Source organism: Teleopsis dalmanni, chromosome 2 (assembly GCF_002237135.1).
Source record: "Teleopsis dalmanni isolate 2A chromosome 2, ASM223713v2, whole genome shotgun sequence".
Taxonomy (NCBI): Eukaryota; Metazoa; Arthropoda; class Insecta; order Diptera; family Diopsidae; genus Teleopsis; species Teleopsis dalmanni.
Window position 1 is genome coordinate 165,603,229 of NC_051847.1, and position 72,089 is coordinate 165,675,317.

General features: G+C 30.0%; 1 protein-coding gene across 1 annotated transcript; it reads right to left on the reverse strand.

The window, feature by feature from the left end:
• Nucleotides 1–22,630: 22,630 nt before the first annotated feature.
• Nucleotides 22,631–49,625, reverse strand: LOC119682642 (homeotic protein deformed). Its single transcript, XM_038096129.1, has 5 exons — nt 48,833–49,625; nt 46,035–46,135; nt 45,691–45,868; nt 23,211–23,593; nt 22,631–23,094 (listed from the first exon to the last, which is right to left on the reverse strand). Exons 1-5 carry the CDS (start codon nt 49,554–49,556, stop codon nt 22,756–22,758), a joined length of 1,725 nt encoding a protein of 574 aa, XP_037952057.1. The 5' UTR covers nt 49,557–49,625; the 3' UTR covers nt 22,631–22,755.
• Nucleotides 49,626–72,089: the final 22,464 nt, after the last annotated feature.

The window sequence follows — 72,089 nt, forward strand, 5'->3', positions numbered from 1 at the left end:
TTCATATAAACCTAATTGACCGAAAACATTTGTTGACAGACCATGCGGTGCCGTTGTTTAAAAAAAATTGATTCTTTTTCCTCAATAGACTCTTTTCATGTTTGAGGAATCTTTCAAAATAGTTTCAATTAATCTAAATGAAATGTTGCAGTATTATCGAGGTTTCGAAGTATAAACCAAGGATTGTTAAACATTAATTTTTACCTTATTTTTGGATCACATTCATATTATCATTATCTATTCTTAAGTCATGTAAAATGTACACACAAGCAAGTAGAATCTTAACAATAACTTTTAGCGGCTTAAATACCGAAAAAGACCAGCTTTGAAATGTGGAATATGAAAGCCAACTTATTAAAATCTAAAAATCTGGTATTCAAAAAAAATAGAGGACTAACAGGAAAAATAAATGATTCAAGAAACTTAAAAAGGTGAAAATTATGGATAAGTATATGCACTTTGGAGTGCTATTAATTAATTTTATTAAACAAAAAAAATATTAGAATAATAGAATTTATATATATAGCAGATATAAGGATTTTCTATATCGTAAAATCCAGGTGCAGTGAATATAACTTTTTTAGATAGATAGATTAACCAAAAGACAAGACTTATTCCAACAAGGCATTTCTTCTGACAAATTTTGCTTGTATTATTAAAATCCAAAGTGACTTTCAATAGCTAAATTGCATCAGCTCCAAATTAGCTGCAAAATATTAACTCCAATATTTATTTTGTAATTAATAAAAAGAATAAAATCTACAACAATTTATTAGATAATGGTCAGTACGAATAAAAATTTCATGTAGTATGTATTTCCGATGTATTTCCAGAACGCCATACTGCACGAATCTATAGTCATATAACATAGAGGCTCTATTTTCCTTCTATTCCTTAGTGAGTGCTGCATATGTATCTGATACTTTCGATTCAAATAAGACTTCCTAAAAAATAATTAAAAATAAATAATAAAAGTAAATAAATAAGCGTAAATAAATATAAATAAATAAAAGTAACTAAATAAAAGTAAAAAACATAAAAATAAATATATATAAAAAAATAAATAATAAAAATGAAAATTTCAATGTAACCGAAAAAAAATCACCTTTCTGATATGAAACTGTGGTGAAAAATTATAATAGTGGTGAAATATATGAACTATTGTGAATTTTGAATACTTTATTTAAGACACAAACCAAAATTTATTTGATTTGTATCTTAACATAAAAATCTAGCTTACAACAGATGGCGAATAAATGTGTACTAAATAACACGGCTGTGGTAAGAAAAATTTACTGAAAATTATCTAAGAAAATACTCTTAGTACACTGCATAAAATTAACAAATGCAACTTTTACTATATGTATGAATAGAAATATACTTATGCATCATCTAGTTATTAATTGACAACTTTATTTTATATAATATATTAAAATAAAATTCAATAAAAATAATAATAATAAAATAAATAAAATAAAATCAAATAAAATGCAATAACATAAGTCAAAACAAATTCAAAAATAAATAAAATAATGTAAGATTAAATAAAGCACAATAAAATAAAATGAAATAAATTAAAATAAAATAAAATTATATAAAATTGAGTAGAAGAATGTAAAATAAAATAAAAGTATATAAAAAAAATACAAAGAATTATAATATAAAATAAAAACATTATTGTACACTGAAGATGGTCCGAAATATTTGTAATATAAATAATTTTGTGTAAAAATGAAAATATAATTAAATACATAACACAATTTAAGAAGTGTAATTTTTTATTTAAAAAAAATTAATAATTTTATATAAATGATCGATTATAAATAATCGACCTAAGCCCAGTAATAATAAAAAACTAATGAAATAAAAACAATAAAATAAAAAAAACAAGAAAACAAAAAAAAAAAAAAAAAAAATCAAGTAAAAAAAAAAAATAAAATAAAATAAAATAAAAAAAAATAAAAAAGAAATAAAATAAAATAAAAAACTATAATCTTAAATACAATAACATTTGTAAACAAGAAAAGATTTGTTCAAAAAATGGGCGCTCATTTTATGACTGAGGTGATGTTTGATATACAGTCAAACCTCCATAACAAGAACTTCTATAATTTGAGTTTTCTATAACTCAAACTAAATAGATTGCAACAGGGTTTAGAGAGCAAAGTACACACAATTACAAAAAAAATTCTTCAACTCGACGTCCTCATAAGTCGAACCTTTTTTTTGTAAAATGGTACTTCGAGTCATGGAACTTTGGCTGTATATATTTCTGCTTATATAAAGAAAACCGCTAGGACATGTAATACATTGTGACCGAAAAGTTTCCGGTCAAATAAATAAAACGCAAAATTCTTAATCTTCATCAATATTTATTTTATCTCCTTCAAAATATGCTCCATTAGAAGCGATACACAAATGCCAACGTTTTCTTCATCATCAAAACATTTTTTTATAGGCGCTTTCCGGTATGGCTTTGAGTTCCCTCTGCGAATTCTGTTTTACGTCTTCTATGGATTCAAAACGCGTTCCTCTGAGTGGTAATTTGAGGTTGGGAAACAGGAAAAAGTCACACGGTGCAAGATCAGGTGAATACGGTGGCTGTTCGATGGTATTTATTGAATGTTTGGCCTTAAAATCGTTGATAATGTTGAACAAATTGAGGTGAATCGGAACAAGCCGGGCGTTGACACGTCGCATACACAAATTGTCCACCAAAATCAAACGAGCCATCTCACGACCGATGCCTAGCTCTCGTGCTATCTCTCTAACACTCACATGAGGATTTTTGAACACGATTTCCTTTGCCTTTTCAATGTTTTCGTCGGTGGTAGAGGTCGAAGGTCGTCCAGAACGCGGCATGTCTTCGACGGTCGTACGACAGTCCTGAAAGGCTTTGTACCACTCATAAACTTGAGTTTTCGATAAAACTGATTCCCCATAAGCCTTTTGTAGCATTCGCAACGATTCTGCACACGAAATTTCGTTCGAAAAACAAAATTTGATGCAAACTCTTTGTTCAATATTTTTTTCCATTGTTTTTTTCGCAACGCACTACTGAGGTGAACTGGTTTCAACAGCTGCCGTAAACGAACTGTCTGACAGATCGCGCTCATTTTTGGCATAGTAATTAAGGACAGTGCTGCCAAACTACATAAACTTAAAATATCGAAAAATATACAGCGCGCGAATTTTAAATGAGAACCTCCGAAAACTTTTCGGTCACAATGTATTATTCTGCTGATATGCTTAATTTCATTAAAGAGTTTAAGTGTTTATTTCTTATGTATAGTCTAGCTATTGGTACCTTTAAGTCTTGATATATATGATTCTATAACTTCTATGCAAGTTATAGAATTTACTTGACAAAACTTTTGTGTTATGTCTCCTATATATTGTTAGCTTTAGGTAACTTCTAGTCTAATCTTTATATATATCTCTATATATATATAGGTATCTTCTAGATGTATATATCAATATATCATATAACATATACTACAGGTTTTCTCTATCTATCTTTGTTTTATCTTTGTCTTTGTCTTATATAAAATCAAGTCAAGTTTTGATAGCGCACATTTTCCTTTAAGAAGCTCTTGTTAAAATATTCACAGCTTACATTAATTACAATAATAAAGACTGTTATATTCTATAAATCTATTAAGATTATTATTAAAAAAGATTTTAGCAGATATATTTCAATATAAATGTGTATAAATAATAATCTTCACAAAATTTAAACATTTGTTAACATTTTCTAAGATGTTAACCTTTCTTACTTCTTAAGCCTATCTTATTTCTTAAGCCTCACTTACTTAGCTTAACATTATTATTATGATTTGAAGACAAACGAAACTGCTGTATTGCATCATGAGAAATAAATTTAGATAATAATTATTATTATATTTTTTTGTTTTTTTTTTTTTTTGATTAAAAAACCTTAAAGACTCTCATTAGCCATTCAAAATGCAGTCCATGCTGATTTTACTTGTACGACAATCGAGATTTGGTGCAGCGACGACCTACACGCTGCGTTGCTATCGAACTTCAGAAACTCGGAAAAAGTTCATTAATTAAAGAACTTAACCGATTCCCCGGAATCGAAGATGCGCTGCTCTACGCTGGCTCTCAGATTTGAAGAATGAAGCCATTTTGTTGCACACAATGGCGCATCCCGGCACAAATAATCCAGTGCACATGCCGGTGCCTGCTTGTGTGGGTGTACCCCGAGCGTTTGTTGCTTTATTAGATACCATACAAGATTCAAGATTCAAAGCCTCTTAGATGCGCTCATGTGTATTTAGGGAAATTGTGCACAGACTCACTGGCCTATGATGCGAACCATTTTTTCTCAACTTCTTCTTATTAAAAAATTACAGAATTTCAGAATTTCGGTTGCTTCGGCCGTAAAAAGCAGTTGCTGGTGTGAACATCTTGAAAACCTGTCAGTCAAATTTGATGAAGGTTTTAGTTGAGCTGCCCGTTTTACCTCACATGTGTACCAAATTTTTCCGAACGGTTGGATGTGGCAGTTGTTTTAGTTAAAGTGACTCGGTATCCTCCTACTTACGCGTTTGGTATTTTATAATTTTTAAATGCACGCACGAGATGTGAGTTCAACCTTTCGAAATTGCCTTAAATTTCGCTTTCTTCGGCCTCACACTCGCCGCCATGAAATGGATTTTAAAATTCTCTAAACGATTTTTTTGTTTTTTTTTTTGGTTTTTGACAATAAAAAAGAACTAAAATGGCTTGGCCAACACAGAAGTTGCATTCTTCTCAGTTGGCCACGTGATTCTTCACAAATGTATGGAATGCTAACGTGATTTTCACTTATCCATTGGGCCAGTTTTTCTTTTTTCTTCCTCTCTGTGACAATGGACACAATCCCCACTCTGCCAAACATCCAAAATGTACAATTCACATGTGTGTGCTTGGATGGCATGCGAGGGTTGCTCCTGTTAACCGCTGGTCAGTTTGATGTGCTTGATGGCACTGTGGTTGTTGTTGCTGTTGTTGTTAGAGTTGGAGTTGGAGTTTTGCTGCCAACAGCTCACACGTTTGGTGTATGCTTAAGTTCTCGTCAGCTATTTAAGCGTCCATAATGGATGGACTTCGGTCAGAACTCAAGTTTTGTTGAAATTAGTTAGAATCCTTTTAATTACTTCGGACATCAACACTTTGTCAAAGAGTGTGTCATTGTGCAGTAGGTGTGTTTATGTTGGCTCTCTGCACTTCCACACGAACGTATGCGCCCCCATTCCTTGTCTGCTGAAATTCCGCCTTTATCATTTCACTTAGAGTTTATTAAAAGGGAGTGTTTATTGGGACTATAATTTAGTTAATGGCTGTCTTTGCGGTGCTTTTGTTTTATCCTGTCGATTTGTTTAGAAAAAAAAACATTTGAAAGCAATTTTCTATTAAAATGTGGGTATTTGATATAAGTTTGGTAGCGGAATAATTAAATATTTTTTCATTTAAGTATCTATGAGACGTAAATATAAATTTTATTGAATTTTAATTAATAACATTTGCTGAATTTCTAGACTATATATAAATATATATAGTATACGAAATGAAGAGTTAAATATTATAGCCACTATAAATTGAGTAGGATTATGGATTAAATATTTTTTTTTTCAAAATTGAAAATGTCATTTAATACGAGAATACATACTAATGCATTCTTTGAACTAGATTTTGTCTATACCAGTGGGACTTATGATATTGAGTCGTTCTACTATAATAATGAAATTGTAAGTGCTATAGTATTATAATACATATATAATAACAACTCTAATAAAATAACAAAGAGCAAGAAAGAATACAATAAATAATGTATTAAGAACTGAGCAACTACCAAAAATATGTTCCATAGGTTTTTACTCTTCTTCCGATCTCAACAACATCCGCACTTATTAAAAAAATGGGTTAGTAGGATTTTAATTGTATGTGATTTTACTTTTAAAACCACGTTTATATTTTAGTTTATTATCGCTAACAACCAAATCGAGATCTAGAAAAAGAAAGATCAGACAAAGTATATTTTCTCAAGAAACAGAAAAAAGAGTGTTCGAATTAAAGCCTATAGTTCTAATCCCTGCCGATTAATTAAGATGTGAGGCCGACGTTTTGGATCGGATTCGTATCGTAGATCTATTTGTTCGTAGCGTTATTCAAAAGCTTTTACTGTAAAAATTCCAAACTTCTAATAGTTGTTCTTAAGGTAAAAATATTTACTTGTAGACTATAGTCCTTGTTAAAGGGCATCCTACATCACCTTAATCAATTCTTCAATGTTCATTACAAAATTTTGTGAGACTTTAGTTGATAGTAATTCATCGCAGTCATTTAGAGAGACTTTTCGAAGAATTATTATAATATTAAGTAAAATAATAATTTATAATTAATAAAAATATTAATTAATTAATTATTTTAGTTTGACAAACTAATGGCGTATATTTAACTAGCAGGAAAAGACTCAACTAACTTTACTCGACATTGGCTCAAATATGGTCTCGGACTTTGAACTAGGCAAAATTATTAAGTGTGGCAACATCTTTAATTTGTCCAGTTTAACTTTGGAGACTCTTTCCAGGGATAGCACAACAGTTCCTATTGGTGACAGAGTATCACTATCTTTTCTAATAATTATAAAAGAGTTATTATGGTTGGGCATCTACATAATCACATATTTGTGAGTTTAATCATTTTTCCTAACCTCTTGGCAGAGACGCCAAAAATCATCCGTAAGAAAGTCAGGTGCATATACATATCTTCCTATTAGGATATAACAGATTGCAATAGGGGTAGTATTTTGGTCCCAATAAGATTAATTAGTTTCTTAGGTTTAATTCGTAATAATTTGAAATAATCAGCGAATAGTCTTGAACATCATGCAAACAGTTACTAATTTCTTTCCATGCTGAACTTTTTAATAAAAGATGGAAAAACTAAACAATATATGGGCTACTGTATACCTGGTTTCATTAAAAATAAATCCAATACTCTGAGATGCCGCGAAGAGATATCTTTCTTTTGGTACATTTACTCAGAGATCGTTGCAGAATATACTCTCATTGAGGTGCATCGAAGAGATATCTGTCTTTTGGTAGATTTACTCAGAGATCATTGCAGATTAGGAAACCATGCAAGAAGATTGAATCTTCATTTCAGTTATATCTGTCGCAGTTGTGGAGAACAAGATGAAAATGCCACTCATCTGTTTTGTTTTTGCTTAGCATACTAGAAGATTAAATTGTCCTTTCAATTACATCTGTCGCAGTTGTGAAGAGGATGATGAAAGTGCTTTTCATCTTCTTTGTTCTTGCAAAGCACATACGTGACGCTACCTTAGGATCTCCATCAAATTCAAGACCTCCATTAAATAGCTTTGATTTTTAAGTACAAAGTGGTTTCAAAGTTAAGAGTTTTTATACGGTAACACAATGGGCCAATAAGCTTGAGTGGAACCCCTTGTATAGTCAGTACAACCTAATCTAATATTGCCGAAAATTTTGATTGAATCGGAAAAAAATGTACTAGGAACATTTTGAAGTAATAATCGATAGAGTATTTTGAAAAACATTATACGATATTTTGGATTGAATTAAATTTACAGGAGTGGCTTTTCGAAAAATGTGTTTGTGGTTGTGGAATCAGTTTGAGGAGAAAAACGAAGAATTGTATGAATAAATCAGATCTTTAGAAGAAAAAGAAGGAAGGAACTGCAGAGGATTAAAGTGGTGATATTTTGATGTAGGTTGTTGTTGCCTCGGTCGAATAATTTAATTTATGAATTGAAATATAGTGGAACTCCATAAAATAAAGAAATCAACTTCATAAATAAGAAATAAACGAACAAGAAAGTATTTTTTATGTTTTTCAATCAAAATATCTTTTCTGGTTTGAGACATAAACAAAAAAAAATCATTTACTTTTGTACGTCTTATTTCATTTTTTTAAGCTCGAAATGTTTAGAATAAAAAAATTAAACCAACTTGAACAGGATTTCGGGCAAAGCGAAAAAAAGATACTTTTAAGACATGTCAACAAAATAATCAGCAAAAACTGGGATAAAAAATGAATGAACAAAATAAACAAATAAAAAAAAATAAAATAAAAGAAAGAAAGGAAAACATAAAAAAATATAAAAAACACAACAACGAGCGAAAGATGTAACGAAAATGACATTGATGCGTATGTGAAGAGAATAAATTTTCCCAAAATTCGACTGTCAGATACATTTCCAACGAGAAACAAACATGGGGGAAAATTGCAAATGGACGAAATTATTTTATTCTTTCTTTTCGTGCATTTTTCTATTATTATTTTTTTCTTCTTTTTTGGTTTGTTGTTGTTGTAGCCATAAAGGGAAATGGTAGCTGTGGAAAGACTTTCACTTTAATGCGAGATGCGAGATGTGGGGTGATGTGCGAACGGCGCCGCTTGACACGAGGGTGAGTGGCATATAAGTACAGATCATATGCGAGGATTTGGAATGTCTGTCAGAAGTATGTGCCATGCAACATGAGGGATAAAATATGATGGCGACGTCAGTGCTGCTTACATGGAGTGCTCCTGTGCAAGTACTGAAATTTTAAGCTACTTAAATTGTTTGCTTCTGAATTTGTTTGGATTTTCATTATTTTTCCCTTGACTTCTGGATGCAACATTATTGCTATTGCTTACATTTGAACCAATTTAAAATTTAAGAGTTAAAAGTTAAGCAAATGAAAATTGCTGATGGCTGATGGCTGTTGTGCTGGTGTTCCTGCTGCAATTGATGCTGCTGCTGCGCACCTTCATTAGTTCATGAAAACAACGCAATGCACCATTGCTCAGCGGGCGCACCGAAAACAGTTAACAAAACGAGCACAACAATCCCAACAATCCCAACAACTATCCGTAAAATAAAAACCCAAATAGAAGACGAAATGAAATGTCTGCATTGTGCATTTTGATTAATGATCGAATGTCAATTATTCAAGATACTTCTAATGCGAAGCTGAAGTTCTCGTACTCCGGCAATCCGGCAATTCGACGGACGGCTCTGCACTCGTACATTTGCCAGATTAGGCATGCGAGTGCCTACTTACACGTTTGAAAAACACTCGCCTCACATCGAATTATATCAAAAGATTATTGCAACTGATTTTGCTAATTTGCAAGAAAAAATTCGTCATTTTGTTTAAAACACTGAAGACTTTTTGTTAAATTAAAATTTTGCAATTTATACTAAACATTCTAAACGAACTAAAATAGCAGAAGTCAAAATTTGAAGGTGTTTTAGTAACTCTATTGCCATTAAATCACTGGTAGTTACTACAGTCACATCTCTAATAATTCCAGAATGTCGGGCTTTCATTAATGAATAAGTTAAATGTGTTGAGTTTGCCAACACATGCACACTTCTCCCTGAGACTTACTACTCAGATATTGACATCCCACTTGCAACAGTTAAACAGAAATATCTGAGCATAGTCAAGCAATATTGGGGTGGCGAATTCTGCTTTCAGATCTTCAAGTTCTAAATTGGTACCTGTCAGGTACCTTAAGTAATTCCAGGTAAGAAAATGCAAGTAGATTGATATTCTTTATTATAATCCCATAGGACAGTGCCGTAACAGCGCCAATTCTAATTATACGTTTGGATAAAGCTTCCTCCTTGATAAGGAGCAAGCCCTATATAACACCTCCACTGTATTTCTGCGTTACAGCACAAGATTGAAAAATGCAACCCTACATCAATTAAAAGTCAATGAATAAAGTCATTCTATTCACATAACTTTAGGTTTTAACTACATGCACTACGATGCTTCAATTAAATTGGCTAGCCTTTATTAGTCAGAATAGCCGAAGTTGTGGACCTTATCCGCCATGAAACCAGACTTATACTTCGAGTCGAGTACTGCAAGTGACGCTCATTTACTACTATTCATACTTCAAAAAGAATCGAGTGGAGCCTAGTAGATAGTAGTCACCTATTAAAACAGACATGCCCTACCTCAGTTATATTCTAACGCCTATTTTAAAGGGGTTACTTCTAAGGACAGCGGGTTAGGCTTCCAACCAACACATGGAAGACACAATTCAAAGCGGAAGTGGCAATATCGGTAATTATGTTAGTGAAACAACTTAGTTAGAAATTGAGGAAAATCCGTTGTTGTCTCGTTGCGTCAAGAAATTAGCAATGTCTTCTAGAAGTCGGTTGCTTTGACGTATTACCTAAATATGAAGAAGTAGAGATATTGCATTTATACTATATAAAAATAAAGTTATCTCAAGAAAGGGATTTAAAAACATTTAACGAAAACATTATAATTTTTTATGCCGTAAGATTTAGAAGATGAAGGAAGGGCATATCTCTAGTAAATATAATACACTATGCAAAGGGTCTTCAACAGTTTTTAAAAGCTTTTTGAAAACAAAATCCTGAACCTAAAGAGAGAATGATTTCAATAGTTTCAAGATTTAGTTTTTTGACGGAGCTCCCTTCATTCGGAAGGTTAGAATATGTAAGATAAGATTAAAGTAGTGGGCTTGCGAACCAAAGTCTACTTAAGCAAAGTCCTAAACCCAAAGGCAACACAGTTCCAACAGTTTCCACATTGAATTTTTTGAAGGTAAGTTAGGTTACATTAAATTGGAGTACTGGGATGGCGGACAAAATTCTGCTTGAGCAGAAATAATGTATCACAGTGACAAATCGGATAAATATTATTCATACGCTAGGCGACAAGATCCACCAAAATAATGTATAAATACTGAAGTGGTCAGCGAAAGAAAAACATTGAAGAAAACAGATACAACTACCTCTTCAAAGTAAGAGCCAACAGTCAACCTAATAAGTCTGTAAACTTGACTATACCCCTCCATTTTGAAGGAGTTTTATTGCTCTGTTCGAAAAGGTGCCCCAGAACCACAACCACGACAAAAGTCAGTAAGTGGTGGAGCATAGCTCACTGGATGCTGCGTACTCTTTGGTATATAAAAGCAATTTTTAGTACGAATACAGTGCAAAGCTTGGTACGGTTTACTGGTTGGAGACATCACTGAACTACAGTTAGTTAAAAATCAATTCGAAAGAATTTCAAATAATTCTTCCGTTTGAAAAGTGAATCAATTTGAACAGAAGAGTCTTATAACTTATTTCCAAGGAAATACAACCAATGTCCAATGGTAGCAAAAGCCTACTGCTAATATGATCTTCAGACACGTATCCATTGCTTGACATTGCTTGATAAGGTTCAAGTAATCTGACACTGCCGGGTTATCTGTCTGGGTATCGGACAGATTATTTATAAGGCACGACTTTAAATAACTGTAAAAGTTATAGAAGTAACGAATGTTTTTACTTAGATACTCCCGTGGATTCAAATACATAAAATGATTTTTCATCAATAATGCAGTTAAAATATATAAAAAATAAAAAATTTTTGACTCCATTTTATATATACGAATTTACTCGATTTCAATTTGAAATTCGACGCCTCTTAAAAAACACCCTTTATATAATATATCGTCAGCAATTAGTTTCAAATTTAATATATCGTTTTTTGTTAAATAAATTCGATATTTCAGAAATATTTGTTACGTTTGTATCTTTTTCCGCAATCTATTAAAATTTCTGTGTAGATAGTTCTGTACTATTTGGGTGCTGACTATTTGAACATCATAAATTAATGAGCTATTATTAAAATTGAATATTGTTCATATTTTTCGAGTTAACAGTTTACAGAAATCGATCAATCTTCTAAATTGGTAGTTAATACACTGAAATCGCCACACCGAGGCTTAATAAAATTCGGCTAATGATTACAAATTGGGTACCGCACGCTAGTGGGTATGTGAGTGATTCCGTACAATGACAGCTTCACATATTTACGCATAACACATATCACCTTTTACACCGCAACCAATAAAGTAACTAGCCAACCAAATAATCAAACGACCGCAACATGGTCAACAGGCGCAAAACATGAACTGCCAATTTAATAAATGGCCACACATTAATTACAGCCTTTGACGCAGCTCGACGGAAAGGGCTTGCGCTTGTACTTATGCCCGACGACTCGGATTCCGGAGTCCTATGCGAAGGCAACGCAGCCGTCGAAGTGTGGTTAAATTGCACTTTGTGATGAGCCATGATTGATTTCTTGGGCCACACTTGAGGCTCATTGTTGCAATAATTGTACGAGTATCTCATAGATACGAAGATACAAATATGGAATGTAAAACTGCAGACTGTTTCTGAGTGTGTGTGTGTGTTGGTTTCATGATCTGAAAATGTTGTATTTACTTTAAATTGTTGCACAATTAACAATAACAGAAAGTGAAGAGCCCGGCCTATCGATTTTAAATTTGTTTCTAAGTTGTTACTAATGAGAATTAATGCCATTTAATTGTTTATTTTGACAGATGCGTTTGTGTGAGATACTCTAGGGCAGGCGGTGGGTATTGTTCTTTTTTTTTATAAATGCTGCCGTTGATGGTGATGCTCTTAATGCTTTTGATGACGTTGATGAGTGTACGTCAAGAATCTCGGAATTATTATTAAAAAAATCAGTTTTATATATACTTTAATTGACAGGTACAAATAATATGAAGAAGCAACAATTGACAGCTTGAGGGGAGAAGACAATAATAAATAGAATCGCAATATTTCAAATATTTCTTGGAAACAAGAAGTATGTTTAGCTTTTGAATTCCGGAGGCATTAGACATTCAGAAAATTAGTGATAAATATTTGTGTGTGTTTCAAGTAAGAAATTAAAATGCATAAATTAAATAATGAATTAAATGTTAAATGGTGTTCTTTCTAATACCGCTCAGTAATTTTTTGATGTGAGAATGCTGGGAAGACGATTCACTAGATTATATTAATTACAAATAGAACTCAGATACATTTTTTATATCATTGCATTACTTTAAATTACATTAATATTCTTTGATGAGGAACTTAAGCATTTTCTTAAGACTCAAATCCAATTTCTCACCAGAATTTATCTCATAAGTTAACTTATTTTTATTATTTTTATATTATCATTACATATTTTATATATAGTCGTTATATCATTAAACGACTATTACACTAACACATGACAAGAGAAGATGAGGAGCAAACCATCGCTATGTGGCAAAATAAATGGAGTAATACCGAAGAAGATGAACAGCTAAACTGACACCTAATATAAAATGAAAATCGGGAATCTCAGATCAATTCCTCACTCAGAAATGACATGGTTATTTTTGCAAATACCTATACAATATGGGAAAGGCGGATCTAGCTGGTCACGCTTATGGCGACAGAGACTGTGTGGACGCAGAGAACACCTTCTTTTACTGTAATATGTGTTTCACAATTACGGAAGAAATTATATTCCGAATATAATCAATTAATCAATTAATCGAACATTCTGGAAAAGATGAGAGCGAGTCTAGAAAACTGGCGAATGATAGAGTGAACTGGCGAATGTGTGAGTATAAGTTCTAAATAGGGCAGACACCAAAAAATGCAAAGAAAAAGTGCAAGTCTAGACAGAAATTAAAAATTAAAAGAGCATGGCTGACTAATATAAAAGAGACCCTCTCTGAAGTAATACGGTATAGGTTCCGGGTGGGAATAAGTCTTCACGAAGAGAGTTGTTCAGTTCGTATACTATATAATTATGTATTAAGGAGGCGAGCACAATATTCCGACAGTTGGTTTGACGATAAACCAAGTGTAGCAAGAAAAAACCGTTCATTGGTGACAAATCGCATGATCTGATTGATTGATATGATTCCCATTAACAAAATGTGAGATTAAACTATTAGAAATTATGTCGTGGAGAAAAGCCAACATAGCACGGACGGTACGATTAAAATTTAAAACTTAAATTTAGAATTTATGGAAATGCAAAAAGTACAAACCGAGTCCATCACGCCTCTAGACTGAATTCCATACAATACAGTGTATTTTTTAGGAATGCAATGGCTGTTATTTCTGGATTTTAACTGCCCCAAATAAGAGAATTTTGTTGAAATGAAATGAGTTCATTATAGAAATTTTGATACGAAAAGTCATTATCCAAACGCAATTGTTCGACCACCCAAACAGTGTATGGTCCTTGTATTCTAGGATCTATATTGTAAAATGGCAGAGCTTAAACTAAACATCTGATGGCTTGAATAATAGCTCTGTTTGACATATGTCAATGAATAATCCTTTATTTACAGCAGCTGTTTATGTATATAATAGTTGTCGCGATTGCATTTAGTTGTTTATACGAGTATATACATCTAAGTGAATGTCTCCCATATGCTTTAAACATAACACCTATATTTACAATTATTCATAATGAAGATGTATTACGTATGACCATTGGTTATATCAATTAACTGTCATTTTCCAGTTACTATCAGCAGGATAATACCAAACAGAGTTAACTTCCGTTATGTGTTAACAATGAAAGAGAATCTTTTTAAGACAGTTTTCTAGAACAGCTCTTAGGCAACATCAAAGGGAATTTTCATCCAAGAGGACGCATCTGATCAAGGAGCACCGTTAAACATATTCATATTCTGGTATAAAATTCATTCAAGCTATTCACTTTGAGTAGTGGTTTCAGCACTAAAATTGAATGCATGCGGTAAAATAAAAGATATTTTTATTTTATTTTTATTGAAATGACAAAGCAAATTATAAGAAAAGTCCAAATTTAAACACTTTTTAGGAACAGAAAGTCACGACTACAAAATAGAGAACAATTCAAACCACGTCTCAGAGAAAACTCTAAACAGCAGGTATCAGAAGTTAATCCTTTACTCACTGTGTACGATGCCTGCAATGTTTGGTAGGCGTGTACGCCCTCCTCCAACGGATATGCAAAACTGCATCCAAATTAAAAAATTAGCAACAGTAGACGGCTTAATTGTTTGTTGTCCTTAAGAGAATGAAAAACACATACAAAGGACACAGTAGGATACAAAATTTGCCGCGCATAATGTCCTTTCGACAGAACACAGCGCAAAAGGGTTGAACGTTTTTGTTGACTTTGCATGCATGATCTGGGATGAAACAGGATGAGACAGGATGAGAATGGATTAGAAATGGAAATAACACTTAAATTTGACTTTGTAAGGAAAGTACCGGTTTATGTAGTGGTTAACATTGTTTTTATGTTGCACATAAAAAATGTTTAATTGATCTTTGTTATATGGGAATGCTTCCAGAAATGATATTATGTATATATCAGGAATGATGCGTTTATAACTTCATGTAATAAGTATTTAAAGAAATTTCTTGGATATCACACAAATAAAATTTTTATATTTAAATTTTTAATTAATTAAGTAATTAGAGTGGACTCTTGGCAAAGAGAAGGATATAGCGTCAAAACCTTTGATTATTTCAAATGCATTTTATATACATCATTCGTTATTTGGAGAGAATATTTTTGGTATGTTTGTTATTTACAAGTATTTGATTTTGATTATTAAGATCATTATACATTAGATATTACATCCATATATTCGGTCTTCGCAACACCAGAAGTTAATTGACATCCAAACGCAATTATTTGAGCACCCAATCTGCGTTAGTTTAAAGTATAGCATGAGTCTTACTGTAAAATAGTAATTATTGTACTAAAGTGCATATGTCACTGAAAAATAGTTTCCATATCACGAAATGAATAAGTTTATAAGTAGAATAGAATAAGTCTTTATGGAGTTTTAGGTCTTCCTTAATATTATATTTTTAAAGAAATTTTTATTTTCCATAGCAGATTAACGCGGTCAAATCCACAACGTTGTAGTATTTTCGTCAGGAAACCAATGTTTCCAGATCGGCAACGTTATAGTAATAACCATATGAAACGAATAGTTTGAATAGTATCTTCGAAGATCTAAGTGGTAACACCGTTGCAATATTAACTCAATTATCACTAACTCTTACAATATAAAATTTTAATTTAATAGAATCAAGAAAACAGTTGAAACTAGAATTACTTTTACTTGGTTTGATCATAGGCACTGAGATAAAATTCATTTCAAGTGCACACTTCGGGTTATTGCTCTACTGTCGATTAAAGTACTTATTTGTAACGTAGTCTATCCAGTCAAATCCATTTGATCTGCTGACAACCTAATTTTACGGAGTATTTTAACATCTTTTTAAGTATACTTCATAAGTATTTCACAAAACTCTAGTAGTGTAATTTTCTGCATATTACAATCGATTATTGTCTTGTGTCCTTTCCAAAATTAAAATACGCAGGTACATGTATTTTTTCATTGCAATATATTCTTTTTTTCACAGAAGAAGAGAGTATATATGCATTGATAAAACTGAAGAATTATTAAAATATCGCTGAAAACTTGGGACTACATTTCATTAAAAAACATTATGGTATCTAGAATTAGTAGCAGGCTTTTTCATAAAAATTTTATAATAACATTTTGAGGTTTTTTCGAACAGTAATGATTTACAACAACAAAAACTCATTTTGTATTATTTTAATTAATTGAATTTTTGGCTGACCATACAACTGTTTCGACTATTGCCAAATACCCATCATCAGTGGTCTTGGAAATAATTCTTGTGTTTAATTATTCGTAAATAATTAATTTTGAGACTGCAAGTACCAGGAATTGAACTCGGGCCGAGTAACATTTTATAATCTTAACTACTAAACTTGATAGATTAGTATACGAATATTGTTATATCGTTTAGTAAGGACAATAATAATTTAAAATGGAATTTATTAATAAACTCCCTTCTAAAATATCTGTGACATTTTTGGAAGCAAGATTTATGTACTCTACGGTAGGTTATAATATAATAGTTATATTTGGTTTTTGCCATAAGTTGTCAGTATAATAACATCAAAGCAGTTAGTACTAAAACCAATAAAAAACAAAAATTTTCCAAAATAAAATACTCAAACTCGTAATCAGAGTCTCGATAATGAATTTTAGAAGATAGCCATAAACAATAACATAAACATTTCTTTAGATATCATAACCCAACAATCTCAATTTAGTTTTACAAATATTAGACAATAAGAGACGTAGTGTGCTGTGCTATCCTCATCCTCGAGATATAAATGAGATATTGAATCTATGTTAATATTCATACTCTAATTATTACAAGTAGTAGTAGTTCTTGTCGCTATGTTATCCCTTTTTAAACAGTCGATGAATTCGATTAGTAGTTACGGGACATAGTCTCAGAAGCACTTGAAACCAATAGTAGTAGTGCTTACCAGTGGTTTTTTCTTTATTATTCATAATTAAATATTTACTTTTGTTTTAAAAATATATAAGAATTTATATATATGTTGTGCAAAACCATTAAATTGTGTATTTTCTGTCTTTTTCAATATGAGAAATTTTGTCATGTTATTGTTAAACTCTTTCACAAATTTCAAACCAACATCTTCACCCGTTGAGAGAATTCTGTAGAGCTAATGCCGAAGTTCTAATGCCGAGTAGTTCTGATTATAGTTTATTATAGTATAATTTTATTTTTTTTGATTATTCACTTATTCTATTTTAAGAATTAGGGCGGCTAACAAGAATTTTAAGCCTAGTCAATGACAGTCAATCATTGCAGATGCCGATATTCTTTAGGTATGAATTCTTCCTGATAACCCAGCAAGCCACCATAAGTATGTCATAAACTTTTATTAAGAAAACTGTCGTCATATTCCTTGTGACGATAATATTTCATTTCATCGTCTAAGTATCATCCAGATCTAGTACCAATGGAGGTTTAATATCCAACAGTAGACTCAGAGAAATAATTTAATTGATTTAACCAGATTTCAACTAAATCTCAGGTTTAAGTGTTCTTACTTAAATCTTCTGACTTAATCATGTTGGTTTAACCATATCACATGTAAGTTTTTCTATATTCTTTGCCACATCAGCTGAAATTACACTCACAAAATGGTCAGGTCACTTTAAGTAGTATGTGGTTAGAGCATATTTTTCTGAGTGCATAAAATACATCAATTAACTTACCGGGTTAAACTTAACACCAAAGTTAAAAACTCAAAATCCCTAACTTAACCATTGATCCCGTTTGGTGTATAAAATGTCATTGTTGGTTTGCTTTCATAATAACTGTTTATCAATGATTTATGAAAATTAATTAAATATTCATAAAAAATTGAACACTAAGAAAATTAATAGATTATTTAATTAATTAATAAGCCTAGTAGAAATACATTTGCTTCAAAGTGATATCGTTTAAAGACTAAGTCACTTGCTAATTTGCATTGTATAAATTAATTTGCTAATATTTACTGCTGCATTTATTAATGCAAAGCTGCTAATTGTGACCCTCTTCTCATCACGAGCCCACCAAACAATCATTCATTAATTTATGAGTGCATAAAAGCCATCCTCGAACACTGCCTTGCCAACGTTTTAATCCTTTTATCGCTTCATGTGTGCCTTTCAAGTGTGGTAAGTAAATGTAAGACAAGTCTCATGCCTAGCATGAGGAACCCGTGTTTTTATTAGCAGTGTAAGCGCATGTAGAAGATCTTTTCGCAATGATAAATTAATCGCTAAGAGTATTTTCGTGTTCATGTAGGACAATCCAACGTCAAAACTTGGAGATTGATTGTACTGGCAACTCGTATTTGTAGGATATGTCAAATATTTCGTATATTTCGTGGCAGTATTGTCAACAGTGTGGGTTCGTTCATATGAGCATAAATACACCCGTACAGGTTAAAGCAGTCCAAATACTTAAGAATATATATTAGTATATATTTTAGTATATATTTCATAAGAAACAGTAACTAATATACATTATAATAATAGATAACTTATGAATATTAAAATGCATTTAAAATGTATTTAAAATTTACTTTCGATTATTATGTGAAATAACAACACTCGCTACCTTTTACTCAAAAAAACTTACAAGTTATCAAATCTAGATACCACCAAGTAATGTCCACATATTGTATGTTCATTTCAAACAAGTATTTTTGTAGCAACGAACCTTAACAAATAATTCCAGGAAGAGTAAATGACGTAAACTCAATACAATGATTCCATTGCCACTGTATGACAATATTCATAATGAATCCACTCGAGCGTAGTCGAGCAAGACAAAAAGTTGCAATTTGAATTTGCCAACGGCGCAGAGGATGCCAAGCCTCATGTTGAACATATTTCCAGAAGCCAACAGGTGCCAACGCAATGTGATCAATCATTGGGAATCGATTTTTAATTAAGAACTCTTGTTAGCATATGTCACTATCTGGTATTTAAATCAGCTATCGAGTTGACGATGATTGGTGGGTGACAATTGGCTAGGCTGATAGAAGCGATTGCGTTTAGACTTGCTTGTAAATCCTTGATTGTTGTACTCACATCGCATAATCGAAGTGGGGCTGGCGGTTCTCTGGTACAATAAAAACTTTTAACGTTCTGTGGTTGATCCTTTAGAACAACGGCAGCAAAAAACATTTTGTGGTTTTGGTAATTAAAGTTGTCCTAATTAGTTGACAAAGAAGAATGACTAAGCACGAAGGAACTCCGTTAATTGCTTTTTACTTAATATATACAATATATATGTATATACTTATATATATTTTTATTTTTAGTTACGAAAAAATGTGAATAGAAGTTTTGTGAATTGTCACGAGAACATATTCCTAGAGTATGTAGAATAAAATAGAGCGATTATATGAGCTATTTTCATAATATTCTTAATTAAATTTATATATGTAAAATACAATAAATATTTATATAATATTTATTTTTTTATAAATATTAAAAATCATGTTAGAAAATTTGAATTCAATACCAATATTGTCGATAGGTAGTCTGAAAGTAATTCAGTAAGCGGATTAGTGAGTAAAAGAGTTCGACTTGAAGTAGATAAATCATCTGTAGAAAAATTGAGAAAATAATAAACTTTTTAAAAATAAATTGTATTAACAGCGTTTTAAAATAGGAGAAACTACTATAATATCATGTTTCACCCGATGTCACAAGTAAGCTAACAATTTTTTGATTGATATATGGAAACATATTATTTTGAGAAACATTCCTATTATTAATTGTTATTTTAATTGATAAATACTAATTTAATTCTGTTTTTGATTTTAATGCCTTTCTAGTATTCGCACATCTTTTTTTAAAAATTATTTGTCGGGTCTTCTGGTCGACTATCACTTCAAACAAAGAGATTTCTCTTGAAGTTATCGAACTAGCAGTAATCACGGGACACAGTGTATTAAAACTAAAATTAGTGGATCAAAATTTGATAGTTTCTGAACCAGAAGAGATATTGAATATATTATTAACCTTAAATATAGTTTTTTAAAATGGAGTTTCTTTTGAACGTCCAATCTTACTGAATAAACTTACTGGAACCTATCCAAACTTGGGCTGAAACATGATCAACTTTTCAATTTCTTTTAATACTTAAAAAACTTATATAGGTATAAATATGAAATTTGCTGTGCTAAATACTTGTACCTTTTCATATTAAGATCTAAAAGAATTTATAAAGTTCCGCCCACGGCAACACCTTCAACCATACAAAATGTTCATAATAAATTATTTATTAGTTTTAAAAAAGAGTTTTACTTCTATTTATATATATTATATATATAAAAATAATTCTTCATGGAAAAAATTTTTTGTATTTGCAGTTTTATAAAACTTTATTGCACCAATTTTGTATGACTTTCCAACAATTGCTGTGACATCATTTTTAAGTTCCCTTTAACAATTCTTTCAAGCATCTGTCATCTATATCATCATCCACCTTCTTGTTGGTTTACCTTCTTTCCGGAATTGGCAAATATTTAGTAGGAGTAAAAGGAAAGTGTTAGTATTCCTTAAATATCCCTATAATTTTCTTTTAGATTTATTTTTCTCAATTGCTTGGAACTGTTAATAACAAGGACTGTAAATAATACATCAGCTGATTAGGCTGTATGCGCATCTTTAACTTTTCGATCACTCTCTTGTAGAATCATTCACCCTATGGTACAGTTTCGGCTATGACTCGTTGGTCAGAGCCAAATCTCTTTTTCTGGATCATTTTTTAAGGTCTTCGAACAAGTCATAATCGCTGGGGGTCAAATCTGGAGAACACGGTAAGTGTGGAAGCAATTTTAAGTGAATTCTTATAATTAAATTCTTAGCCATGGTAGCCAAGGACTTGTAACACCGCGCCCTGTCTTGAGAAAGTGTCTTGAAAAGTCTTGTTCTTATCGCTAGACTATATAGCGATCGCTATTAATGATCTGATCTTTTTTAAAATAGTCGATGAACAAAAATTATGAGTATCCCAAAATACAGAAGACATATCTTTGCCTGTTGACTGTTGCGTATTTGGTCACTTTGGGCGATGTTCACCGACTGGTGAGGTGTCCACTTTTTATGTAGCTTTAGCAGCTTCAATTAGCTATTGGAATCATCGATATGGTGTTGTTTTTGGACAATTGTCAGCAATTGTGGCACCCACTTCGAAAAGGATTTTCTCATAGGCAAATGTACGTGTAAAAGGATACCAACACATTCCTTTAAAATCATAAAGGTTTATTTAAGATATACTACAACTGCACCGTAAAGTAGGAAGTCTTTGAGATCGCAACTCAAAAAGCTGAAATCTCCGCCACAAAGATTTTGTGGACTTTTTTGACCAAGTAACTAGATATTTGTGGGTCGGTTTCACCACCACCTTTGGCCACTACAGTGTTCTGCATCATCGGTGTTTACTTGGTCACGTTTAAACTCCAAATTTAATAACTCCATCTTATGTCTTATGTTATATCGAATTTCCCGCATTAACAATCAAATTGCTACTATATGTTGAGCAACAGTGCTCTAAAGGGTTACTAGAACTGCTTACTACGATTGTTGTGGAAGATATGGTTTTATAGTTTTTTAAAACTATAAACATTTCTTAAAAATATATATTATAAATTATGTGTTTCAAGCTATATCAAATTAAAGTGACTACGAAAAAATAAGGGTATGAAAGCCGTTTGAAAAGCTGAGTGTTTCTGGATCACCCTCCTAAAAGTAATAAGCCCATAATTGCTACAATATAAAATAAAGTCGATTTTCGAATTATTATGTAAAATATTGCATATATTTATTTAGTTAAATATTTGTATGGATTTTATATTGTCTATAATCTTAACTTAATACTTAAAGAATTACTTATGTAGCTACAAGTACATATCTATTCTCTTTTATAATATATATTTATATAAATATTTATCTACAATAATTTTACAAACGAACAAATTGTACATATGTATTTTGTTTTTGTTTTTGTTTTTGTTTTTGTTTTGGTAAATTAAATACAAAATATCTACACACCTTAACACATAGAGTTTTCATAGTTACAATTTCGTAAAATTTTTCTTAACTAGTTCACTGTATTTTCCGAATAAGTTTTTGGCCATGTGCCCGCGATTTGTATCTTAAGTCTACAAATCTTATATACATACGGTACATTCAAATACTTACAAGTATATAAGTATGGTATATAACAAGATTTCTTTATGAGTACATATACATATAGATATATTTTCTTTGTTCAAGAAGTAAGAAAGTAGTCAAATGGAAAAAATATCAAAACAATTTTTATAAAGAAAAAATAAACGAAAAGATAGATAAGTGCGTTCACCGATGCAGTTCAAAACAGTAAATAAAAACCACACTCGATATTAAGTAACGAGTAAAATTTGATTATAACTATTAGTCCCTCTCCCTCACCAATCAATCTTAAAGCGTCGTCAGATCATAATCTTGTTTTATATGTTGCAGGTTTGCCAAAATATCTTGTTGCTGTTGTTGATGCTGTTGATGTTGCTGATGCATGCCAGCATGCAGCTGATTGTTGTTGTTGCTGTTGATGTTATTGTTATTGTTAAGATTGTTGTTGTTATTGTTGTTCGTATGCTGAGATCCTGAGTAATTGGTATTATTGTTGTTGGCATTACACGCATGTTGCTGATGTGGTAACAGCATATTTGTTGTATCACCGGCGGCAGGTATGTACGGAGTATTGCCAAGTGATGAACTGACGTCACCGATACTTTCCAAACTATCAGAACGTATGCACTGCGTAAAGAAGAAGATGAAATAAAGCAAAAATATTTAGTTTAAGAAAAAAAATTAACCAAAAATTATGCTAATTTTGTGCAAAAATAATTAATTTCAGATTTCAGCAAACTCACCTCATTCATCACTGGAGGCTGATGTTGTTGTTGCTGCGTCTGTTGTTGGTGCTGCTGTTGTTGGTGTTGTGCCAGTTTTTTCGCACTCGTCCTCTTTGGCTTTTTAGCTACTGGTGTTGGATTACCATTTGCATCTGTAGTTTTCTTCCTTACATTTTTCGTATTCGGTAATTTATTGTCTTTTTTCCATTTCATCCGTCGATTTTGAAACCAGATTTTTATTTGTCTTTCGGACAGCACCAAAGTGTGGGCAATTTCGATGCGTCTTCGTCTGGTCAAATAACGATTGTAATGGAATTCCTTTTCCAGTTCGAGTATTTGGTGACGTGTGTAGGCGGTACGCTGTCTTTTTGGTTCCATACCAGGCTGATAAGATCCATTCGCTGCAATAAAAATATTTATAAGTAAAAGTTGAAACAGATTTATATGTATATTGTTATATGTATATGGTATAATTTTTTTAAGGTTCGTCGAAAAATTACTATATAAAAATATTTTTAGGATTAATTGGACAGAAAGTTAAACATATGTAAAAATTGTATATTTTTAAGACCATTTTATGGTCTCTGGAAATATTAAAACGCTTAATAGTGCATATAAATATTGTTTTGGACTATAACTTTATTAATTTGCAAATATCACCGATGCTAGTTGACTATACAACTGTTTTGAATATTATACCTATCATCAGAATTAATTATTAAGAATTAAAAATTTACTCCTTGGTTTATTAGTCCGCAGTTAGTTTTATCGAATATAAATACTAAGCTAGGAACTAATAAACCAAAGACTTCTTTTAATACTTTTTATTATTATTAAATTTTATTATTATTCAGACGTCTGATGATGGGTACTTGACAATAGTAGTAACAATAGTCTATAGTATTAAGACCATAGCTAATACCAAGCGCGGTGTGGTCAGCCAAAATGTTTAATTGATAATTGGTATGAAAACTTTATTGTTGCAATTCATTATGGTTTCAAAACTTTTCTATATAAAAATTAATTTCCTAATCATAATTGACTTTTATATATTTTTAATTAAAAAAGTTATTTCGATATAAAACCTTTTCTCTAAACAAAAATGGATAAGATGACATGACTATAGTTAATTGGTTAAAAGAAATATAAAGTAGGAAATACAAGACAAAACTACTAGTTTATATAAAAATTAATACCTTGAAATAAAAAAAAAATTATCTCTAAAGTCAGAAAAAGTATAGTAGTTTATAGAAGTTTATATAAAAATTATCTTGAAATAAAAAACAGTTATATATAAAGCCAGACAAAATTATATTAAAGTTTACATGTAAATGATTATCATAAAAATAAATTATTTTTATTTTATACTTTTAGTTTTCTTGTACATTTCTTTAAAAAATTGGTTAGCAATATTACAAATGATGAATCGGAAGATTCTCAGAGGACAGCGTGGCCCTATACATTAAAGTTGAAAAACCAAACCAGGACATTAGTAAGTCAAGAATAAATTATTGATGGGAAATAGGCAGTCGTAGATTCTTTCATTTAAAAAAAAATTAAGTTGTAAAATTCGATTCATTAAAAAATTTTTTTGTTTAAATTTTAACTATATTGGGCCAACATACTCCCTCATTAAAAAATGTATAAAAAAACAAATTTTAAAAGTTTTTTTAATTTTTATTAGACGTAAAAATATATAAGTTTCTATATTTGTAATAAATTTTGATATAAACATCTTTATTGCGTTTAATTTTGTATATTAAAATGAATATTTAAAAATTTTTTTTAAATTAAATTATATATAAAAAAATTATTAAGAACATAAAAACTATTACTTTAACTTGTGAATCGTTGAATTGTCTACTAGCTTAAAAAAATGACTTCATCTGCGTCATTCAAAATTTTTGAAGTTCTTTGAAATAATCGCAGTTAATCATAAAAATTGATGTAAACTTCTCAGTTGAAGTAATTTTGAAATTCCTTGTTTATGTCAAAAAGAACTGATAGAGTTTATCGCAATTAAATTTTAAACTCTATTTGGGGTTGTCATATCAAAATGAAGTTGAAGATGAAGACAATACCTCTTTATTGTATTATAAAATAAAGTTATCTATTGCGTTCGTCTTGGCCCAACTGCTCAACTACGGAATAAAGGTTAATACCGTTCAGCTGATGTTGTTCCTCGTAGTGAGCAGCTTGCGGCATCGAAAAGTAATCGCAACTTTTCGCGGCGGAGTAATTAATCAACATCAAAAATTGACGAAATTTTTAGGAAACCCCATAACTGATAACTGCGAGTAAGAATTTTCAATTCATTTTCTTCATTGCAACTATTTAGGGTTGCGTAAAGTGCGGAGAAAAAAATTGTTTCAAAATTGGACTAACCCTTTATCACCTTTCCATTACTTAGACAAGAACACAACAAAACTCAACTTCATCAAAAATAAATTTATAGCACCTGCTGCAGTCCTTCGTTGACGTTTTGGAGAAATTAAAAACAAAAACAAAAAAAAAAATAAATAGAAACGAAATAATTTCTCTCACTATTGCTGGACCTCTACTGGAATAAATATATTTCAGCAAGTAGAACTGTCAATTTAAAATGAGCCCAGCTTCCGTCATTCATCTTAAATGTTTTGATTTCTTAAACTTTATTCGTTCATTTGGAAGAAATGGAAGAAAATCCAGAAAAAAAGGAAGATTGAAATATATCAGTAAAAATATTCGCATTTATGTTATTGTTTTATATTAAAGGATTTAGTCATTTTTTTTTGTTTCTGAGAAAAAGATTAATGGAAATTTGTTTTGGTGTAAAAATAACTCATTCAAGTTGAAGGAATATTTTGTTACTTCATTTAAAAGGGACAAACTTTCACACCTCGTTACGAATAATAAATTTAATATTAAAGAGAATATTTTTGTTTATTTAATATATTTTGAATTAATATTTAAATTGGTGTAGAATAAAATATATTAAATAAAACTTAATTTACTTGGCAATATATTGAATTAACCAGATTTTTTCAATTTTTTTGATTTTAAAATTGTATAAATGTGAAATGTAGTTAATATGGGATAAGTAATTATTTTATTTTTTTTAATAATATTACTTTATAAGATTGTAGAAAAAACTAGCACTTGATTGCGTCAAAGATTTGATCTAAAAATTAATATAATTAAAAATTAAATTTTTATGACGGAATTAAAACAAAGAAAGTATCTTGTAATTAGAAAAAGTCAAACAAAAATAAATCGCAGTAACAAAATTTATTATATTAAATTAATTAAGTTTTTTCATATCAAACCATACAGCTGTTTTAAATCTTAGGTGGTCTCATTGAAATAAAGACATAATAGACATAACTCATTGGTTTATTAATCCCAAAATAATTTAACAAGCTTCTTTACTATATATTTGTAATTAATATTTTATTTTATTTTATAATTTTTCTTTATATTTTTTTCTAGTTTTTAGATAAAGCCTGGTAATAATATAATCATAATCATAACACACAATGTGAATATGATATATTCAATATAAAAAATGAATAAATTATAATATAATCAATTATCAATTATAATATGATAATTATAAAACTATCAACGAGCGCCATCTTTAGGAGACGGCTACTTACTAAAGAAAAAAGTATTTACTGAAGTTAAAGTTGTAAAAAAATTGCTTGAGACATCGCTTGGACTTGATATAATACGTAAAGTTACTTTTTGCATGTCTATTAAGCACAATAGGACAAAGAAGACGTACTAACTTCTATTCTATATTGGGCCAAAAATATATATATAAGTGATTATAACTCCCACGTATAGGTTTTTGATTCGATTCTGCAATGATCGTGAGGACCGAGTAATGATTGCCAATAATTCCTTGCAATGACAAAAGTATTAAAAAAATGAGAATATTGTGTATCTGCGAAACTCATCGAAGAGGAAACTGTAATACCGAAAAGCACAGCCTATTGAATTTCTACCATAGATATTGACAAACGAATGATCTGTGCGCTTTGTAGTTCAGGGTTGAGTACAAAAAATATTTCGAGAACTTTGTGGAATGTTTTCAAGGTTCCGTTGACACGGAAGAAGACTATTTTGAATAGTAAAAATAAATATTTAATTAAATATAAGTAATTAAATATACCTAAGTACTTGTACTTGTCAATATACTTGTCTCATAGGAATGGTATTTATTTTCAAAAACGGATCTCACAATTTGGATAAATAATTTACTGAAATCTAAAGCAAACATCTACTTTATTTCTTACACATTATTGGTATATCGTTATCATGATCATTAAGAACTCAAAACAATCAATATGCAAAAAATAAACTAAAATAAACAATGTTAAGGATCATAAAAGTAACAAGTCAAAGTCAAGCTGGCATGAGAAGAGCACTTGCCACAATGCAAAACAAGTGACGCCTGAGGCGTGTCTTCCACATACAGGTGTATTTATTTCAGAAAATGAACTGTTCCCTGCTGATGTAGTTTCATGGGCATTGAAACTTAAAAGGGGAATCATTTAGAATATTATGGTAGATTATTATTTTCTTCATAATCAGAGCAGTACAGAGAAATGACTACAGAGAAGACTGAAGAAGTTGATGACATTAAAATCATCACCTTATGTTAGTTTTAAAATATTTTCATAGAAGCAGTTAATATAAGTACTTATGTTTAAACTTTTATTTTCAATACATAAATGTTTTGAATACCATCGGTATCCTTGTTATCATCGTGTTGAATAGCTATGGCTGTTGATTGTCAGTGTCGTTTTAGATAATTATTGATGGGGATCTAGTTCCTATAAGTTCAAATTACTATTGTCTTGTGTTCGTGAAGACATTTGTCCTATCACATTGAAGTAATGTTCAATATCGTCAGTCTATATAATATAGTGTTTAACTTTTTGATATATTTGATTGAACGTTATTTTTACCAGTCATGTACTAATGTTTGACTAACATATGAATATATCAAATCCATTCATTGTTTTCAGGGTTATTTCATAAAGACCAATGCGACTCTCTAACTACTAGTTAGAATATCATAATCATTTGATAAGTGTTTTTTAAAGGATAGTACTTTGAAAGAGTGGAATGGAATTTTTTCAGAATTTTCTGCTATAAAATATGTAGAACAAAACTTTTCACTAAAGATATTGTAATTACTAGACTTCTCTTCTAATCAGATTCATTTCAAAACAAAATACTGTATAAGAAAACCAAACATAATTTTATTGAAATAGTAGAAGTCTATTTAAGTATATCTTTATATACCTAAATAGACTTCTACTATTTCATTATAATATGTCTGTTTTTACTCGAGAATATTTTGTTTTGAAATTCATCTCATTAGAAGAGAAGTCTAGTAATTTCAATATGTTTATTAAAATTCAGATGAAACTTATCTTTGACTTCTATACCTTTTCTAACACTTTATTTTTATCTCTATAGGTAACTAAATTTATCTGAACTATAAGCATTAGGTTAGATCGGCAATTCTAATAATCCCCTATTGCCTATTGACCCATTGTGTTAACTACACGTATTTAATTCACTAATATTTGAATTTGCATTTAAATTTATTTTTTAATTATTTTTGTCGCAATTGGCAACACTTTCGTACGAGTATTGAGTGACTTAACAAAACTGGCTTAAAATGCCACAAAGTATCGATTTCAATTTAATTTTATTTTTATTTTGGAATTTCATGAAATTCTTAACTAAAAGCGGCGTGTGGTATTAATTCCCTTTTAATAATTGCGTGTCATTTCACTTTAACAATTCCACAATTCCAGCTCACAATGTATACAATTCCCGATGACGGATGGCAACAGACAAGAGACCTATCCGATGAAACGCATTGTCATTGCGTATCTGTAAAGGAGGCGAAGAGTGCCAATTGCCTCGCTTATTATAAAAATCAGCCAATTTTGGAAAACGCTACGTCATCGCCGACAGTGAGCGTGAACGAATGCGGAAAAATAAGAGGAAAGCGGTAATGTAACGAAGTTGTTTGTGTTTTTTATTCAAAAAAAAAAAAACAATATGTTTAAAATAAATACAAGATACAAATGTAATAACGTATCGATCCAGCTTAAAACAGATTTGGCGGAAAATAAAGTGGATTGGATGCATCCACAAAAATTAAAAAAGAATAAAAACATTCAATTGTCGGCGTATTTGCTGTATAATTTCTTAAATAAAAGAGAAAAAAATATATTTGTATACAGATCAGTTGAGATACAATTCCCGTTTTATATAGTTCGGTCTAGTATCGATCTACAATCGATAATAAGTAGGTAGCTGTTGTCGTGATTCATTTAAGATAAAAGTATTTATGCATTATCATATTATTTTGGGCTTCTCTCAATTAAAAAAAAAAATAAAATAAAAAACTATTGCGTGGGTTGAAAATGTATATAATATACAAAACAACTATACAATATATATCACGACTTTATTTCTATACCAGACATAACACTTTAACAGGGAGTGTTGTATAGAGTGTGTGTAGAAAAAGCTAAGGTCAGTGGGTAAAAAAAAAATCAACTTCCGGGCGCTTAACGAATTCAATACTTTTCTCGTTTACTTCATTCATACATTACCCGAATTATTATTTTCGTTACTATTTCTTTCAGTAAAAATAAAAATATGATTAATTATATCGATATCATTAAATCGTGTAATTTTCGTTTTGTTTTCATTATGTTTTGGTCTCTCTCTCTTTGTGTTTTCAGACCACCTCAGATACCACAAATGCGTATACGCAGTTATTGACTCGTGCCGATTCAGAAGTTCTGAACTATTGAATCTGAATCTGAATCTGAATATTATTTGTGTCACTTTGAGTTACCTTTCATATTCGTCACCATTTAATTAGGCACATTTGAGGTTTATCTCTTTTCCAAATTCCCTTGACTCTTCTCGGTTACTTGTGTCTAATGCCCACAACTCGCTTAAAACAAATTAAACACACATTTGAGCTGAAATTTATGGAGACAACAAGTATCTCGCAGGCATTTTGATTGACAACCACGGCATTTCGTTGGCTATTTTTAATAAAATTTATTCAGAAATGCAAATTGACTACGCAAACCTGAACAAATAAATTAGTATGACAATATCAATTGGTACACTGTTAATAATTGAATAAATCATATAAATAAATGCATAGTTATATTAGTTGAGCAAAATAGAAAAATAATTTTTTGGAGTGTAAAAATCATTTCATTTACACATTTAAATGATTTTTAACATTTGTTAAATTAACAATTTAACCAACCGTTTTACTCTTTGGAGCTACAACACTATTTACGTACATGGATACGGGCTTATATCTGCTTAAAAATACGTGTATGTATACAATAGTTCGTAGATTTGTAGAGTTGTAGATTTGTAGATACTAAGATATTTAGGTATGTGAAAATATCGATGAAGAACGTTGCAAATGGCAAGTTAACATTTCAACAACAGCGGGAGCTGCATCAGCAGCTTGTCACATGACTTGCAGTTTGTCGATAAAAATAAACATGAGCTCATGGAACATGGCATTTTCTATGTATTTTCCAGCACATAAGCCAAGTAATACTAGCAATATAAATTCCAATATCACATCAGTTAACATGGAAACTTATGTGATTTATTCTCCTAAACAGAAAATCCCCAAAAAATTGATTTTTAGTCTTTAAGTTTAAAAAATTCTACGAATTTCATTATATATTGATTGTCTTGATGTAAAAGCAAAATTAATATCATGAGATAAATCTTGCACATCATGTAAAAAGTAATAATTCTTTGTAATTGTTATGAGGTCATTAAATAACAAATAGTGACTATTTGCTAATAGTACTTGTACTGCTAATAGTGCTTCTCCTAAAAAATTCATAATTTTAAGATATGAATATGAATAGTAATCTAATTTCTCAAGGATTGATAGATACATGTGTATTAAAAAGTTCAGCTGTAAAATTTTTATCGCAAAGAATAAAGTATGGGTTTAATCTGTATTAAACAGTCCAGCTGTTAAATATATATTTCAGAAGCTAAACATAACTTTATCAAGTTATCATTAAAAGCCAAATGAAGTACCAACTGAATTTATCTATTGTACATTGACTTTGTTAAATAATTAAATAACTCTAAAAATTAGTCAAAATTTAAAAATATTCTTTATAACAGAATTAATACCTTTAGATATAAGGGCGATCTTTAAAAATTGAAGGCAGGTGATACTGATAATAATAAGCCCCTGCTAAACAGCAGCAGCTTGAAAAGAGTGAAGAAACGAAAGCATTTCCTATTTAAAAATATATTCGTACAATAAAATAATTACAACTTCAATCTGAGTCGTATTGTCTCAATATTTTACATGGTATTATCGGCTAGTGAACATGCCACATTTACTGTCATCGACAACCAAGTGTCGTTGTAACCACAATAGTTGTTTTAAGGAACAGTAGGGGCTTAGGTCACCAACATAATAACGAAAATTATCTTTCATGCTCAAATATGTATATTAGCAAATGTAAGATGTGAATAAGTGGTACTAAATAATTAACATTTGTTCTAGATCCAAACCGATCTGTATAAAAGATATTAATTAGCTTATAAGGTGAGGTAATAAGGTTTTCTTGTCATTATCACTCAAAGCAGGCATAAATTTATTTATTATTACGCTTCAGAAAATTTTACCCTTTGGACTAAACTAAACCGTAGATAGTTTACTTAAAGAGCAATAACAGAAAAACGGCACATGATAAAATAAGAGTTGTTTAAAATAAACCATTTACAAAATAGATATTGATGAATATACAAGAAAAAACCATTTGACAACAGTTTTGATGAAGATGAGATTTTTCTTCCTTTTAACATCGTTTTCAAACTCATGTTAATATCAAAACATAATAGACTCCAATATGTTTAATTAACTAAAAGCTAATATACGGCTGACAGTATATCAACAAATCGTTTTTATAATAACGTGATTTTTATGATTTCTCGAGTAAAGTTTTCTAAGAGGTTGAGATATATAGTGATAACAAATTCATCTCACTTACACGTTTTTTCTATGAACTCTAAGGACACCAAATATTAAAAGTGGAATGCTCTTAAAAGAAATCTTTCGATCCTAAACTTTCACATTTATGAAACTCAGATCCGATTGGATTTTGATAACTAAGACTCCATATTGCAAAGCCTAAAGTCTCAAATTAATTGTTATTTACAATTATTTTCAAACTTTTAGAATTAACAGAACCCATTATAAACACTCAAGTCAGAACTAATGTAGGATTAAGAATCAAATCAGAACTAATTAAGAATTATTTATAATTATTTATTATTTACAATTTCTAATTTATTTTTTAATTACAATCATATATTTTTTAACTTCTTTATTTTTTTAAATGTAAAATAACAATCTTATATGCCTAATGCTTAAAGTGCGCTTTAAGCACTACTTCGTATTTCATAATAAAAGTGCCCCAAGGGACAGTTGTTAATCCGTCCTCATAGGTGGCAGATCGAAGGGCTATAATATGCAATAAAATTCAAATCTTCAAATGCAATAAAATTCAAATCATAATTTAAATCATTTTATTCATTTTTTTGTAAAAGCATACTTAACTAATATACTCAATCCTATCAACATCCCTGATTACACATATAAATCTATTTTTAATGTAATTAAGTTTTAAGTAGAGGAGCTATACAAACTTAAATATTTTTTTTGTTAGATTCTAGTTTTCGTTTCGGCAAATGTCGTCACTGATCGAAACTCATTGCATGTAGTTCTATTCTTATATGAACACTGTTTTAAATATCAACAACGGATTATCTAAAATATTTTGGTACCATTGTCCCTTAAGGCTTCCCTTAAAAGAAACCTTCTAAATTGAAGAATACAATTTAGTTTTATTTTAATATTTAAGTGTTATAGATTTATATATGTTCTGTCAACAATTTAATAGAGGATCCTTCAAGTGATGTTCTGTTCTTTCATTAATTAGAAGTAACTTCAAATATATATACATATATAGACATTTAATACATATAGATGTGTTCTATATAGACAGTATTCTGTCTATTCTGTAAAATAGGATTGAAGTTTAAAGTAAATTTTCGATATCGATAAGATTGTAATATCTTACTGATGGAATATGTATATTTGATTCAAGAGAGTGTGATTCTAAATATGTGTGAGAATCCACAGAATCAAGCAATTTCAGCACTCTGCCTTTTATATACTTTTATATACGGTTAAATAAATCACGTACAAAAATGAGTTAATGTTTAAGCTGAGATCTATTTAGAACTATTGCCATTTATATAAGATAAAATGGATGATTTCGATTGTCTATATATTGTATATAGTATGAATTTATATATATGTCTATATATAGATATATATGTAGATATGTTCTATATATACAGTAGATAATTTCTATTCTGTAAAATAGGATTAAAGCTTAAAGTATATTTTCGATAGTTGAAATATCTTTCTGATGGAATATATAGTACATTTGCATTAAGACAGTGCAGGCGTGAGAGTCAAGATTCCTCATTTCTGATCTTCCATGGAGCTTTCAGCATACTTCTCAACACAATATTTTGATAAGTTTGCAGTTTTCTGATGGTGGATGCAGCAGAATAGTATATGTAAACCAACACAAGACCATTAGATAAACCACGTATATTTAACGAAAAGAAAAATTTGTTAGAAATGAAACAAATGGGTTAATGTTTAAGCTGAGATCTATTTAGAACTACTGTCATTCGTATAACATAAAATGGTTGATTTCGATTTTTTTTTTAATTGTTGTAGATTTTTTGCTGTACTTAAATATGTAAATCCGAGGTTTGTTTGTGTTGTTCTCGCCTGATTTGCTGAAGTTACTGGCAAAATTAATGTCACGATTTCTATTCGATTGCAAGAGCAAAAACGTAGAACACAAAAGCATCGAACGTCCTTCAATTTTAAAGAAACTTGTGTGTTAATGCTTTTGAAAGGTTTTCCAATTTGAATCTTTTCAATAACACAACAAAACAAAATAAAAAATAAAAAAAATAAATAAAAATCTGATGAATAAGATTGCTTTGCAAATATTTTGTTAATATTGAAATTTGCTAAATAAAATTTTATAAATAATATTTACGACGATAAGTTGTGGAGGAAAAAAATCCACAAAAAGTATATTTTGGTTAAGCACAGAAACATTAACAATAGAAGTTTTAATTAGCATCAATACCAATAAATCGACATTCGCCGCTCGCCGTTCGCTGTTCGCCGCCGAGAAGAAAAAGCGAAGCGGCCCCACTGTAAGTAAGTCCGACCGACAATAAAGCCACAATTGTGTAAAATTGACAAAGGAAAAAGCGAAAACATTCTGAAGCCACATGCCGGCTTCGCTATCGCTGCCCGCCGAAGCGCTAATTACACTTTGTTAATGTTGCCAATATGTTACTGCCTGCATCGAGGCCCCCGTCCGCCCGTCTGTACAGTTTAGTTCAGTTCAGTCCGTTTCCATTTCCATATTTGTGTTCATTTGTTCATTTGTTGGTTTATAATTGCGTCTCCAATTCACTTGGTCTTTTAGATTGTTAAGTGAGTTACCGAGTTTATCCATTACGTCTGTCCGTTTGTCTCTCTGTCCGTTTTTTCTTACTGTTTGCTTTACATATTCGCAATATTCGTGCCTCATCTGTCATAAATGCGAACTTAATTTATACTTCGTCATTGTCGTCATTGAGAGCTTGTGTTGCTGTGCAGTTTGCTTGGAATTATTATTTTTTATTTATTTGTTATTATTTTTTCTTGTTGTTGTTGTTTTTTTTGTTGTTTTTCTTTAGTTTTTGTTGCTTTTCATTTTTGGTATAGTTTTTTTTTCTTTCGTCTGAACACTGTAAACAGCATCTGTTCGCTTGCAGTGCTTTGAAGCAATTGATGAGATTTTTCGCAAGTCATCAAACAACTGTAAGCCTTGCCTTTGGATCTCTAAAACCTCAACGGGGACTTGCCATTGAATTTTCAGTTACAAGGCTACACACGTTTATGGATTGATTGAATGTTTATGTTATGTAGCACATGTAGATTTTCTGCCTTAAGGCAGTTTTTTTTCCGTTTTTCCAGTCTAGTTTTCTCTTAAACAACATAGAAAAAAATTTTAAACATTTTCTTTAAGGTTTACTAACATAGTTTTATTAACACATAAAAGGTCTAACTTTTTTGATGGAATTAATTTTATAAAAAATATTAAATTTCTGATCCTTATTAGATATTATTTGAAATGACTAATACTTATTTAATAACTAATTTTTGAAAGGTACTCAGTATTTCTTACAACCAGCAGACTCTTATATATTATGATTTCCAAATTTAAGATTAAAATATAATAACTAATATATTTCCAATTTATCAGGCATGCCAGGAAACAGATTACACAACAGATTTAATTAAAGTCATTGAAGAACTTTGTCGACTATGTTATACACCTGTGCACCTACATATATAGCTTTGGTTTCGAGATACCGAATTTAAAAGATGGACGTTTGTAAATGAAAACCGATCAATATAAATGTTATATATAAATTATTTATATATATATATGTTATAAATATACATTTATATACACAAAAAAATTGGCTTTGTTTATTACTTTAAATTTACAATTATTCTGAGACATGTATTTATTTTTTAAATTTAGATAGATACTCGTATGAAGTATGTTAAGTATAAATTAAGGTAAAAAAAATAACATTTTCAGTATATTTTTTTAAAGTTTAACTCTTATCTATTTGAACATAATCTTGTCTGATAATGCGGTGAGGTCACTGTATATCGATATATACATAAAAAAAATTTTTTTAACTGATTTTAATTGAAGAGGAATGAAAGTAAATTAGCAAGTATCGATCTGTTCATGCTGAACTGATATAAACAGGAGCATTTCTCTCGCTGAAATTCTAGTTTTCACTCCCATAAAACGCTATACATATAGATTCCTTCTGATTTTCGATCAGATATAATGATTGGAACTCGATACACATAGTTCTAAAAACTTGTCAACTTTAAATCTCGATATTTTGAGAACTAAGCTATATTGACATATATCATAGTTGAAATATATATTATAGATGACAATACTAAAGTCTGCTATAGAATTGGCGTGCCAATAAATCCATACAAATATGAATTAAGCGAACTTGTGCCAATTAACCCAGATAAATATGAATTAATAACTCATATGAACTGTATCTATATTAGGTTATTGTTAAGTTATCAATGTAAGAAATTACCACCTTTAAACTTCGATATCTCAAAAACTAACTTAAACTAAATCAACATTTCATATAGATAAGAACTTATAGTAGCTGACTTTTCTAAATTCCGTTGTTAAAAAGAAGTGCCCGAAAGGTTAAAATTGTGCCAATTAATTAGAATTGTAAATTAATGACCCGTATTAACTATATCTAAACATATTAAAGTGCTGATCTATAAAGCATAACTTTTACTTATATTCAATTTGAAAAATATATACTTTTTCTAACATATATCTGTATTGAAACATCAATAGGACAAAGAAAATTATGTTTTCTTATTAGGACATTTGTCTCAAATTGCTGTTTGTTGAATAAAGCAGCAAATAGGTCGGGTAGACATTTGTGATAAAAAACCGCGCATGTGCCCAAATTTCTTTTTGTTGCTAGTGGCACCGTGCCTTAAGCTAGGTTTGGAGAGGTATCTCACATTTTATAGTGTGAATAACTTATAATTATAGCGACTATAATGTATAATTATTGTCATTTATTCAAATCGTATTTACTACCAAAAACAGCTTTCAACAAATAAGTATATTACTTTTGTAATACCTATTTAAAAGTAAAGCTATGGAACACGGGTCCGTAAAACTATTGACAACCAACTTTGCGTAAACCAAACCTCTATTAAGAGATTGATATTATGCAGAATAAACTTTTTATTCATTTGATTTTGACACAATTAACATTTTTATCTTCAAATTCGAAAATTGTATACACTTCATCTATTTCATTTAAAATTTTTTAACAAATAAATCTTTCCTTATGTTTAACAGAAATCATATTTAAAACCAATAATATTTATATTATTCGTAATTCGGTAATTATGTATGTTTGTAAATATTATCAAAAATATATTTTATTGTCCACTTGTAATCAGTTTCTGTTTCAGTGGAGTACTTCTGTTTACTTAACCTCAATTTAAGACAAAGCAGCAACTGGCACTTACTACCAATCTTTTCTTACCTACGAGTATCGATAAACCAACCACTCCTGTAATTACATTGACATATTCCCTTGCGCACACTGTTTCCAGTAGCTTGGACTGTTATTGATCTGTCAATTACCTCAATTTTATTATGTTATCTGTTAAACTATTTAATTGATAGACCCGAATTGAAACGGGTTTTGATTCATTCCATTCGAGATTGAATGAATGAATGAACCGATTTCATTTAAATATGTGAATTGCTCGATATGAAGTGCTAGCACAATATCGTAGTAAATGTCAACCGCAGCATTCATTAATTATTCCACAATAAAATTAAACTTTTAATTCCTTCATTAATGATTAAGCTACATTCATTGCGTGGAATTCGCTGATAGCGAAGACACGTTGTATGATGTCAAAAAAAAATAAAAATTTTTTATATATTGTTTTTGTTTTTCTATTTTAGAGAAATATTTTTAGACATAAGAAAGTATTTTATTTCTGATTAAATTAAATTAAAATTAAATTAAAATTATAAACGGAGTGCAAAATTTAAACTAATTCGGGAACCTTAGTTCTCGAATACAATTCCTTCCTCTACACAATTTTAGTAAAAAGTATTTGTCAATGGATTAAACTTTTCTAGTATTATTTTTAATTATAGTGTAATCAATGAGTTTTAAATACGGAATATCGGAAATTTTTTTAAGATTTCTAACAAAATTAATATTTGTGTTTAAATTAACTTAATTGATTTAACAAATATACTTGCACAGCGTATAGAACTTACCATGTCATCAAAAATATTAAATCTATACGAACTACATGTCGCCTATAACTCAAAATTTACTTGACAACATAGTGGACTTCACAGAGTTTGTAATTGCAATTGATCATTCAATTGAAAGACCTAGGTTAAACAGAAGTATTAATTACAAAGTGTTGACGAAATCGGGAATGTTTACTATTCAGACTTCTTTTCCAAAAATGTGGATTACTTTATAACTATATATGAAATATTTTCCAAAAAAAGGTAACATACCTATCAATGAGTAAAAGATTCAGTTGTCCCAGAAATTGAACTACTTGATACAGATTTATTATATCGTGTTTTCTAAATAAACGTATTTAGTGATAAAACTCATTCCAGGCGAGGTGACTTCGTAAGACAGACAAATCATATTTGGAATAAGGAAAACTCATCCTATTCTGAAATATATTCTCATATATTTATATATTCTCATATATTCATATATACCAGTATGGTTATATCAATAACCATACTCGTAATTAAATATGCCAATTATGTGCATAACATAATAGTATAGTATAGTTTATAGTTTAGAGGTTTAATAGGATTGTACTTTTTTAAGAACAAGAAAAGCAGTATAGTAATTGTCGATAGGAAACGGTACAGTAACTTGAGCATTAATTTTTTGATCGATAATTATAATATCAGATAGTTATGTATAAGACGTTATTTGGTTTCATCGAAGTAATGTAACTCTCTTATCAATAAAATGGTATGTATAGACCTACTTAGATTGGCAGCAGCTTAACGATTAAAATGTTTTTAGTTGCATTTACACTATCGACAAATTTGAAGCTTAAAATTTGTTTTGTGAAATCTTATAAATCGCTTGCATGCAATAATACCTGTATATAATACAATGCTTACTAGCCGAAAAATAGTATTACATATATATATATGTATATTAAGCCAAAGAAAAGCAGTTATTTCCGTTGTTTCCGTCCCTCTCTTCTATTAGAAAATAATTTTAATTGTTGAACTACCGTTAATGTCTATAGCTCCACACACTTCTGACACTTTCTGACGAAAACTTCAACCTTAATAGTTCTTATATGATCATCCATTATTAACACTGATTTTAACATTGAATACCAAATTTTTATATTTTCTGGTATTAAAAAAAGTGCTGTAATATAGTTTTCTTTAGAAAAATGGTTTGGCATAAATGTTAAAGAAACTCTATATAGTAAAAAGAAATATGAAATAATTCTGCTCACTGAAGAATATAATAACCGAATGATACACTATATGACCTGTACAGTCATATTCAGCTAGTTTGGTCCTAACAACGATAATTATGATTAGATACAAACTACGAATTGTAAGTGGTCTTACTTTTTATATAATTAAATGACTTCCAAGTTGACGATATTACTTCTAGTGGTAACTAATGGTAGTGGTAACTTTCTAGTGGTAATTGACTGAGAATTTATATTCAGTACAGTGGCATATTATGGATTCTTAAATTGATGAATAAAGTATTAACAGATTCGAGTGAATAATATTATGAAAAATGTCTATGGTTGTACAAAGATGAAGTCGGATGCTAGGCCCAAAATAAATAACCTTACAATAATCATAGTACTGGAAAAAACTAGTACAAACCATTCGGCACTGAAAGTATTAAAATAAAAATTAAATCAATATTTCATAGTATAGGACAAATACTTTTGGAATATAAATAAATTTTAAAATAATATTTTAGTTTATAAATAAAACAAAGTACACGTGCTACAATGTTTAACATGTGCAGCTAAATTAAATATTCATTATTAATGGAGTGTGTACGGTACTCTAACGTATGAGTTAAGATTTCTTTCATAATTGAATTTCAATTTGGTGACTCAAGAGTAAAATGTTCGATATCTAATTTTGTCATTTGGATGATTGATTATTTTCGAATACTTCATACTTATGGTTTAATATAAATAAATAATATTATTAGCAATAACATCAAATGCGCTATACACTAAGATATGGGTATTCTAATCATTATTTATAGAATTTTTAACCAAAATCACATAGAACAACATTTGAAACAACTTAAATCCCACTTTTGTTTATAAAAAATTAATTTTTTTTTTATTTATAGTAACATTAGCAGAGTTTTAACTTCAATAAAGTCAAAAAGAAATTTTCATAAACTATTTTCAATTATAATAAAATAATAATAATAAACCGAAATACATTTCTATATTTTTGATTATCTACAAAACAATTTCAAAGCTTTTTCAAGTAAATAAAAATTGATGATTTTATTAAAGTCAAAATATCCAAAAAAAAGCGCTTAAATGAAGCATGAAATAACCTTGACCCTCATGCAATAATGGCAAATAATCGAAGAGATTTTTTATTTTTTCACACGAAAAAAATTGTTAAAAAAACAACTTTACATGTTAAGAATTAAGTAATAATAAATTGTTATAAAATTAACCCTGTGGGAATATTTAAATTCACTAATAAAAAAAATGTCAACATTCTTTGAAGAAATGTACATGAAAATAATTTAAGCATAAAATTTCTAATCTATAAAGTACGACTGTCCCGAGAGCAACGATTGAGATAAAATGTCAATGTATCTGAATAATGCTGATGAGCAACAAATCGTAATTGGAAAGATAAACGCAGAAGATCATTTGTAAAACACAGAAATAATTTACAAGAGTGCCACTTCGAGTCGTAGTGCACTCTCAAACGCCGAGACCACTGAGTGACGGATGAGCCGTGTCATTCGATGTTAATGTTGTGACATTTATCATAGGCGTACGTCGCTCGGGCAAGCGAAGTGGTAAAGATACTTGCTTTACGTTTGTGCTTCCAACTGCTTAGGAATGCAGTAGACTCTGCCACAAGATCACACAAAACTGATCAGGTTGATTTAGATAATCTCTTCTATTCTCTTGTAAGTATTAACAAATGGGATATTTTCTGGTTGGCGTCAAGTGCTGCTGTTCAGTAATTATATGAATATATCAACTAATTATGTGACATCGTAAATAAATTTTCTTGAAATCGATATTTAGATTCAATAAGTAAAAGATTATTCATTAAATTAACTCTTAACTATTAGATTTTTATGTCATATTAGTAACAAATTTAATGTATAGTTCATAATTTAATATAGTATTTAAAATTTATGGAAAAATAGGATCGAGAGCGTAAAGATATAAAATTATTTGGAAAGATTTATTGATCTTCGATTTCTAAGAAGAAATTTATTTAAAAGTAATAAATATAACTATTGTTATGAAATTGTTGGTACGTTAAAATAAATTAACATTTAATGATTTTTAAAATGTTAAAATATTTATATATTTAATAATAACATTGTTTATATATATGATATAGAATTGCATCTATCAATCATAGATTGCATATTTATAGATTGCATATATAACGAATATGAAAAAAGATAAAATTCCCAGGTTGAATACTTCAAGTTAGCACAATGGTTAATTTCAATCAAATTTTTTATCTTCAGAACTAAATTTACTCCACTCACAATCCATTATAATCCATTAATCACTTTCGACGTTTAGAAGTACAAACAGACTTCAATTTCCGGGAGACCGTTTCTTTACTGTTCTATCAGAGATAACCAAAATAAACTTGCCGTATCTTCCTTGCTTTATTTGGAGAACTATATAATTCGAATCTTAACTATTCAATTAATAGCGATCAGAATAAATAATTAACAAAAGTAAAAAGTATACTGCCTGACAACATTAACCACAGAGAAAAGCTTTACATCTGGAGTAGAGGCTCAATAAGGAAAGCTTGAGTTAGTCCATTAATAGGAACCACTTGAAATATATTTTATGAAAAATCTCCAAATTTTGGTCCTATCCAAATTTTGAGGACCAAAATATCACGTAGATTTTCCTATTTTATAATAAAAAAGGATAAACATCGTTTTCTATCATATAAACTATAGAAAATTTAGTGGTCTTTATCAGAAAATATTGCTTTTGCGGTGCGTTTCTAAGAATTTAACATCACTAAGCTTTATTCTATTAACATTATGTATTATACTCATATTGAGATCTTTAAAATCTTTAAGATATTTTGAGGCTTGTAAAAAATTTTTACATAAGCAGTACTAATTAAAAGACACGGATATTTTTTTCACGTTTAATTCAAACGCTTTCTATTACATTGGATAACTATTGAGAAAGTCAGGGTTTTAAACTAAAAATCCTAGTATGAATTCATTCAATAAGGACTATAAAAAATAATTGTTCTTCAGTTATAACTAGTTATGCTAGTGTGCTAGTGGAACAATCACCTAAATCTCATACTATTCCTAAATCTCCAGATACCATGAGCGAAGTTCTAATAGTAGTTAAGCAAATGTTAGAACAAATCACTACGTTAATGAATGTTCTTGTCACGCTGACGACTAAATTATGTCCGACAGTGAATTAAATATAGTGCTCTGGAATGCGAATGGGCTGTCAAAACATTGTTTAGAGCTACAAGAATTTTTAAAAGATCAAAAAGTAGACATCATGCTAATATCCGAAACACGTTTTACTTCAAAACATTATTTTAAAGTACCAGGCTATGACTTTTACCACACTATGCATCCCGATGGAACGGCTCATGGGGAAAGTGGCATTTTAGTTAAAACAAATATATTACACTTTGAAATGCAACAATACCGCACTGAAGAGATTCAAGCAACCAGCATATCAGTAAAAGATTGGTGTGGCTCAATCACAATAACATCAGTATACTGTCCACCAAAACACGCAACTAAGACGGCAACATATAAAAAATTCTTTAGAACCTTAGGTAACAGATTTATTGCGGGGGAGATTTTAATGCTAAACACGTTGAATGGGGCTCTCGGCTTTCAACACCCAAAGGACGACAGATGCTTGCGGCTATAAGAAGCGAAAACCTTTCAACTATCTCGTCTGGAGAACCAACTTATTGGCCCACGGATCCCAAAAAAATGCCAGACTTGTTAGACTTTTGTGTTACTAAAGGAGTGCGACAAAACGACACTTTCTGTAAATCTAGCTTTGATCTTTCATCAGATCACTCGCCAGTATTATTACGGATAAAATCGAATATACAACTTAAAGTTCAAAAATGTTATCTGCACAACAAATTAACCAACTGGGATGCCTTTAGGCATACACTTAAGGCATTACTTGATGAAAAAACGGCGCTTAAAACAGACGAAGAAATTGCGCTTGCAACTGAACATCTTATAAGGAGTATTCAACAATCAGCCTGGAGATCCACGCCTTCAAACATGCAACAATTCCCCACACCATTATGTAGTACGACTCAAGAACTTATAAGAGCCAAAAGAGCAGCCAGAAGGCGCTGGCAACAAACCAAATCTCCGAAAGATAAAAAACTTTTTAATGTGCTGATCAAAAATCTAAAAGAACATCTGAAAACAACCAGAAATTTGGAAATACAAAGAAATCTCCAAAGACTAGACGCAACTACTTCCACCAACTACTCTCTCTGGCGAGCAATCAAGAAACAGACAACAACGCACAATGCACCAGTAAAAAACGAACTTGGGCAATGGGCCCGAACAGATACAGAAAAATGCAAAGTATTTAAGGACCATCTGTCTTCAGTTTTTGTTCCAAACATTAATGAAGCCCCAAATAGTATATCTGAAGAGATTAGAGAGGTTTTACTGCAAACGCACCAACTGGACCTTCCAATACAAAAATTCTCCATTTTCGACATAAAATTTGAAATCAAGAAACTAAAAATAAATAAAGCACACGGCTATGACCTAATTACTTCAAAAATATTAAAGGAGTTACCGGATGAAGCAATAGTACTGCTGCGAAACATTTTTAATTCTATTGTCACAAAAGGCTTTATCCCTCCTCAATTCAAGGTGGCTCAAATCACCATGATACTCAAACCTGGGAAAACGGCAAAAGATGTTAAGTCATATAGACCAATTAGTCTTCTACCGGTTATGTCAAAGTTGTTGGAAAATTTATTTCTTACCAGATTAATGCCCATTGTCAATAGAAGGAGACTAATTCCGGAATATCAATTTGGTTTTAGAAAAAAACACAGTACAATAGAGCAAGTACACAGAGTGGTTAATGTCATACATACAGCATTTGACAAAAAGAAGTACTGCACAGCAGCATTTCTGAACATATCCCGGGCATTTGATAAAGTTTGGCATAACGGCCTATTGTTTAAGCTTAAAAAGATGCTCCCAATTAATTACTATATTTTCTTAAAATCTTACATCGAATCACGATATTTCTTTGTAAAACAGGGGGATGAAATGTCAACTTTGCAGCCAATTCAGGCTGGAGTGCCACAAGGCAGTGTCTTGGGACCAGTGTTATACTTACTCTTCACTAACGACTTGCCTACCACCGTTGGTACTGAGATTGGAACTTTTGCCGATGATACTGTGGTAATTGCTACAGACGAAAATCACCAGTTAGCATCAAACAAACTCCAGCGAGCGCTAGATAACATTTCCCAGTGGCTTAAAACCTGGAGAATAAAAGCAAATGAGACTAAGTCTTCACAAATAAACTTTACAATGAGAAGGAAAAATTGCCCTCCGGTACGACTTAACGATATCTTAATCCCTCAATCTACCCAAGTGAAATATTTAGGAATACACTTTGACACAAAACTAACTTGGAAGCACCATATTTTTACCAAAAGAAAAGCACTTGGCATCAGAATGCGGGAGCTCTACTGGATACTAAACAAAAGTTCAAAGCTTTCCGTGGAAAATAAACTTCTTATCTACAAAGCGATACTCAAACCAATCTGGACATATGGCATTGAACTCTGGGGAACTGCTGCATCTTCAAATATTGAGATTATTCAACGTTTTCAATCAAAAACCCTTAGATTAATCTTAGATGCTCCTAGATATATAACAAATGAATGTATACATCGCGATCTCAACGTTCCGGTAGTTAAGGATGTCATAAAAAGCCAAGCCAGTAAACACAAAAAACGTATGTTAAATCATCCCAACCTCTTTATGAGCAGAATTATAGCAGAAGGAAGAACGTTCACACGCCTCCGCAAACAAACGCCATTGGAACTTTAATGTGCCCGACTTCAACAGACGGATGTGCTACTGAGCTTATTGTCTACTCTGAATTGACAGATCGCAATAAAAGAAAATAAAATTAAAAAAAAAAAAAAAAGTTATAACTATATAGTTAGTAATATTAGAGTTAGTAATAGTAATACCATTTACTAGTTATACGTAGCTAGTGATAACAAGAGAAATACGAGTGAAAAGACTTTTCAAATGTACCAAGAAAATGGTTTGTTAATTATAGAACTTTTTCCAATGCTAGAAGTTTCAATTTCATTGTTGTTTTTAATTTTATAAATACATAATTCAGTTAATAATATATGTATATATTTTATTTAGCTAAAAAATTACTTACCGACACCAGCAACATGTATTTTTTTCATCCAAGGATAAATAATTCTTTCACCATCCGTTGTTTCACCCATGAGATCATCATCTGTATCTGAGTCGCCTAAATCATCATCATTTCCGTTTGAACCTAATTCATCGGGTGACCGATCTAACATTAGGCGATCTTCTTCAGGCATGTCGTCCTAAAAAATAAAATAATATGTTTATATAAAGGTTACCTGATAGCTTTAGATTAAAGTGGCCATATATTTATTTAATAACATAATTTAATTAATGAAATATGTATGTTGTAAATAATATAAAATAAATAAAAAAATTTGTAATAATAATAGTACTTGTTTAATTTACCATATCGGAACCGGCATCATCACAACGTAGCCTCATACCCAACTCTTGCAATTGTTGACCAGCAGGTACAGCTTCCTCTATCCGTTTTTCTAATTTTAAACCTGGAATTTATATCACATATGGTTTAGTAAATACAAATACATAGATTCATGTTGAAATTCAATTTGAATATTAACAAAATATAAACATAAGAAAGCTATATATTAATTTTGAAAAAAAATCCTTAATCTAATTTAATTAATAAGACTTAGACGTATTTAGTATATTAGTTTTTCGGTTGAGTTGCTCGTTCTCTCTCTATTTATGGTGTTAGTTATATATTTAATTAAATTATAATCTTATTATATTTTAAAAATTAACAGTATAAATACTATTTCTTTTGTAGGAAATATATATATACCATATGTACTATACATATATTACATATTAAATATATATTAGATATTATACGAAAAAGGACCCAAGTCGTTTCGTGGTTTACTTCGACTAATCCTTCACTTCAGTGGGGCCACTTGTTGGACAGTGCGCTGTCCCAACGTCCCACCATATATATATATATATATATATGCATATTATATATAATATGTATTACATACATTATTCACATATACCAATGTTTGTAGAAATAAACCCATATTTAGGTAAAAACTTTCATAAAATATAATAAACTGATAATAACATACTAAAAAGTATATCTTATATATTACATACAGTCTATGTAGTATTATAAGTAAGTTTCAGTTAGAGATAAAAGAGAAGACCATTCCCTAACTTTTAATTGTTAGCAAAAATTATAAAAACATAAACAGATAGACGGACAGTGTCTCTAAATAGAGCATGATAATCGATTTAAATCAAGAATTCACAGAATTTACATTCAATAATATTTATAAGGTGTACTATGACTTCATCGTTGATTTGCAAACAAATTATGTATACCCTTTATTCGGAATAGTTTGAAGAATATAAATATTAAACTTTTAGAATTCGTGTTAAGCTAAGTTTTTCACCTATTTCAAATTGCACTCTACCAAAACCCTGTTAATTCAATTATTCACCTAAACTGCAGACACTGGTGAACCAAGTCTTGCAGTCTCTGAGGCTCTAGTCGCTAGTCTCTGAGATGATGATACAATAACCATACTAAAGTTCAAAATGCTTAAGAAATTCTTCTTCAGACCACAAAGCTATTTCCGTTATAATTAAAGGTTTAAAAACACATCCACGAGGAGTTAATAAACTATCGTATGAATTCTTCTTCATTTTGACAGCCTACAAACACATATTACAGTGAAATTTTCATATAAACAAATTATATATATAATCAAAAATAATACCGTTTTAGAAAAGTAATCAGAAGTTATGTTTGGAAATGGAGACATCACATATATTGTTTGGTTCTTAGAATTATAGAAGGTTACAAATATAACTCCGACAAGAAGAAGAGATGAGAAAAACTTGAGAAGACATTTATATGGAAGAGTAAGTGTGGAAAAAATTGACTGATTCCACGTTTTTAGTACAGTATATAAGGATAATGATTGTAATAATATATTGAATTCGCACGATCTTATTTCCTAATGTAACAATAAATTTCAACAACAACAAGTATAGGTTAACAAAGATACTTACATATAGCTTAGAAATTTAGTCGTAATTCTTTATATAAAGATATAGATACTTAACCACAATCTGGATTGTTGTGAATATGAACGTTTTTATTGTTTGAAAATGTTTCTGGGTAAAAATATATCTTTTTTCTGTAAGATAGAATTCCACATATGCTGGAAAGCTTTCTGCTAAAGCTGTTTACATGTGATTACGAAAGAAATTATGGAATATTTATTTTTTACTAGTCGGTTTATTCCAAACAAAAAGTTAGCTTAGGTTTTTTCCATCTTAAGTAATTTGAAGACGACCACTTTACGTAGCCGCTTTAATAGAGTTTATACAATATGATATTGAAATTAGAAATTAGTTAAGCAGTGATGTTTATGGAGGTGATAATATCTCAAGTAACCCCAATATCAGTCTCTGGAATTTGGATGTAATATATTGTCAATAATACGCTAGAAAGAATGATTCAAAATGTCTTTAAAGTTTTAAGTTGTGTTTTTCATAACATGTATACTGAAAAGTTAAAAGATGTGAAGTAAATTTGTCAATAATATCACAGAGTGTCCCTAGCCTATATAAGTTACATGTCTTTTAAAATTAGTAAATATGCTAAATGGAACGCTTCAAATTGTCTTCAAAGTTGAAATTTCACTGATTTAAGTTATTTCACAAAATTGTATATTTGTCTCCCTTTATCCTAATCCATTCCGTTAATGTTAATAGAAATAAATGTCAAGTACTTTATATATCATATTTTAAATAATTTAATTGCTGTTTCGATAAAAAGGTTTCCGATAACAACAGGAAAAAAAAACAGAAGATGTTTTAGGTTTCATAAAATTTGCAATGCATTTGATTACTGGATGACTAATTCTTAAATGGTGACATATTCTGACAAAAATATTACAGAATAAGTAACTATAATTTCTAGATGTTAACTAAATTTAACATAATTATAATATTATCTTATCTTTTCATCAAATTATATACCTTGATTGAATAGGAAGCGAATACTACATATTTGATATTTGACAGATGCCCTTCAGATAAATTTAAAAAATTTAATCATAAAATTATATCTCATGCAAATTTCCTCTTATATCTACTCAACTCCAATAATCATATTCGTAGCATAATCTAAATATGTGACATTAACCCGTATCCAAATGTGTATATCTTACCTAATTCCTGCAAACCAAGTGCAGTGTTCGTAGGCGGTTCACTAGAAGATCCACATTGCAAAGGAATATCCATTATATGAGAGTGCGGTGAATGTCCTTGAGAATGTGCACTACCAATACTTCCATTTGTACCATAATAACCACCATAATAACCATTTCCATGTATCGCAGTATTATTAGCATTTGGTGTATTCACCGTCGGAGCATAGGCACCTGGTAAGGGCACTGATTCCGAATGTACTGCACCCGCTGATATATACTCAGGCGGTTGATGATGGACTGCTGCTGCAGCTGCCACCGCCGCCGCTGCGTGATGACCATAATAACCTAAACTTTGATGATGATGATGTGCTTGAGGAGAAGAATAGTTAGAATAGTTGCTATTTTGATGATGATGTCCAGAAAGTGTATTGTTTGCATGGTGATGTGAGTGTGTGTGGTGCGAATGATGATGAACTGCTGCGGCCATATAATCACTAACCATATCTGCAGGATGAGTAGCATGTGGATGTGTTGGCATGCTGTTACCAGCACCATTTCCACCTACTCCTAATCCCGTACCACCACCCATATGACCCGTTGAAGCTGTCATAGAGTAATGATTGCTATATTGATGATAATCATCGGCGACGGGTGGAAATTTTGGATCCAAGCCATTTCCCATGCTCATAGAGCTTTGTACATGGTGTGGAGCGTGTGGATAACCCATTAAAAATGAGCTCATAATGCTTACTTTCAAGCTAAAATTATAAGTCTACACCAAACAATTTCACTTCTTCTATCGGAGTTGATAAATGCTTTGAAGTTTATTTAAATCCACAATTTTTGTATTTTTATATAGTATAGCACTTTTTGAGATATATACTCCAAAGAAGCTTTTTATCATTATCGTATTACTTTAACACATATTAAATTTTTTTCATATCAGAATTTTTTTTTTATTTATTTTTATAGCACAATTATTTTAACAGATATTTTACTTTCACTAAAATATTTATTTATAATATATTAGATTTTTCTTTATATCTTGAAAAACTAGTGAAGCTGTTAGCTTCTGACTTTCAAGTTGTTATGAATCGAATTTTTTCGTTCACGAACTGGCGTGACACTGAAATTTTCAGACTTCAAACTATCCGCGGGTAAATCGAATTCAATTCAACTTCAACATTTTACCGTCCCGTCCGTTCGTTTCAAGCGGCTCTTTTGTTGTGCGCGAGCGACAGACTTGAAACACTGAGCGAAGCTGCATGCTACGATATATGAACGCAACAACAACAACGTCACCTCCTCATCTTATTCTCAATTGTCTGTCTCTGCTTATATGTTTCCAATTCATCTTCTTGTTTATTTATTTCAGAAACAAAACCAGATTTACAAGTTTTCAAGATATGAGGTTTTTGTGAGTTTTTCTTTCTTCTTATTTGCAATAATGGTGGATGTAGGAAGAGGGTATAATGGCGAATTTCGAAGGCGGAGTTAAGGGTAAAATAACAAAATATGGTTCTCCTTTTTCAAAGCACACAAATGAATGAAAGCAAAATGGAAGCAATGCCAAGAGTGAATGAGAAAAAACTAATTGGATTTCTGTTATGAATTAGTATTTTTTTAATACCCTACTTTCAGCAATATGTGACTCTCACAAATAGCCATATATGTTGCTCTGTTCCCAGCTATTTTATATATTTTAAAGAATTTCGTTTTTAAATACGTTATAAAAAGAGATACTAAATAATGACACTAACAAAGACCTCTATATTTAAGTTCTACTTCACATACATTTATTAGATTAAAATCATATACATGAAAATTTACATAAAACTGCGAAAGGCATACATTAAGGTTTTTTGAAATACTGCATTCTTTAATTTTACAGAGCTCTTAACTTATCTGTTAGCTGTATATGTTCAAAATATTATAAAAACTAATTACTAATCATTTTATATCACATCTATGTCGTTCTAGTGCATACAATCAGACGGGGTATGTCAAAATCCCGTATTGGCTGCGTTATAAACATAACATAGATAAGATAAGCATATGCAAAGATATGGTATGGTATGGTATGCTATTATCACTATTCTTAACGTTTGTATTTACACAATTTCGTTTTATATTTTACGATAAATACTTCTTATTTGGCGTATTCATAAAACTTTTATTAGTATGCAAACTTTTACTATTACCCAAAAACGACTTACTTTTATCGTCTCATATATTATAAACCATATTAAAAACCATATTATAAAAGTACCGCATGTATTTGCGCTATCCTACACATCGCAGTAGTAATTGGTATCGTACGACATAACATACCATACCACATTTACCATACGACATTTACTTGTTTAAATATTTTACACTAGAGGTACACAGAACGACTTATGTCTGGTAAACTAAAGCGAACGTGGTAAACGATAAAATGTGGCAAATTGCATATATAAGAATGACTTTTTACTTTTATCTTCGTAGAGTTCTAAAATTGAGTTAATTTATAACAAAATGAACGTTTTTGTTTTATATAACAGAAAAAAAATTCCAAAGAAACTTGGAAGAAATAAAATTCAAATTTCAGTCAAACTTGTTTTTAATATAATTTTTTAGTTGTATTATAATTTATTTATTTATTTATGATTTTTTAAACACTTCTAATTTCAAATTAAGCTTAAATTGTGTGCATAACTACATAATATTAAGAATCAGCTGATATCTTACTCGAAATGATTGAAAAAATTATTACTCCTGATGCCTCGGTAATTCGTTAACTCAATAATAATGTAATATCAGAAAAAAGAGTATATATAGAATTTCATCACTTTAGAGCACATTTTAATCCGCTTGATAATATGGAATATAATATCAAAATGATTAGTTTTAATCTATATGAATAAAAGAAAAGTCATATGATTTCGTATTAACAGAAAACACATGATATATTAAGTAAACTTCAATTTATTAGTGATAACAATTTCTTTATATAGTTTTTTAGATATTTTTTAATACATTGTAGCTCTGTAAGGTGTAATCCTCTACTGCAGGGATATATATTGCTACAATATAAATCGTCCAAATATATTAAAATTTATTAAAATAAATGTATATGGATTAAAAAAACTCGTACGTATACTGTTAATAGCTAAATAAATTTATTTATAAAACCTTTTTAAAATTTTTTAATAAAGAAGGTGTACATATTTCTCTACTGTAGATATATATACTCCTACAGTACAACTCTTCTAAGTTTATGTAACTTAATTGAAATATATGAACCAGAGGCTTAAAAACAAAAAAAATTCTTACGTATACTTTATATTAATAAGTAAAAATAATATCAGCAACTCATTATATATATTAACTTAAGCTAAGTGTACACGTATAAGACCTAACCAAAAGTGTAGTTACACTCAATGTCGTTGTATATCGCACTGTGTAATTTCCTATTTGCTTTTTATGAAATTTCTTTGCTTTAATGGCGCCTGCGTATGCATAGCTCCGCCTCCGTTGACATAGATGGATGATCTTTGTTCTTGTGTTACTTGAAAGACTTTTTAAGAGCCAAATGCAAACGAGTCGAAAGCCTTTGAATAAAACCAATCGATTAAACTTTAAAATTGGGATCTTCAAAACGTGCGTTGACCGAGACTGGATATTGTTTGAACTTTTCGTCTCTTCAATGTTTTGAATTTATTTGATGTTGTTGATATTTGGGCTACTGTTGAAAACCGACTGACATTGGACTGACTTGCAATATTTCAACGTTTGTAGTCTGAAACGCACACCAACAAACGCACGCTCGCAAAGTGTTGCTTTTATTGTACTTCTTCTTCTTCTTATTGTTGTTTGTTGATACACAACATTGTTGCTTTCTGTTGGATTTGGGTTGTTGTTTGCATTGTGTTGTGTTGTTACGCTGTGTTGTGTTGTTGTGTTGTTGTATTGTGTTTTTGTGTAATGATATGCAAATTTTGAATGGCGTGAGGTGCAACCGAAAATCGATACAAATATTTTATTGTTTACAAAAATTCTAATAGAAAAATAAATTTGTTATACTTAGTAGCGTATCATGTGAGTTTGAAAATATATATAATTAAATTAAATGGTGGCGTAGAAACTGGATTCCAAAAATTTTGGAATATATGTAGGTTACTAGTACTTATTGAATTTATTTTGATTTATTTATTTATTATTTATTTTAATTTGCAACACACTTACTTTCAGTATATCAGTACAATCTAAAAATAAAATATATATGACATATGATTTTGAAATATAATTCTCATTCAGTATAATTTCTAATCAAATAACACCATATATCTTTGCAAGTACCAAGCACTTTATCAGATCATTTTGGGTGGGTGTACGTCATTGCATTCGATATAACTTACGTATAGCAAGGAATAAATCATGAATAAATGAAATTAAAGAAAGATTCTGAAAACAAAAAAAAAAAATTAAAAATTCTATTCGAGTTTTTATAAAATGAAAGATATAGGTTTGAAAATATTATAATACTTATTGCAAAAACTGTCGAAAAATATTTTGTCACTGGCCTCCTTCATCAAAATTCTACTATATGCTACATTTCTTTATTTTTTTATTTTTTACTCTGTACAGACATTAATAAAAAGGTATAATTATACAATATAATAATCATCAAAAACTCTAATGATGTATAGGGTATATAGATATGTACTATCGAGATAAACAAACCTTTATTTTTGTTATATCTGTCCAAAACTATATGCACAGAAACTTTATAGTGTCTTTGATGTTTCTTTCATTAGAATACAATGATAATGAAAAATGAAAAAACAAAAAAGTAAAGGGAAATATATTTAATAATCATAATTTTAGTTTAATAGAGATAGCTCGAGGTTCTATTGTCACTTAAAAGTTTGGTTACTTGATTACAGTATAGTTTTCTAAAACATGTTATATTATTATTCAAAAACTCCATTTTTAAGAGAATGTCTTAAGTGTGCGACATCACGTCAATTTTGATACCAAATTCACAGAACTCAACATAACTGGTCACAAAAAAATATGAGTCTGTGAGTACGTTATTTGAAGTCACTGGTCATAAGAATAATAGACTACAGATAATCCAAAACCAAGAAAGTCAAAGTAGCTTACAAGATAATAATCTAATGCTTATTATATAGCTTAATATTCTGATTTAACAGATCGTAATTTTATCATAGAGGCCAAGGTGGTTAATAAAATATATTAGACAACTTTTCTAAATTAAAGAAACAAAGTAATAGTAATAAATCAATTACAATTAATTAGATTTTGCCCCATATACATATATCCATAATTCAGAAAAACTGCATGAAGACATAATGAAAAAAAAGGGTATTGCTGGAAATGAGACTTATTTAGAAGACAGCAAATAATTAAATATTTAATTAGAATAGTTGGTGCCTACTATGCATTGATACCTATGTTTCAAATAAGGAAAACTATTGCATTTATTAATTATCAACGTTAATGCCATTTATATCCTAGTGAAGCATAGGGCCTCAACATATATCACAGCATTTTTTCTAAGCTTCGCCGAATAAGAATATTAATTTAAGGGAGCTGTTTAAAAACTAATTTAATTAAGAAAACAATTTCATATTAAATCTACAAAATTTCTATATATTTGAGTGTGGCATGGTTTATACAACTCTTCAAATTAATGTTATAAATATTCCATTACTTAAAACAGAAACTTAATGGAAATGGTTTATAATTAGGAACCTCAAGATTGATCCCATCAAAAAATACATAAAAGATAGAATCCTGAAATTATTTGCGAAAACTTACAGACTTACCAACACCGCGTTATCAAATCTCAGAATGGTTACAGGCTCCTCGGTGAGGTATGCAGGTCTGATTATTATTTAGTCTGATGAAGTGATAAGCAATAATCCATTCAAAAGGGGTTTTGAAAATACCTCGAGTTAAGAAAGAGTAAAAGTGCTCAAGTGCACTGGCTCAAATAGCTTCATCATAATTAGTAATATTTTTAAAAATAGTTATTATTGTGTATCCATCATTTCAATTGACCAAATGAATTAGTTTATTTATGATAAATGTATTGAATTTATATATTTGTATCCAATATCAACGAAACACATTGGATTTAAAGTGAAAATTTCAATTTATCAATCTATTTACAACAAAAAAGATACTTCAGTTAATTTTGCAAAATTAATAATTAAATAACTAAAGCAAAATAATAAATTTTCATTTTTTTTAAAAGAAATATAAAATTTTTATATAAGTAAACATTAAATGCATTAATTATATTAACATTAGTAGTAGAGTTACTTGTTTATGATCAGTGATAAATGGTTTGCTTAATCAAAGAAGAAATATCGATAGGTTTAATAAACAATTTATCTTTTCTATGCAAACTTAATTATAGGAACTAAAGTTAAAAATAGTAAAGGAAGTAATTGAAGTTGCCTTATACCACAGGTAAATATAATACAAAGAGTTATTAATAATATAACGATTCCAGTGGTATACTCAGGGAGATAGTTCTTCCTCATTGATCATAATAATACACAATACAAAAATTTAATGAACTGTAAAAACACTACTATAAGAAAATATATACAAGTATAATCCTCTCTTTGCATAATCCTGTTATTTCCACGGATCTGATATTATTTAAACTATATATTTTTTAATAAAAATAATGTTTTTCTCTAGTCTTAAGGTATTTACATATTCATGAATTGAAGTTTATTTTCGGAATTTATTTCGATCTCTGATCTCTCTGGATTCACAAACAATCACTGCACAATTTTCTATAATTAACTTTCTAATTTTTTAGTATACGGTAGAAGACAATCATTCTTGGCGAAGTTTCCTTATTTAAGAAATCTATCTGATATCTAAAACTCATTGATGAATAATAATATATATAAATCTATAAAATTGGTGTCCTGATGTAGATTATTGGAACTGCGTTTCCCAACAGCAGGTACCGAATAACAACCTTTCTGTATGGATAACTTTCTTGCATTCTCTCAACATGACCAAATCAGTGACCTCTCTGGTTTGTTATGAGCTTAACTATTTAAATGTCGTGGTAACAGGCACTCATTCTATCATTACTCTGCAAATCTTCCCTACTCTCTATTTATTCCTAAGAGGTTGATTTAGTGGTTTGAAATATAATATGTATTCCCTTTACAAATCGGAAAAAATATCTGAAAAAATATACAGGGTATAGTATGACTTAAATATATTCAAGCTTCATTCTTATTTAAAAATATGTATCAAAATAATATAATATATATAAGATATTTTATTCCATGAATTTTTTGTTGTTTTCAGAATATCAAAAATATTACAATTATATACTTTTATTTTCGTTTTTTGCTTTTCTATTTGTCTTTATAAAAACTTGTGATGGGTAGCTTAAAAAGAGCCAAGGAGCTAACAACAACCAACAGCCAACAGCCAACAACAGCAAATGTATAATATGGCACGAAAGAACCATTAATCAAAGTTGTACAGCAAGTGAACTTCCTTTACCGCTTGACAGTCACAACTGATTGTACGAGTATGTATTGGGATTTGGGCTCGGACTCGGGCCACCCCATGTGATATGATGTGAGCAGAGCAGAACAGAACAGAGCGGAATGCAGCACTGTTTTCGGAACGCTGCGTACGAAATATGCACCTTTGCGTCAGTCATTTATATAAAATGTTGTTCCAACTGCCAATAATATTTTTTGCGGATGATTAAAAGCTGAAATTTAAATATTTTTTTAATGTTATTTTGAGTGGATACGGTTAAAAACAACTTAAAGATTAGCTGTTCACATATCATACCCTCCACTTCCACTTCCATTTGATACAGTTTTTGGAATGCTTTTAACAAATTGATTGAAATTCAAATGTCGTAGGTGGTAGCCACGTGTGTATCGTAATTGGTTTATAATGTTAGTTGCAGCACACGTCCATGGCTGCAAGTGGTAATTAAAAGTCTATCAAAACACATGCAACAAAAGTTTTGGGCCCCAATTAAGTGCCGTACATTCAGTCACTTCCCATAGACAAATCACTTCCATCCTAATTACCGCGATGAGAAGTATTGACATCATGTGAAAGTTAAAGAGGCAGAAAAACCGATTACTTTTCTTCAACTTTTCTTCAGTTTTAGAAATTTATATAAATTTTATTAACTTAAATATTTACCGAAACTCAATGTTTAATAGATCAGAAGTCAAACATTTTATCACCTCATTCATTCGGTCCCGCAAAGAAAGTGGCTTGACTGTGTGTGCGTGTTTCTATGCAAATTTGACAAGTGACAAGCTGACAAGTTTGATTGAGTGTACACTGCCTCCAAAAGCCATGTCCTTAGGGACTTTGTTTGGCAACGATAAGAGTAAATTTTGGTAATTGGAAAAGTTTTACTTTCACAAAGTATATAATGTAAAGCGCTCCTCCTTGTAAATAAACGGCAAACTAAAGGCGAATGTCAATCATAACAAGATTTTGATTTGTTGCGAAAAAATTCCTTGAGAATAAAATGTCAATAAAATTTCTGTATTTCAATGCCACAACAGGATGTGAAATACTTTATAAGGTCCATAAATAGTAATTTAAGGTATTTTCAACAATGATTAATGTTTTTAAATATATTTGAATTTGTTCCAAAAATTTTCTTAATATGTCTTATAAATGCATCGATAATAGCTTTAGAAACACTAGTTTTAAATTATTTGATTATAAATTTTTTGTTTTATTAAAATATATTATATTTTAGAATATATGCAACACATTCTGGCAAATATATATAATATAACTTCATAGGTAAAATAGACAACCATGTGGAACTATAAATCAAAAATAATTCAATGGATGTATGGGTATACGTCTGAACATTGAGATAAAAAGTAATAATATAAGTTCAAATAAAAGCGTTTTGAGTCAATTGAATCGGTAAAAGAGACTTCGCTGAAGGAACTAAAAGCCATACCTTCACTGGCCTACGAAAAGTGTATGGAAGATTGGGTTAAGCGTTGGCATATGTTCAGGAGATAAAATAAATTTGGATTAAAATTTAAATTTGTGTGTTTTATTTACAAAATCCAAGTACTTTTTGAGCAGAAGGTATATAAATATATGGATTCATATTTAAAAAAAAAAATAATAATATAAAATAATATATAAATGTTTTTGATATTACTAACATATATTACTATTGCTATCTTAACTATATGAAGCTGTCTTAATTGAAGCTTGCTCCACATCTTAGCTTTGTTTATAATATCAGATCAATTAAACTATATCTATTCTAACGCGTTTTATTTTTAATGAATGCGCTGAAGTCAGTATTGATAATTACTCTACTTTTTCTATTTGTTTAAACTAAATTACGAAATTAGTTAATATTGCCGTATAATTTGAACTTAATTATATGTTTCGATTTAATGACAAAATACTCAAGCACTTAACCGTTTCTAAAAAATTAATATCTTAACAGTTTTTATTTATTTATTCTAAGAAATAATAGTTATGCTAGACTAAAATAAACACAAAAAGATACATATTGAGTCATGCAAAAATCTAACGCAATAACTTTTTATATAAATATCGTGTATTATTTTGGATGAATCAAGATTCAAATTTTTTGTGTAAGAACTCCACACAGGCTCTTAATTATTCCTCAAATTGCTCTCACCAAAGGCTACAAAGCAAATACATGTCCAAGAGCATCGTTTCCCAAAACGGCTTTCATTTATCATTTCTTCTAACTATTACCTGTCATATTATGTTAAAACTTGGCTCACGGACAGATTTCGATGCGATAATAGCAATCAGTGTTTAAATGACCAAAATGAAAAATTTAAAGTCCAACAAATGTTTTCACCCGGGCCCATTAAAATAATGATTCCAATTAGTTAAATGACCACTAAACGCTTGGGAAACGAAGAAAAAACGGAAAATTACATGTGTTTTTCTTTGGCAGCGCAGATACAACGACATGGAGTACCGTGTAAAGGATAGATAGAAAAGTACGAGTATATATTACCGAAAACCGATTTTCGATGCTGGAGAGATACAATATTAATAATTTCAGTGCATAATTCGGGTTTCGCTTACGAAAGTTTAGCCTTAAATAGTTGCTTTGGAGCAACCGTTTAACTTCAGGCAAAATTATTTTTAATTGCTTTGCTTTGTGAATGTGAAATATGTGAAATAGTTTTCGGTTGGTAAATATTTATTTGTTTAACGTACAGATTTGATTAATAACATAGGTTAATTATTTTCAACACATCCTACAATTATTAAAAAATTAAATAAAATGATCGCAAAAAATCAAAGAATGTATGGATTTCAACAAAAAAGTTTAAAATTTGAGAGTGCAATAATTTATATAACAAAAACTAAGGTCAACTGGTGAAGTACATTTATTTGAATAGTATATATGGTGCATAAAGAGGGGAGAACACTATTTTTATAACACTATCGCAGACATTTCACATTTCCTAGCTATCATGTGCGTACCCATACGTAAAATTAGTCCAGGAGGGGCTGATATGTTGTCGTGACGAATAATATAAACTTTCCTTATAGCCGTCACATAAATAATAGCAGGAATATCTATACTATAATCAACTTTTTTTTGTAAGGGTAATAAAATATTAAGATATAGAGGCGCTAGCGCCACCTTCTCTTATATGAATAAGGCGATACTAAGATATTGCGACTTGAACAATAATAATTAATTTCATAATGATTCACGTCATTGCCATTTAGGACCTTCACCTCAAACCTATTGTGATATTAACTTAGGAATCATATTTAGAGTAAAGTTGTCAAACAACTTGCATTCATCTGTGTTGCCAGATGAATGGGTACCAACAGCGTCTAGTGTCAATACTTTTTATATTACCTAAATTAGATATATAATACTCGTATGTTTTCATTACTAATATGATTAACTGTGTTATACATTTACATTTATACATTTAAAGCATTGATTGTCAAAACAATACTAATAGTTAGAATACATAGAACTTTTAGTCAAAGATAAGTTGCCAAATAAATAAAAGATCATTATTGAATCGAAGATGCTATTTGATGTTGTTTCTGGTGTTCTAGATTAATTGACTCTACTTCAAATAGTCCAAACAAATAATAACACTCAACATTTCTATACATAGAGTACTCAGAAGATGCTTCCAGGACAGATTGTCGTCTTTGTATAGAAGTCAATGCAAATAAGTTCATTCAGGAATAGTACATAGTACATTTCAAGTTCATCTATGTGAATTATATTAATCTATAGTAATTAATATAAATTTATAATCATATAATATATATATATATTAAATGATTATATTATCGATAAGAACAAAAGATCTGTTAAATAATCTTAATTCCATGGGATGGATCTTTTTATATGTTAAGGTTTTTTACGAGGAAAAACGAAAGGCACAAAATCGCTGATTTATGTAAGCGCGAAGTTATCTATTGACTTATTACTGCAATCAACCAACAAACCCTTCTGAAGATTCATGCCTAAACTCAACTTTATTATATAAAATATGAGTTTTTAATAATTTTGTTGGTATAAATATATTTTATTAATACTTAAATTATTTTTTCTATTAAAACTTGCTAACGAATCACATTGAAAGAAGTTGTGACAGTCTTAATTGCTCAAAACCTTACCCTTGCGTTGCATTCCCTGATTGGAATAGATTATAGTTCATACGATTTCTTTATATTATAAATCACTTTTATGCATTAACTATTTATAGTGATCCGTAAGAGATAATAATTTATCGCATTTTTTCAGTAGTCAGTGTAATTCCTTAGCCATTATCATTCCAAATATGTGCAATCATTTTAAGTAATATATTCGTATATTAAAAAACAAAATCTTTTTTTGTGTTTAAAATGAAAAATTAATAAATTATGAATAAAATCCCCTCTCAGGTCCGTAATGCAATAACACTAAAGTGCAATGTAAATATTCATTTGATCTTTCGTGCAACTAATTACATACAAAAGGCAGTGAGAAAAGGTTCGAGCTGAATAAATGAAAAGCAAAACGTTTAAAACAGAAGTCACTGTGATTACACAGTTAATTTAGGCGTTAATTTTTTGCCGAGTAAAGCGATTTTTTATACTGAATATTTATTTAATTATAAAACCACAGACTGACAATTAAGTTGTGAAAAGTTGACGTAATTGAAGCGTTGAAGTAAGCGTAAATACTTAAGTGTAGTCACCGCTTATAATACCAGGCACGCATGCACAGACGCAGACCGCACTCTACTCGAGCCAAGCTCTACTCTATTCGAGTATCCGACTACCCGAGTCGGGCTGGGGCGTGCAAGCAGAGCGCAGAGTCAATTAAAAAAGCATTAAAGCCAATGCGAAACTGTTAACAAATCCATTTATTCACGTACGCAAATTGAAAATTAAAAATTCAAATAAAACGTAAAGAGTGAAAACGTAGCGACTCCTCAAGAAGAAATCGAGAGGCGAAGGTGTTTCTCGAGGTTTTAGTATCACGTAATTGATGAGTTACTGCAGGAATTTCGAAGGCACACTTGGCCTAAAAAAGGAATAAAGTCTTAAAGCATTTTTTATTTTCTTTAATTAAAAAAAAAACGCAGTAACATATTTTTATTTCATTGGTAGGCAGAAATTTTGAATATATACGCACGCATCTGTAGACACGCCGACCTACAGTGCACACAAAAAAACTAGGCCCGATCATGGAGGCCAAGTAATGCCAACTGCAGCCACCAACATTAATGGCAACAACTACAATGGGAACAACAACATATGCATGTGGATGCCACATTCGGTGGACAAATGAAAGAAAAAACATGTAACTGGTATGTGCGTAGAGTGGACTTACGGAACAGTTGATATCCAGATCCCTGGGTTTTCCTTTTTGTATCTTTTTTGTTTTGTTTTTTACGAACGCCAAAAGCGCACTAAATTCGAATTGAATTTTGGCAGTGAATTCATTAATCATTATTTCAATCATGAAATAAATGTTGCTTTCCTTGTTTGTTGTTGTAGTAATTTTATTAACTACATTTCGGGTTGGTATATTTAGTTCAGCCACTCATATAGTATTGTATAGTGTGCTTTGTTATATATTAAGAGAAATTTTTTATTTCTTATATTCGATTTGCTTATTATGTACTTATATACCACAGGTTCGTGTAAATTAATTTGTTTACTATATAAAGATTATAGAATATAAATTCGTATAAATTAATATTAAATAATATTAATATATATTAATTTAAATTAATGTAATTCGCATAGATGTAACCTATGTACTGTTCCTGAAGGAGCTTATTTGCCTCGACTTCTATAGAGAGATCACCAGTTATTGCAAGTATTTATTAAGTCACTTTTTTGTTATAATGAGTAATACTAAGTAAGTAAGGAAGTAAGAAAGTATAATACTAAGAAACTAAAATCATAGTAAGACTATAATTTACTAATATTATCTCTCTAAATATCATCTATTGGACATCCGTCCGTAGCATTGGGTCAAATAAGCATTTCCAAATAAATACCAATCAGAACTAAGCAAAAGCTCTTAATCGGGATGTCCTTTTGAATGCCGATACATATCTTCTACCTCCTCTAAACACCTCATCTCAATAATTAACACATCGAAAATTTAAAACTGATAAATAAATGTAAATACAAAGTTAATGCTGCAATCAATATAACAGGAACTAACCCATATTGTTTACTATAATGCTTATTAGTATACTACTATTTATTTTACTATATTTATTTTAATACTAATACTTTGACACATAACAACGACAAAAGTGATTGTAGCGCAGTTTCACAGAATGGATCCCTAATATGCAGTGATCCAGATCTGACAGCTGGATTCGTCTACCTAATTTTGCTGTTCTATGCTTAGATATTTTTGTTTATTTGTCAGTTTAACAATTGCAAGTGGGACACCAACATCTTTGAAGTGAATGTCAGAGAGCAGAAAGCCTGCCTTGGCAAGCTCGTCTCAGAACCCATTTGAGTTGGACACTGATACGCCTAGCTAACTTATTAAGGCAAGTTCGACAATTTCGAATTGTTAAAGATTTGACTGTAGTACCAACCAGAGATTTAATGGCAGCTTAACTGTCCGTAAAGATTGAGATTTTTGCATCAGGGATCTGCTTACCTAGGTCTCATACCTATGGTTACTGTCAATTAATGTTATTCGATTTCTTTTAAAAGTGCAACCATACAGTACAATATTATTCCAACTCCTTCCGATTTATAGTAAGTCCTATCATAGACTCAATATATTAACAGAATTTATTTTATAACCTCTACACTTTCAATACATATGTGTGTGTTTGTGTTAAATGTGTGTCCGAAATAATATATTAAAATAAAAATAATATCAATGGCGTTATGGATTTACTAAATACAATCAATAACGAAGATATGAGTATAAGCTAGCAGTTGATCCAGCAATTGAAGCCAGATTTCATTTGCTGACTTTTTCGGTGTTTTTATAAACTTTTATTAAAAATAATTTTTAATATGTGGCCCCTGATCCATATTTTGGCTATACCCATGACAATATAAATATATATTTAAGTATGTAATAACTTATAAAGAACCTTTATATTACATAATTTCTTTGTAATAATGTATTATTATAATTATATATATTTTATTAATTCGATTTTTTCTATATTAAGAATCATTGAGTAAAATTTAAGTGACAGTCTTCTACTGGTGCCTACATAGCCAATTCGTATTATTTCTTACAACTTTCCATGACAAGCTTTGTAAGGTTGGATAAGCATATATTGAGAATTTATTTCAATTATTATTTTTTAAGACTTCGTTGAATACAGAGTATAACTATCAAATATTTCACAATCTTTATTGTAATCTTTATAGATATCTATATAAAGTAATCTCTCTATCTATCAATATATAAGGTGGTATGAAAAGTTCCAACGGTTTATTAAAGTTATTTGAAAATTAACTTTAATTAAGTTATCTAAACTTAGTTAATATCTATGACCTGTTGCGATTTCTCGGATATCTGCCTAATAACTCTGATGTAGAAGCTGTGTGATTAATCAAAGAAAAACTTGGCTAAGTGATTTTTAACGGCATCGAAGCAAACAGTTGTCAGAAAGTGCAAGGCTCGGGCTATACGGTGGAAGCATATAATAATTTTTATATTGTTATCTCTTTCACTCTTTTTCTGTCTGTCTCCCTCTCTCTCTCTCTCTCTCTGCAGCTTTCATTATATATATAAGCTCTTAATCATAACGTTAGTTTTAAGTGAGTTTTCGATAAATCTTGGTGTATATACGAACTCCAATAAATACAAATTAATATTACTATATATATTTCTTCTAGAATCTAAAGCAAAAATTTATCTTCGTACTAACATAAAGTAACTAAAATTCACTTATATATTTTTCTTTTTTTTTTAATTTTACTAAAATATTTTTCCAATTTTGGTTTTATTACATACCCATGCATATAGTATATACATAATATAATATATGTATATAATATAAGTATAATTATTCTATTTGTGGCATAAAGACCGATTCTAGGTTTTCATTGAAGAGTTGGTTGTTGTTGTTGCTATTTTGCCATTAGTCAAAATATCTTGTGAACTTTGTTGTCGAAGCAATTCGATTCATATGTTGTGTGATGTGATGTGCGTCCACAGCGATTATCTCTAAAGATTGATAATCTTTTTGAATATCTTTAAATTTAATTAGCCACAATCGTATCAGGCCGCGAGCAATGGTTACGGCTTAAATTTTAAATTACATGTCTATTCTTAAACATTACAACGCCTGCGTGTGGCTCTTAGCTACACATAAAATTTAAAAATATATTTCTTATATACAATACGAGTATAATGTGAAACTTCTTATTATAAATATACAAATCTATAATACTCGCACGAGTATACCTACATATATGGACATATGTATAACATATATACCAGCATCGAATATCGATGTAAATATTCTTTCATGAGAGACTGTCGGGCGCTGGGTGCAGATTACAAGACTTTTACGCTGTAAAATTAACAAATTTTATATTATTTTTGTTTTTGTTTTTTTTGTCTTGTTTGTGAGTCTTCAATTCTTGGCCCTTTTTTCTGGTATGGTTCGGCCGTGTATCCAAAGGAAAAGTTACGCATTTGTATGGGAAGCTGTGCCCATTTCGTAGTAGCGCCTTTCATTTTGAAATTTCGGCTCGAAGTCGTTTAATGAAAAATCGCTGTTGTTACTAATTATGATTGACACAAAAGTTATTGGAAATTTTGGTTCGCAATGGGCAGCTCCGCAATTTACCGAATTATAAGGAGAACTGTAATCAACCCGAATCACGCTTATAATTTTAGCTGTGCGCTTATAATTTAAAGATTTTCTTTTTTAAGTATATTTTATTTTTTAAATAACATTCAAGTATAATAGTTTAATAGCAATACTAAAGATAAAATAAGTTTTGGTTGCATTTAATTAAATTATTTTCGGCGCAAATGGGAGGCACATGAAAAGTATCACAAGAAAATCTCGCATCTTCAGTCTTGGAATTATCGCACAGTAGCTGCTCAATAAAAACTTTTACTTTCCCATCATTATGTTAATAAGTTATTATAGTTTTTTGTGTAAGTTTATTAAACACAAATTATAAACAATTTAGATGTTATCCAATAGATGCAGAACTACTGCCATAAATAAAGCAACAAAAAAAATTTTTTATATGCACGAGTATAGTGAAATGTAAATACTGCACTTTGGATGATTTAAAGTTTTTAGTCATAATTAGTTATTTTTTACACATATTGAATTTATTATTAAAACCGAATGTTTGGAGCTAATTCATATTTTTGGAAATATATACCGATTAACCCATTCGTTAGAATCAAGAAGCTAAAAGGCGCTAGACTTCTAGGACGAACCCGAAAAAAACGTGCTATATGTAAGATACCCAACTCCACATGAAATTAAAAGCCAATACATCATATGTAATATATTTAAATATAGCATTAAAACTATTTTTAAGTAGATTGAAAGTATCGTGAGCCAGCACATAAAACTTTAACCCACTGAAACCACCTTTTAGAAATGATTTATAGAGATAGACCACACTCAGACCCTGAAAGGTTCATTGCACTCTTAATAATTGTATAATTTATAAAAATAATATAATAAAATATATTAATAAATATTATTGTGTTCTTATATTGTGACTCTTCGAATATAGTAGGAAATGAGCGCACAGATAAGCTTACTATACTGGGTACCTTTTCTATGGAAACTATAATTACAATCCCTGCCTCTGTCAGCTACAGTCGGTTAATTTATGAACATTTTTTTGCGTCAGACAAATAGCGAATAAGTTCATACCAGGTATAACCTTTTTCAAATGTAGAATCGCAAACTTGCTACCTAACAACAAATCAGAAGTATTTAAGCTAATATCTGTTTTAACATGGTACTGGACCATAAGACGCATGAAGCTGAGCTCGTACTACCTTGTAGGGTCTCCTATATCATACGTCTACCGGCGCTTGAAAATAAAACACCAAAACATTAGTTGCGTCTAAGTACAGGTTTGTCTAAAACTAGGCTTAAGCCGTTGGGGGGCCCCCTTCTTTAACATACTCAGCGAAATTTTCAGTATTAGTATTGGCCGGACACTTGGATTTATCAATGCTTTTATTATGATTCAATTCTTTTACCTATTATTACGAGGAATTGTAAAATCAAAATGGCCCTCTTTGCTGATTGAGGACGATTCGCTCTTTCCTCCACTTCAACTAACCAACTTTATTAAAAAGATGAAGTCCTAAAGAAGTAGTAGGAAAGAAAAAAGAATTGATACTTTCTTTCTGTTTCTTTTCCTAGATTTACATATTTATTTAAATAAAAGATTTGAACCAATATTGATTATTAAAACTGTAGCAAGCGCGCAAAATGTGGTCTCTATAAAACAGACACATTACTGTGATTAAAAAATTGTTTAATTATAAGTTACTAAAATTGAAAAACCTAAGAAAGCTTCATGTACCCCTCTTAATTCATTTCATAACCTTTAAAGCACTATCCTCCTAAATTATGACACTCATACTGACGTGTTTTCCAATCCTTGAGATAATTGTTAAAGTCAATTTTCGGAATTATCTTTATAGTATGTTTGTAACTCTTTAATTGCATCGAGATGCTATCCTCGGTAAAGAGTCTTTAACTAAGAAAATAGTCAGAAATCATAACTATCTTAATACTTGATTACAACCATCATGGGTCGGGATGGTGCATTTCTCAAATGGTCTGGACTAATTCAAATGAGACCTTAGTTATATCAGTGAGATCTCTTACTGAATTCCAAATGTTTGGTTTCCTAAACTTGTTGTTTTTCACTCGTTATAACCAATTTTTTTGTTTAAAATTTATATATTCTCTTCTTTCTATGAATCGTAAATACTAGTTAAATACATTTTTTAGTGGTAAAATTTCTATAATCAAAATCCAGAAAGACATAATCAAAATAGTTCTATTCACTTCTACATCTGGAGTATATCAGAAAACATATAATACCTGAGTAAAATCATTATCCAGATTCAAAATAAAAAGCTAAAAGTGGTATGAATTCAGCTCTTTGGTTTCGAATGGAGTTCGTATCTACATATTAGTCTCAGGTGAATGTGTTAGATCTTTTGCATCTAAATTTTGTAGTTAGATTACCTCTTAACAAATGAATAAATAAGCACAAATTATTATTACAATTTTCTGGACCAGGTTTACGGAACCTGCTTTTCACACAACCCAGAAAATTATCGCTTACATTCATAGAAAATTGATTGTGCAAAAACCAGCTTATTTCTCAGATTGAACTACTTCTGATTTTGACTCTTTTTATACTTTAAAAATTGTTTAATGGAAGGTAATTTTTATTTATTTTTATCTATTTATTATCTATTAAGAGCTGTCATTGAGATCCATAAATTGGACCATATTATAAAAACAATATTTTATTATAATACCAATGAACTTTATTCATTGGTATATGTATATGAGTCATTCTTTAAGAAAACGCACGATTTTGGAAAAAAATGACCTCATTACCTCCGATTAGTCTAAAATTTTTTTATAAACAATTTCATATCAAATTACAAAAAAATTTCCTAAGATACGGGTCTTCTTATTTCATGAAAGGGGTTCGCTCCTAAAAAAATTGAGCCAAATCGGAGGTGATGAGGCCAAAAAGGTATCCGATGTATATAGATCAAATAGATGATTCTATTAAATTAAATATATAAATACTGAATAATAAAATCCATCATTATTTATATTAAAAATTTAATTTGTCAGCATATGGTGATGAATCGTGAAGGAAGACATAGTGTTTCTACGAAATTTAACCAATTATATTATGTTCACTTCAATCTTTACAATTCCATTATATCGAATGAATACATTATTATCTAAGTGACCAAATTGAATTGCATTTATAAGATATTTTCATATTGTCATGTTTCCATCACATGTGCGGCTTCCTACTGACAATTCCATTCTTGTAATTTTAATGCAAATTTGGATAATTAAATTGTTTTTGAGACGATTTCATTACAACTCCGTTCTGGATCGAATTAGAAAAATCATTAGAATATTTGTGTATTTGTACCAGGCCGAACTGATAAAATGGAACGCATTGTTTTTTTTTATTTAAAAATGCCAAAATTTGGACTTATGAAGCAAAAAGAATCTTTGCAACCAAAACAGAAAAAAAAATTATTTTTTTTTTTTAATTCACAGGAAGAACCAAGTTTTCAATACCATTTAAGACGTGTCTATGGAACTTCATAACGATAATTAATGATGTGCGCTCTACATTTACGCATTGGTGTAGGTCTCTCTCCCTCTGTTTCCTCTGGCTCGCTGGTCTTGTTGGCTCGTTGGCTCGATGGCTCGATGGCTCACATACATTCGGTCTTAGGTATGTTGTAATTGTTATTTTTTGGTGTTTTACTCGCCTGCAAGTATCTTTGTGGCATTATTTTAATATCTTTTCTTATTTCTGTGTGAATCTGTCACTTTGCTGTCTCTTTGCGACATGACGACGTACGTTGAAGCATCAAAGAAAGTCTTTCGCTTCTACGAATATACCACAGTGCTTAAGCATAGGACTTTCATGGATTTAGAGGCATTTGAATAAATGCATTAGTCAGGCAAAAGCATCTGTTAACAAGGAGACATTTCATATATATATATAGTGATTTTTTTTAGTTTCTTTTTATAGTAAGAAGGCCACATTTATTTTCTTAAGTTGAAGTGCGTACAGAAATAAAACATTTATTATAAAAAATTGTTCAGATGCTTTTTATTATTAGATACTAAAGAAGCACATTAAATGGAAGTTGGTTTCAGCGACAAGTTTTCATTTCTACCACAATTTAGAAATGATTTTATATATTAATTTTTTTTTTTTGTATTTTCCACTAAAAGGAAAACTGTTACGCATCAAAGCAGTTATGTCAGGGAAAACTCAGCGAAGAAATCAACATCGCAATGCAAATGGCCAAATCCTTCTTTAAACAATGTCGCCATTTTCCTTCTTCAGTTTTTTTTTTTTTGTTTTTTTTCATTTTATATTTTTTATTTTGTATCTACTTTGATGCTCATTTCATTACTTTTTGATACTTTTAGATACTTTTTTGCATTTTATTGCGAGCGCAAAGTGTGAGGACGTTCTTTTTCCCATTTTTTACTTTTTCTCGTCGTAATATCGTAACATCGTAACATAAAAGGACACGCACCGCGTCACATCATGAAAGGATTGATTAATGATTCGTTGATTTTTCGCCCCTATTCTCTTTAGTTACACTTGGGTACGTAATCCGCTTTCTCGTCTTTGTCGTTCGTTTTGTGGCAGGCGACGTTTTGCGTGAAATTCTTAGAAAAAAAGAAATTCAAGTAAAATACTTTTCCTTTTTATCGAAGTGAATTCATATTTTATAGGCCTGGAAATGGGCCTTCATTCCCGAGTAAGTGAAGTTAACGAATATGCGGTTATTGGCTTTCTACATAACTAAGTATTTCGTTGTAAAGTGAAAATATATATATATAGTTATTATATATTGTATATGTAATAATTTTATTTTTATTTATTTATTCTGTTTCTCTATTAATAATAAATATATCATCATGAAACTAAATTTTCATATAGTTCTTACTAAACTGTTAAGAAAATGTGACTCGAAGAATAAATATATTTGCGATAAATTCATTAATTTTATAAATTTATTCTCTAAACTATTATAAGAGTAAAATAAGAGTAATATAGGTATTCCGAAAGATTATGTTTATGAGAAATGTGGAATCAAAATGGCTTTTTCAGCTTATAAGGTGGATTCGACTCTCTTTCCACTTTACCTATTAAGTAGATTAATCGGACTTATAATAAACTTATTCTATAAACTATTAAAAAACAAATAAAATATTTCGATGGAGTATGCTTATGAGAAATGTGGAATCAAAATGGGTTACTCAGCTTATTGTGAGGAGGATTGAATCCTCTTCTCACTTTACCTATCAAGTAGTTAAATCAGATTTGTAAATCTGTTTCTTTATTCCTTGATACATACATAATACTGAAAGTAAATCTTCTTGTAGATGTTACTCAACTGTCAAGAAAATGTCTCTTGAAGAATGAAAATTTCAATAAAATATATTTGTAATAAATTAAATAAATTTATTCTATAAACTATTAAAAAAAAAAAAAGATGATACGAAAAAGTGTGTTTATGAGAGATGTGAATAAGCTTTGTCAGTTTATAATTCTCAGTATCAACCCTCTATCCATCTTGCCTAACAAGTAGTTTAAACAGGCTTATAATTCTGTTTCTTTTTTCCTCGAATATATATAAAATATATAATACGGAAAGTAAATCTTCTTAAAGGTATTACTAAGCTCTCAAGAGAATGTGACTTGAAAACAAGAGTAACAAGTAAAAATCGCAACTCAAAGTTAAAATATAAATTAGAACAAATTGATACTATGACATGTAATATTCCAACACGATTAAATAAAGAGGAACAGTTATAACAACAATTTGATTTCCACGCAAACTATTCTCTAATCAAAGTTGCTTACTCATAAGGAAGAATGCATTTAAATATATAGTACATTCATATGGCCAAGTATCATATGACCGATATATTTTCTTGAATTTGGTTATGAAATTATTTTCTGCGGTTTAACATAAGACGCAATTGTTATTTTAGAGGTGTTACGATATGCGATGGATTATGGTAAGGTCGATTGAACAACAATGATGCCAATTTACAAGCAGGTTTTGGAGTTGCAAAATTTTATAATGACAATCCCAACCACAAGTAGAACAAATCCAATAATCAAAATACTATATAATTATAATAGTGAGTATATAAATATTATAATTAATATACTATATATATATATATATATATATAATATATATACAATACAATATAATAGATTATAATTGTGTGTGTCAATATTAAAATTGAAGTTTTTTAAATATTATTGGAAAGTATTTTTGACAGTGTAAATTTATCTCAAACATTCGTATGAGAAATGTATAAGTGGTGTACATATATAAGTTATTTAGTATGGTTATCTCCATCCATGAAAATACTTACGTCCGCCACCTAGCGCTCAATAGCGAGCTAGAAGCTCACCATTCGCAATAGTTGTATGGTTTGGAACTTCAATACATTTTTGGGTCGCATTCACAAACATATTAAAACAATCATATTAAAACAATCATATTAAATCACTTAATGTAAAGTAGTTACATCATAAAAAAAGTTCTTGTACTCATAAGTCCCTATACTAATTTAAAAATATCAAACTATTAACTAAAAAAATAAGAGATAATAAAACTAGAAAAATTTAGGTTGGTTAATACCGGCCATCCTAAGGATTCAATTATAGGATTACTATGTTATTGTATAAGATACTCAGAGGTTTGAAAACCAATTCCAAATCTTTGGCAAAATCTGAAAAACTCTTTAAAGGGAGGTCCTGAAGCTAGCCAAGATTTTTAAAATCGGTTCCTCGCATGCGCTGAGCTATAACAAAGCAGGTGTGAGGCACTTTCATATTCCTTTCTGCAACTGCAACAGAAAAATAAAAAAAGATTTTATTTATATCATTGTTGGCTGTGGGGTTAAAAACTTAGGGTTTATGATTGCTAACTCTTATACTTCAC

What these genes read in the sequence shown, in the direction of transcription:
- LOC119682642 (XM_038096129.1), bottom strand. Translation starts at nt 49,556, where the DNA reads ATGAGCTCATTTTTAATGGGTTATCCACACGCTCCACACCATGTACAA. An exon ending in ACTTGGTTTGCAGGAATTAG is followed by an intron (nt 46,136 to 48,832) that starts GTAAGATATACA and finishes TATAAATTCCAG; the next exon opens with GTTTAAAATTAGAAAAACGG. An exon ending in ATGATGCCGGTTCCGATATG is followed by an intron (nt 45,869 to 46,034) that starts GTAAATTAAACA and finishes TTTATTTTTTAG; the next exon opens with GACGACATGCCTGAAGAAGA.